We start from the raw sequence: 72,089 nt of genomic DNA, 5'->3' as shown, positions 1-72,089 counted from the left end.
GCCCACACCCTTCTCACGAGGGTGGGGGGCGCCCCCCTAGGGCGCGCCCCCTACCTCGTGGGCCCCCTGTTGCGTCTCCGACTCCAACTCCACCTCCATATATTGAGTTTCGATGAGAAAAAAACCAGAGAGAAGAAATCATCGCGTTTTACGATACGGAGCCGCTGCCAAGCCCTAAAACCTCTCGGGAGGGCTGATCTGGAGTCCGTTCGGGGCTCCGGAGAGGTGGATTTGTCGCCGTCGTCATCATCAACCATCGTCTGTCACCAATTTCATGATGCTCACCGCCGTGCGTGAGTAATTCCATCGTAGGCTTGCTGGACGGTGATGGGTTGGATGAGATTTATCATGTAATCGAGTTAGTTTTGTTAGGGTTTGATCCCTAGTATCCATTATGTTCTGAGATTGATGTTGCTATGACTTTGCTATGCTTAATGCTTGTCACTAGGGCCCGAGTTCCATGATTTCAGATCTGAACCTATTATGTTTTCATGAATATATGTGAGTTCTTGATCCTATCTTGCAAGTCTATAGTCACCTACTATGTGTTATGATCCGACAACCCCGAAGTGGCAATAATCGGGACCACTCCCGGTGATGACCATAATTTGAGGAGTTCATGTATTCACTATGTGCTAATGCTTTGTTCCGGTTCTCTATTAAAAGGAGGCCTTAATATCCCTTAGTTTCCAATAGGACCCCACTGCCACGAGAGGGTAGGACAAAATATGTCATGCAAGTTCTTTTCCATAAGCACGTATGACTATATACGGAATACATGCCTACATTACATTGATGAATTGGAGCTAGTTCTGTGTCACCCTATGTTATGACTGTTACATGATGAACCGCATCCGGCATAATTATCCATCACTGATCCGGTGCCTACGAGTTTTCCATATACTGGTTTACGCTTATTTACTTTCCCGCTACTATTGTTACAATCACTACAAAATACCAAAAACATTACTTTTGCTGTCTTTACTTTTGTTGCCGCTACCACCACTATCATATTACTTTGCTACTAAACACTTTGCTGCAGATACTAAGTTTCCAGGTGTGGTTGAATTGACAACTCAGCTGCTAATACTTGAGAATATTCTTTGGCTCCCCTTGTGTCGAATCAATAAATTTGGGTTGAATACTCTACCCTCGAAAGCTGTTGCGATCCCCTATACTTGTGGGTTATCAAGACTAATTTCTAGCGTCGTTGCCAGGGAGCATAGCTCTATTCTTTGAGTCACTTGGGATTTATATCTGCTGGACACTATGAAGAACTTGAGAGATCCAAAAACCAAGATCTATCCCTCAACTACGAGGGGAGGTAAGGAACTACCATCTAGCTCTGCACTTGATTCACCTTCTGTTATGAGTAAGTTTGTGACACCTACATCTGCTTCTGCTATTCATTCTGATATGTCGCATGTTATTGATGATGCCACTTCTGCTATGCATGATACTTATGATGAAACTACTTCTATGCCTGATACTACTGTGCCCCTTAGTGAATTTCTTGATGAACAAATTGCTAGGGCTAGAGAAAAAGAAATTATTGAATCTGAATACGATGATGATAGTGATGATGAAAATATGCCTGTTATTCTTGAGGGTTATCTTTTTGATATTGATTCTTCTGCCGCTATTTTTGCTTGCAAAGATAGATATGAGCTTAAGAGGTTATTAATTAAATGGAACAAAGAATCACTTAGAGATAAAATGAGACCTGACCCTGCTTTTGCTACTTCACCTATATGTGTTCCTGATAAGGATTATGAATTCTCTATTGATCCTGAAATAATTACTTTGGTCGAATCTGATCCGTTCTATGGCTATGAATCTGAAACTGTTGTGGCACATCTTACTAAGTTAAGTGATATAGCTGCCCTGTTCACTAATGATGACAGATCGTGTTACTTTTATATACTCAAAATATTTCCGTTCTCATTAAAGGGTGATGCTAAGATATGGTTTAATTCTCTTGATCCTGGTTGTGTGCGTAGTCCCCAGGATATGATTTATTACTTCTCTGCTAAATATTTCCCTGATCATAAGAAACAACCTACTTTGAGGGAAATATACAACTTCGTGCAAATTAAAGAAGAGAGTCTCCCACAAGCTTGGGGGAGGCTTCTCAAGTTACTTAATGCTTTGCCTGATCATCCTCTTAAGAAACCTGAAATACTTGATATCTTTTATAATGGACTAACCGATGCTTCCAGAGATTACCTGGATAGTTGTGCTGGTTCTCTTTTCAGGGAAAGAACACCGGATGAAGCTGAAATTCTATTGAATAATATGTTGACAAATGAAAATAATTGGGCACCTCCTGAGCCATCTCCTGCTCCTATTACTGAGCCTATTCCTAAACCAACTCTGAAGAAGAGAGGTGTTCTATTTCTCAGTCCCGAAGATATGCAAGAGGCAAAGAAATCTATGAAAGAAAAAGGTATTAAAGCTGAAGACGTTAAGAATTTACCTCCTATTGAAGAAATACATGGTCTTAATTCACCGCCTGTTGAAGAAACATATGATCTTAATTATTTATTTACTGAAGAACCTCCTGATCCCGATATCCTGACACAGGTAGTAAAGGTAAATTCTCTCTATAGATATGATAAAGCTGAAGTCCCTCCTACTAAAATTGCTAGTTAGTGCTTGGATGAGTTTTATAACTTTATGTTTAATCAAGACGACTTCAATGCTTATTTTGGTAGACAATTAAAAGAAAATGCTTATATGATTAGACGCTTGGGTGATTATATGGCTGATATTAAAGGTGAACTTAAACTTGTTAGCAAACATGCTTCTATGGTTACCACTCAAGTAGAACAAGTACTTAAGGCTCAAAAAGAAGTGCTTGATGAAATGAATAGTAAAAAATGACTATGTTGTTAGAGTGGCTACTAGAACTGGTAGAATGACTTAGGAACCTTTGTATCCTGAAGGCCACCCTAAGAGAATCGAGCAAGATTCTCAAAGAAACAATATTAATGTTCCTAGTTCTTCTAAAAAGAAGAATAAGAAAAATGATAGAACTGTGCAAACTTCTAGTGAACCTATTGCTGAACCACCTGATAATCCAAATGATATTTCTATGTCTGATGCTGAAACACAATCTGGTAATGAACATGAACCTAATAAAAATATTAATGATGATGTTCATGATGATGCTCAACCTAGTAATGATAATGATGTAGAAGTTGAACCTGCTGTTGATCTTGATAACCCACAATCAAAGAATCAACATTATGATAAAAGAGACTTTGTTGCTAGGAAACATGGTAAAGAAAGGGAAGCTTGGGTTCAGAAACCCATGCCTTTTCCTCCGAAACCATCCAAGAAAGAGGATGATGATGATTTTGAGCGCTTTGCTGAAATGATTAGGCCTATCTTTTTGCGTATGAGATTAACGGATGTGCTCAAAACAAATCCTTATGCTAAATATATGAAGGATATCATTACTAATAAAAGAAAGATACCGGAAGCTAAAATTTCCACCATGCTTGCTAATTACACTTTTAAGGGTGGAATACCAAAGAAACTTGGAGACCCCGGAGTACCTACTATACCTTGCTCCATTAAAAAGAATTATATTAAAACTGCTTTATGTGATCTTGGAGCCGGTGTTAGTGTTATGCCTCTCTCTTTATATCATAGACTTGACTTGAATAAGTTGACACCTACTAAAATATCTTTGCAAATGGCTGATAAATCAACTGCTATACCTGTCGTTATTTGTGAGGATGTGCCCGTTGTGGTTGCAAACGTTACTATTTTAACAGACTTTGTTATTCTTGATATTCCCGAGGATGATAGTATGTCTATTATTCTTGGAAGACCTTTTCTTAATACTGCAGGGGCTGTTATTGATTGCAACAAAGGAAATGTCACTTTTCATGTTAATGGTAATGAGCATACGGTACACTTTCCGAGGAAACAACCTCAAGTTCATAGTATCAACTCTATTGGAAAAATTCCATCGATTATATTTGGAGGTTTTGAATTTCCTCTTCCTACTATCAAGAAGAAATATGATATTCTTATTATTGGGGATGTGCATATCCCCGTTGAGGTAACTTAGTGTTATTCGAAATTTCTCCGGTTTCATGATTATCGGAATGAGTTTGTTAACAAGACTTGATCAACCTTGTTAGTGGATTCTTTTTGATGAGCATGAGATGGATGAAACTAGAAGCACAAAATCTTCTGTACCCTCTCTATACTTTCTGTTATTTATATTAAATAACGTAAAAATAGTATTTTCTTTCTGTTTCCTGACTTATCTGTGCAATATAAAAATATCCCAAAAATAAAAGTCCTCAGAATGCCATGCCAATTTAATATGATTTTTTGGGAATATTTGAGGATTTACTATGCAAAAATTACTGTGGGAGGAGCTGCCACCTGGCCACGAGGGTGGTGGGCGCCCCCCTATAGGGCGCGCCCCCTGCCTCGTGGGCCCACGGTGGCCCTCCTCCACTTATCCCAGCACCCATCTTCTTCCTCTATCTCACACAAACCCAAAAAATCAACTCAAGCACGAGTTCCAGCCACTTTTGCTATGATTTTCAATCTCCTTGCTCAAAGCACCTCTCTCAAAACTGCTTGGGGAGATTGTTCCTTAGTATGTGACTCCTCCATTGGTCCAATTAGTTTTTGTTCTAGTGCTTTATTCTTTGCAAATTTGTGCTGCACAGGTGACCATGTTCTTGAGCTTGCATGTCAAATTTATACGGTTCCAAGTAGTTCTAATGCTTGATATAGGCTCTAGGCACTTGTAGGAGTAGTTGCTATCAATTTTATTGAGTTTGGTTTACTTTTATTTTGAAGTTACTAAAAATTTCAGAATTTTTCTGAAAATGATGAGGAGATTATTGAGAGGTTCATCGAGCCAAAGCTCGAAGGAAAAGGCACCGAAGCCTAAGTATAATTTGCCATGCAACACGGAGATTCGGGCGTGTGAATGGCCTTCTGATGATTTCTTGAGAGCAGCCGATATCTATGAAGATTTCCATGAATTGGCTCACAATGTAGGCCTCACCGCTTTCCTCCATGACCAATGCGATCAGTATCTCTTACTCACAAATACCTTTGTGCAAAACTTTCATTTTCATTCTAGGAACTCACCACCTACGGTGGAGTTTCATTTATATGATGAGCATAAGGAGATGTCACTTTATGATTTCTGACGGATTTGTTTAGTCCCTTTTGAGGGAAAGACAGAAGAACCACATCATGATGATGTGGCTGGGTTTATTGATAATATCACTATAGGAGAAACCAGGAAGGTTTCTGACGCACGAATCACTAGCATACATTTTCCTATTTTGCGTTACTTTGCATTATTTGCGAGTCGTTGTTTAATTGGACACAGAAATTCTGGAAGCCTTAGTATCCCTGATTTAATTATTCTGCTCCAAGGTTTATACAGTGATAACACTTTTAGTTTGGGCGGTATTATTGCTAGACGATTAAATATGAACCGTACTAAGGGCCCCATCTTTGGAGGCATCTATGCCACACGCCTAGCCGCACATTTTAACATACCTATTAGGCATGCTGAGAAGGAGGAAAAGGTGCTGCCCCGTGTTTATCTAGATCATAAAAGTATGGTGGCACATGATTTTATTGTTAAAAATAGGGCAGGGGAGCTTAAATATCAATTGTTCTTTAATAAACATCATCCTGAGACTATTACCTTGCCTGCTCCTTCTTTGTTTGATTTGACTGCAGGCACGTACCTTGTTCCGTTGACGGCTATTCACGCCTACCGGAACCCTGCACCAGTCGAGGAGCCAGAACAGGAACCACAAGATGAGCCTCCACGACAATCTGTTTATTCTTGGGATCTAGAGATGACTTTCAGCCAGTGGCAGTCAGAGTCTTCTTCTTCATCACAGTATGATCCCAACTATCCTTCCTCATCACAGTACGACCCCAACAACTATTATTATGGATATCCGCCAGGCCAACCGTGGCCATAGACCAACTTAGGCCAAAAGCCTAAGCTTGGGGGAGTACGTATTTCTCACCGACATTACATTTATGTTCACACACACTCATTGCTAAATGTCGGTGCTCATACTTTTTCACTGTAATATCCATGCTAGTTTATTTTCTTTTTCCCGCTTTCTTCTTGTGTGTTTGTTAAACCTTAAGAAAAACCAAAAAAATTAGTAGTAGTTTATTTTTCTGCTGTAGTAGTAATAATTGAAAAGAAAACACAAAAATATTTCCCGTTCTTCTTTTGCTTGTTGGGAGCTTTCCTGTGTAAATAGTTTTATTTCTTTTCTTTTCTTTGGGGGTCAGTAGGAGAAGACCATAATTAAAATTTTGAAGTGGCTCTTATATGCATTATTGTTGATTTAACCCAGAGCCCATATTGCCTTGTCTTCTCCTGTTTATTGAATTCTCGCAGATTCCAGCTTAGTCCAATGCACGTGCACTCTTATTATTATTCACACCGTTTGGTCGTGCAAGTGAAAGGCAATTATGATGATATATGATGGATTGACTGAGATGAGAAAAGCTGGTATGAACTCAACCTCTTTTGTTTTTGTAAATATGATGAGCCCGTCGTTCTTGATTCAGCTTATTATGAATAAACATGTTTGCAATGACAATTAGAGATCAGAGTTGCTTGTGCCATGATTGATTAGCTATGAGTTATAATGATTTACCTTGTATGCCAACATGCTATTGAGATGATTATGATGTTGTATGATGGGGTGGTATCCTCTTTTGAATGATTTAAGTGACTTGACTTGGCACATGTTCACGCATGTAGTTGAAACAAAATCAACATAGCCTTCACGATATTTATGTTCATGGTGGATTATATCCTACTCATGCTTGCATCCAATGTTTATTAATTTTAATGCATGTACATGGCTGTTGTCACTCTCTAGTTGGTCGCTTCCCAGTCTTTTGCTAGCCTTCACTTGTACTAAGTGGGAATACTGCTTGTGCATCCAATCCCTTAAACCCCAAAGTTATTCCAGATGAGTCCACCATACCTCCTATATGCGGTATCTACCTGCCGTTCCAAGTAAATTTGTATGTGCCAAACTCTAAACCTTCAAATAAACATTCTATTTTGTATGCTCGAATAGCTCATGTATCAACAAAGGTTGTCCTTATCTTCCGTGTTAGGACGGTTATTCTCAAGAGGAGTGGACTCCACTCCTCACTCATGAGAAAATGGCTGGTCACCGGGATGCCCAGTCCCATGCTTTATGCAAACTAAATCAAAATTAATTGCAAACAAAACTCCCCCTGGGACCTGATGTATGTTGGAGGCACTCGTTGTTTCGAGCAAGCCATGGATTGATGCCTGTTGGTGGAGAGGGAGTATAAACTTTACCATTCTGTTTGGGAACCGCCTATAACGTGTTTAGCATGGAAGATATCGCCATCTCTTAGTTGTTACATTGATAACGAAAGTATATCGCTCAAAATACAATTTATCTCTATTGCAAAACCGAGCTCTGGCACCTATACAAATCCCTGCTTCCCTCTGCAAAGGGCCTATCCATTTACTTTTATGTTGAGTCATCACCCTCTTATTAAAAAGCACTAGCAGGAGAGCACAGCCATCATTTGCATTCATCACTGTTAATTTATATTGGGTATGACTATGATTGGATCTCTTTTACCATGAATTACAATATCTAGTCAGTCCTTGATCTTTAAAGGTGCTCTGCATTTACGTTTTGCGGTCTCAGAAAGGGCTAGCGAGATACCATCTTGTTATATCATATTATGATTGGTTTGAGAAAGTGTTGTCATCCGAGATTTATTATTATGACTTTCTAGTTGATTATGCTATTGATATGAGTAATCATGAGACCTGAGAATTATTGCAAATGTGGTTAGTTATGATCTATGCTGAAAACTTGAATGTTGGCTTGACATTGTTACAACAACAAGAGCAAACAGAGTTTGTAAAAGTTTTTCTTTCTTTCTTTCAGTTTGTCAACTGAATTTCTTGAGGACAAGCAATGGCTTAACCTTGGGGGAGTTGATACGTCTCAATCGTATCTAGTTTTCTAAACACTTTTGCCCTTGTTTTGGACTCTAACTTGTATGATTTGAATGGAACTAACCCGGACTGACGCTATTTTCAGCAGAATTACCATGGTGTTGTTTTATGTGCAGAAAACAAATATTCTCGGAATGACCTAAAACTCCACGGAACATCTTAGAAAAAAAATAAAAATCCTCGCCAAAGATTAAGACCAGGGGGCCCACACCCTTCTCACGAGGGTGGGGGCGCCCCCCCTAGGGCGCCCCCTACCTCGTGGGCCCCCTGTTGCGTCTCCGACTCCAACTCCACCTCCATATATTGAGTTTTGATGAGAAAAAAATCATAGAGAAGAAATCATCACGTTTTACAATATGGAGCCGCCGCCAAGCCCTAAAACCTCTTGGGAGGGTTGATCTGGAGTCTGTTCGGGGCTCCGGAGAGGGGGATTCGTCGCCGTCGTCATCATCAACCATCCTCCATCACCAATTTCATGATGCTCACCGCCGTGCATGAGTAATTCCATCATAGGCTTGCTGGACGGTGATGGGTTGGATGAGATTTATCATGTAATCAAGTTAGTTTTGTTAGGGTTTGATCCCTAGTATCCATTATGTTGTGAGATTGATGTTGCTATGACTTTGTTATGCTTAATGCTTGTCACTAGGGCCCGAGTGCCATGATTTCAGATCTGAACCTATTATATTTCCATGAATATATGTGAGTTCTTGATCCTATTTTGCAAGTCAATAGTCACCTACTATGTGTTATGATCCGTTAACCCCGAAGTGACAATGATCGGGACAATTACCGGTGATGACTATAGTTTGAGGAGTTCATGTATTCACTAAGTGATAATGATTTGTTCCGGTACTCTATTAAAAGGAGGCCTTAATATCTCTTAGTTTCCGATAGGACCCCGCTGCCACGGGAGGGTGGGACAAAAGATGTCATGCAAGTTCTTTTCCATAAGCACGTATGACTATATTCGGAATACATGCCTACATTACATTGATGAACTGGAGCTAGTTCTATGTCATCCTATGTTATGACTGTTACATGATGAACCGCATCCTGCATAATTATCCACCACTGATCCGGTGCCTACGAGTTTTCCATATACTGGTTTACGCTTATTTACTTTCTCGCTGCCACTGTTACAATCACTACAAAATACCAAAAACATTACTTTTGTTGCCGCTACCACCACTATCATATTACTTTGCTACTAAACACTTTGCTGCAGATACTAAGTTTCCAGGTGTGGTTGAATTGACAACTCAACTGCTAATACTTGAGAATATTCTTTGGCTCCCCTTATGTCGAATCAATAAATTTGGGTTGAATACTCTACCCTCGAAAGCTGTTGCGATCCCCTATACTTGTGGGTTATCAATGGATACAGTCAACCAACTATATATGAGGCCGGAATCTCAGTACTGGCAGAATGCAAACAACTTGCATCAAACTTTGCTAGTTAGGAGTACATTGCTGCAGAAAAGCTAATGAGGTAGCTAATAGTCTAGGTAAGAATTTTTCTAGCAATGGAACCTCAATGTTCTCGGATTCCATTATCCCTGACTTTATTCTTCCCCAAATTGTAAACGGTGTGGCTGTTAGTCTTTTAGAAATCGGCAAAGCTAAAATCCTGTCGACTGGTGGTTTACAACAGGCGCGTACGACGCGATAGCCGCTCGAGCCACATCCAACGTCACGCGTGGCAATAGCCGTTACGTCCTTTCTCTATCAATGACAAGCGGGCCCCGCGAAACCGCCTGTCTCACCCAATGTGCATGATCCCCACTCGCCCCCTCTCCCTCTTCGCCCGCATTACTTCTTCCTCGTCTGTTGCTGTGGTTTCCATTCGAATCCCCCTCGCTCCCCCTCCCCCTCATCCGCGACGGTTGCTGGTGGTGGCGCGTTCCGGTTCGCGGCGGACGACGTCTGAATCTGCGGTGAGGAACGCATTCCCCACCCCTGTTGTCTTCCTATTTTGCTCCGCTCATACCTTCCCGCCGGTCCGCCATTGATTTTTGCTGCATGGAGCCTTTGAATCCGGTGGTTTGTTGTTCCCATTAGGTTAGATTAAGGCCGGCTTCTAGTTTCTGAATCGGTGCTGAGCAACACATCCCCCCTTCCCCTAGCCCCACACCCGCCCTCGCTCTGGATTCCTGTTGCTCCGCCTGCATGCTTCGCCGTTGATTTTTGGTGTTCGAACCCTTCGATTCCGGCCGGTTGTTGTTCACATTAGGTTAGATTAGGTCACCTTCTAGTTCCAGTTGAATATGGCTCAAAAATCTGGTTCAATTTGTGGTAAATTATTTGGCTGGTGGGTGTGGATAGGTCTTCGTGGTGGTAAGTGTGGTCGGTTCTACTAAGGATTTTGTTCTCGTGTTAGTGTTGTGGATGTGGATTTTTAGGACATCCAGTAGTGTTTGGTGTTTTTGGATTTTACTTTTGCATTAGTGGCTAAGGATTTGAAAAGTAACCCTAAGTTTTTTCACAAAATGTTGCTTTACGTTGGTTTTGTTTGATGCGGTCTGTCTAAAGAATTAGGCTTTGTGGTGCTCCATTTAGCATGTTTACAATGCTTGTATTTCCTGTGATGCTTTGTTCTGTTTAATTATCATGATGTTTATATTGAACTTGCCAATGACATTGCACTCAAATTACCAGATGCTGAAACACTGCTATTATCGGTGTTGTTTTGTTATGGTTAAATTATCATTATGATGGTATTACACTTACCATTATCATGTTACTGTAGTTACCAGTATTTTTCTAGTCTAATGTAGCGACCAGACCTCAAACGGTCCAATCTCTGTGCTCCGGTGTCATCCCTGGATCAGTAATGCTGACACCACACAGTACTTGAAGGATTTATAATAGAGTAGCAATCACACACTTATTACATCGAGTGTCTCAAAAGAGAACTTATTACAATAAATATGGCTTAAGGCCATCTAATAATGATAACAGCGGAAGGCTTGGAAGATAAGTGAGTCCATCAACTCCAACGGTATCACTGAGTATAGAACCACGACCTAAAAGCACCTTACTCGTCGTCTGAAAAGTCTGCAACATGAACGTTGCAGCCCGAAACGGGCCGGCACATGGAATATGCTGGCAATGTAACACATAGAGAACAATGAAAGAATCAGGCTATACTATATGCATATTTGGCTGGTGGAAAGCTCCATGGTTACAGTTTTGCGTAAAGCCAATTTTTCCCTACTGCAAAGGAATACATTTTATTTAACTATCATGGTGGTTGTTAAACATTGAGAGTGTAGACACCCTCTCAATCCCAATTAAACATCATCATTAAAACCCAACAAAATTAATTAGAGTAACATGATGAGATTCACATGATAATCCAAGTACTAGATACTCAAGATGTCCATAATCGGGGACACGGCTAACCATGATTAGTTTATACACTCTGCAGAGGTTTGCGCACTTTTCCCCACAAGACCCGATCTCCTCCGTTGGGATTCTCGCACTACATGGTGTTTGAGAAACGGATGACCGAGACATAGTCTTTCAGAAGCGCTAGCACCTTACGATCGGGTAGACCGTTACACCTACTTTCCCCTACATCTGCTAGTCTACCACTTTAAGAGTTCGCACAACTTAATCAACTATGCTAGAGCCCATAGTAGCTTGTGGCTGCACACAAAAGTTTCTAGTATGAATAATCTCATTATCCCTTTGAGCCTGGGTGGCGGTCCAAAAGAAAAACATGCAATCGCTGGAATACCCAGGTGCCTCAATCCACCCAGATGTGTGTTTAAGTTGCCACCTTAAACAAACCATTAATTTAACAAACTCACATCTGTCATGGATACACTCACCCAATCCACGTCTACTAGCATAGCATGGCATAATAAGCAAACGTAGAAGTAACTCCTAAAGGTTTGATAATATCAGGTAATAGGTACTACCTCATCTACTTCCCAAACCCACAATTTAATTAGATCCTAATCATGCAATGTGTGAGGATTGATCTAATGCAATCAAAACTGGGTAATAGGTAGTATGATCAAAGTGTTACTTGCCTTGCTGATGATCCGCAAAACCTAGCGATTCAAAGTAGCAAGCGGCGCACTCTGGGTACTCTATCGCAAACAAACAAGCATACAATAAGCACTCCACTAATGCACAGGTAAAACTCAAATAAGAGATCTACCAAAAAGTTCAACTTAAGAACTCCGGTTGGCGAAAAGAACCAAATCGAACGAAGCAACGAAAGACAAACGACTAAAGAAACAAGCTTCGTTTACTATTCTGGATCTAGGCCAAATTTTACAGAGGCAAAAACTTGTTTGAGTTGGTTAAACGGAAAGAGGGTTTGGAGACGAAACTCCAGGCGCTTGAATCGCCTGATTCCGATAAACGAGCGAAAAGTTATACTAAAACGTAAGTCGGATCAGAAATCGCGATCAGAAAAATCGCAGATTTAATCCGAGAAAAATAAAATGACAAATAGATTAACGAACGAACATTCATTATCTGGATCTAAACGATAAATGCGTTAGTTAAAACGAACGAACGAGCAAACGCTCGCTAATTAACTAAACCGAGAAAAAAACCGACCTATCCAAAAAACGAATCTAAAAAACCGAGAAAACCGGTGAAAACCAACGTTTTTTTTAAAACGGCGGGCGGCGGCGTTTCGACCTCGTCGGCGGCGGGGCTCCGGCGGTGGCGGGGCGGCTAGGGTGAGCGGCGTGGGCGGCTAGGGTTTGGGCGGCGGTGGTGGCTTTGGGCTGAGGTGGTCCGGGTGGCTCGCTATATAAAGCCTCGGCCAGGCAGAGTCCTGGCCGGACACGGCCCAAGGTGGTTCGGATTTTTTTTAAAATAATTACACTCAGAAAAAAAACAAAAGAAATACTAAACGGACTATAAAATTCTGAAATAAATTCTCCCCGGCTTCTAAAATCAAGCCACACAGGATGAACATTTATTTGGGGCCTAAATGCAATTTTGAAAAACGCGCATTTTTCCTAAATAGCAAATAAAACCAAAATAAAATCTTATTTGATTTTTTATTAAATCCTCAATATTTCTTTATTTTGGGAAAGTCATTTAATTCCCTCTCTCATATTTTGATAATAGAAATAATTGAAGATAAAATAAATAAAATCAAATGATCCTATTTTCAAAATTTGAGAAAACTCAAATATGAAAAATAACGAAATCCCCAACTCTCTTCGAGGGTCCTTGAGTTGCGTAGAATTTCTAGGATCAACCAAAAAGCAAATAAATATGATATGCAATGATGATCTAATGTATAACATTTCAAATTGAAAATTTGGGATGTTACAAACCTACCCCCCTTAAGATGAATCTTGCCCTCGAGATTCGGGTTGGCTAGAAAATAGGTGAGGGTGGTCCTTCAGCAGATCTTCCTCTCGCTCCCAGGTGGCTTCATCCTCCGTGTGGTGGATCCACTGAACTTTGCAAAACTTGATAACCTTGCTGTGGGTGACTCTGCTGGCATACTCAAGAATCTTGACTGGTTTCTCCTCATAGGTCAAATCACTGTCTAACTGAATCGCTTCCGGTGGCATTGTATCTCTCAGCGGTATATCAGCCATCTCCGCGTGGCACTTCTTCAACTGGGAAACGTGGAACACGTCGTGAACTCCTGACAATCCTTCGGGCAATTCCAACTTATAAGCTACTTCTCCCATACGTTCCAAAACTTTGTATGGTCCTACAAAACGTGGCGCTAACTTTCCCTTAACTCCAAAGCGCTTAACTCCTCGAAGTGGAGATACTCGAAGATAAACTCGGTCTCCGACTTCGTAAACTGTCTCCTTGCATTTAGAATCTATGTAGCTCTTCTGCCTGGACTGGGCTACCTTGAGCCTATCGCGAATCAATTTCACCTTCTGTTCAGACTCCTTAATCAGATCCGGTCCAAACAACTGTCGGTCTCCAACTTCATCCCACGACAATGGGGTCCTGCACCTCCTTCCGTACAAGGCTTCGAAAGGGGCCATCTTCAAACTGGATTGATAACTGTTGTTATAAAAGAACACTGCATATGGCAAATTCTCGTCCCAACTAGATCCATAATCTAGCACACAAGCTCTTAGCATATCCTCCAAAATCTGATTGACTCTCTCGGTCTGTCCATCTGTCTGCGGGTGGAAAGCTGTACTGAACTCTAGCCTGGTACCCAAGGTTTCATGCAACTGATTCCAGAACTTTGAGGTAAATTGGGTTCCTCTATCTGATACAATGCTCCTTGGAACTCCATGCAGACATACGATCCTGGTCATGTATATCTTTGCCAACTTGGCACTAGTATTGGTAGTCTTCACTGGAATGAAATGAGCTACCTTTGTCAAATGATCGACTACAACCCAAATCGAGTCATAGCCTGAACGAGTTCTGGGCAATCCTGTAATAAAATCCATGCCTAACTTATCCCACTTCCATTCGGGTATCAGCAATGGCTGTAGCAATCCCGCTGGCTTCTGATGCTCTGCCTTTACTCTCTGACATACATCACAAACTGCTACATACTCCGCAATAGCCTTCTTCATTCCGGTCCACCAGAAAGTATCCTTCAAATCCAAATACATCTTGGTATTTCCTGGGTGATTCGAATATGGTGAATCATGGGCCTCTTGCAGAATCAACTTCCTGATCTCCGAATCATTAGGCACATAAACACGGTCTTCAAACCATAAGGTATTGTGCTCATCCTCACGAAATCCTTTAGCTTTTCCTTTGCTCATTTTCTCCTTGATAGAAGCAATCTCCTTGTTAGTCCTTTGAGCTTCTCTGATCTTATCCATCAAAGTAGACTGAATCTCCAATGTTGCTACATAGCCTCTCGGGACTATTTCCAAACATAGCTCACGAAGATTTTCGGCTAACTCCCTTGGTAAATCTCCCGTCATTAGGGTGTTGACATGACTTTTACGGCTCAGCGCATCGGCTACTACGTTAGCCTTTTCGGGGTGATAATGCAATCTCATATCATAATCCTTGATGAGCTCCAACCATCTCCTTTGCCTGAGATTTAACTCCTTCTGCGTGAAAATATACTTCAAACTCTTGTGATCTGTGTACACCTCACAATGGTTTCCAATGAGAAAATATCTCCAAGTCTTCAACGCATGCACTATGGCTGCTAATTCCAAATCATGGGTGGCATAATTTAACTCATGAGGCTTTAGCTGTCGTGAGGCATAGGAAACAACTCTTCCTTCATGCATAAGCACTATTCCAAGTCCTCGACGTGAGGCATCGCAATACACCTCATAATCCTTGGTCTGGTCTGGCAAAATCAACACTGGCGATGTGACCAAATGTTTCTTCAACTCCTGGAAACTGGCCTCACATTCCTCGGTCCATATGAACTTGGTATCCTTCTTCAATAACTCCGTCATAGGCTTCGCAATCTTCAAGAAATTTTCAATGAATCTCCGGTAGTATCCTGCAAGTCCAAGAAAACTCCAGATCTCTCCAACTATTGTTGGCGCTTCCCAATTTGTCACAGTGTCAACCTTGGTGGGATCTACTACTATACCTTCTCCGGATATAACATGTCCGAGAAATCCAACTTCCTTCAACCAAAACTCACATTTGCTAAACTTGGCATATAACTGATGTTCTCTGAGCTTACCAAGTACCAAACGCAAATGCTCCTTATGCTCCTCTTCATTTTTCGAGTAAACCAGGATATCATCAATGAACACTATGATGAACTTATCCAAAAACTCCATAAATACTTTCTTCATCATGTTCATAAAATATGCAGGTGCGTTAGTCAGACCAAATGACATAACGGTATACTCGTACAACCCATACCTGGTGGTAAAAGCTGTCTTAGGTATATCCTGTTCTCAAATCTTCAACTGATGGTATCCTGATTGCAGATCGATCTTGGAAAATACCTTAGCTCCTTGCAATCGATCAAATAGATCATTGATCATCGGTAGTGGGTACTTGTTCTTGATGGTTACTTCATTCAATCCTCGATAATAAACAACCATCCTTAACGATCCATCCTTCTTCTCCACTAGAAGTACTGGCAATCCCCAAGGCGAAGAACTTGGGCGAATATAACCTTTGTGTAACTCTTTAATCTGCTTCTTAATCTCCTCCAAATCCTTTGCGGGCATCCTATATGGTCTCTTAGATATTGGTCCTGTGCCTGGCAAAAGCTCAATCAAAAACTCAATATCTCTATCTGGTGGCATACCTGGCAACTCCTCTGGAAATACATCAGGGAAATCCTTCACTACTGGTACTTCCTCCTGCACAACTCCTGTTAACGAATTTACTTGAGTCCTTTTTGGCACAAGCCGGGATACATACTTGATCCTTCTCCCTTCTGGGATGGTAAGCAAAATTGACTTACTGGCGCAATCGATGTTTCCTCCATACATCGACAGCCAATCCATACCCAGAATTACATCCAAACCTTGTGATTTCAAAATGATTAAATCCGAGGGAAACACATGCCTACCTATACTCAATGGCACTTGAAAACATCCCTTACTAGCCATATACTCCGCTCCTGGTGAGCTTACTAACATGGGTGTTCTAAGAACTTTGGTGGGAAGGTTATACTTATCCACAAATCCCCTTGATATGTATGAATGCGATGCACCAATATCAAAAAAGAACGATTGCAGTAAATGACTTAACCAAAAACTTACCGATTACTGCATCTGGCTGCTCTTCAACCTCCTCCACGCTAATGTGGTTCACCTGTCCCCTGTTGAAAGGGTTCGGCTTCTTTCCAAAGCTTCCATTGCCATTTCCATTCTGAGATTCAGGACATTCATTGGCATAATGTCCGGTCTTTTGGCACTTAAAGCAAGTGACTTGGCTCATGTCTCTTTTGGCCGGGGTTGATGGGTTGGTACGGTTCTGGCCATTGCTTCCTCCATTCCCATTACCATTCTTGGGGCCGTTATGATTGTGCGAGCTACCTCCTCCATGGGTATGCTGAAAATATCCTCCCGGTCTAGGGGTAAAACATGGCTTCAGCTGAGCTCCTGAATTGTACTTCCCTTGTCCATACTTCCTCTTGCGGTTCTCAATTTGCTGCTGCTTCCCTTCAATCATAAGAGCACGATCTACCAACTCCTGGTAGTTATTGAAGTTTGCTACCATCAACTGCATGCTCAACTCATCATTCAGTCCTTCCAGAAACTTCTCCTACTTAGCTGCATCCATAGCAACATCATCTGGGGCATAACGTGCTAGCTTACTAAAGTCCTCCACATACTGGCCAACTGTCCATCCTCCTTGGCACAAGTTGCGAAACTCACGCTTCTTCATGGCCATGGCTCCTGCTGAAACATGGGCAGTACGGAAAGCCTGCTGGAACTAGTCCCATGTGATAGTATCGATAGGGAAAGTGGCTGTGAAATTCTCCCACCATGATGCTGCGGGTCCTTCAAGCTGATGTGCGGAAAACTTCACCTTTTCCGCATCTGTGCATCCTGCCGTGGTCAACTCCCTTGCTGTCTTGCGGAGCCAATCATCTGCTACTATCGGCTCGGTGCTACTGGAAAACACCGGCAGATTCAGCCTAAGAAAACGGGCTAAGTGATCAAGAGGTGGTGGTGGTGGTGGGTTGTTGTTGTTCCCCTGATTCTGATTCTGGACTAGCAACTGCATCAATGTGTTCTGCTGCTGGATCAACTGAGTGAGCTCCGGTGGGAAAGTAAATCCGGGGTCACGTCTCGGAGGCATCTGAGGGTTTAGAAAAGATGAGATTTAAGAATAGAGAGGGGTCTAGAGAGAAAACACTACCCATATGCACATGAGGCAAAAACAAACAATTCACTTCATTCAATCAATCAAACAAGGGCATATAATCGATCTAACTATCGCAAAAGTGCTCGGACTACTATATTTACATGGTGGACTACTACTACTGATGGGGTGGTCTACTAGAAATATTATTCGGTTGCAGACTCCATGATATCTGCTCCTGCTTCATCAACATAGTCATCATCGCTATCATCTGGATCCGAGTCAGTGTCGTCGATGATGATGTAGTCTTCTGGGCGAATCTCCTTGGGTTCTTCGTCTTCTTCTACTGGTGTAGGGCCTCCCATAAACATTCCGATCTTCTTGATCAGATCGACATTCTTCTCCACTAATACTTCGATTTCCTCTTCATAATCTTCACGTGTAGCCTTGAGTTCTTCCTCTAGTTTCGTGATTCTTGTCCTTGCCTTCTTCAGATCTATCATGTCGGCGCACATCTGGTTCTCCTGACGTCGAATGTGCTGGTTTAACTCCTGGATAAAAGCTGCAATTGATCTATCCTTCCTGGTGTTGATCATCTCCCATTGACCATCTCGGCACCCACAAATCTGGTAGATAGTATCCTTGAGATTATTGTGGTAAACTTCTCCAATGCGTCCCATGGCGATGTGAGCTTCCATGCTCTTTCCTAGACTCCAGGTTGGTGCATCAAAGGAAAACTCTATGGGCTCAGTGACTGGCATGAACGTCCTTCCTGGAACTTGAACTTGAATCATCCAGCGCTCCTCTTCCGGTAAAGTGGTGTTGTAGGTTCTGGTGAAGCTTGGTACTCCTATGTTCAGATATCTAGTGACTTCCTTCAAGTGACGTCCAAAGGGTGTATCTTCATCTGGTTGCATGAACTTGTTCCTTGCATCCGCCATCCTAAAAGAGTAGAAAAGATGAGGATTCAGAATGAGAAGAGTGAGTAGTGATCTAGGGCTTTAGCTTAGTGGTCGTGTCCTACAATCAGTGTGTGCTCTGATACCATCTTGTAGCGACCAAACCTCAAATGGTCCAATCTCTGTGCTTCGGTGTCATCCCTGGATCAGTAATGCTGACACCACACAGTACTTGGAGGATTTATAATAGAGTAGCAATCACACACTTATTACATCGAGTGCCTCAAAAGAGAACTTATTACAATAAATATGGCTTAAGGCCATCTAATAATGATAACAGCGGAAGGCTTGGAAGATAAGTGAGTCCATCAACTCCAATGGCATCACTAAGTATAGAACCACGACCTAAAAGCACCTTACTCATCGTCTGAAAAGTCTGCAACATGAACGTTGCAGCCCGAAACGGGCCAGCACATGGAATATGCTGGCAATGTAACACATAGAGAACAATGAAAGAATCAGGCTATACTATATGCATATTTGGCTGGTGGAAAGCTCTATGGTTACAGTTTTGCGTAAAGCCAATTTTTCCCTACTGCAAAGGAATACATTTTATTTAACTATCATGGTGGTTGTTAAACATTGAGAGTGTAGACACCCTCTCAATCCCAATTAAACATCATCATTAAAACCCAACAAAATTAATTAGAGTAACATGATGAGATTCACATGATAATCCAAGTACTAGATACTCAAGATGTCCATAATCGGGGACACGGCTAACCATGATTAGTTTATACACTCTGCAGAGGTTTGCACACTTTTCCCCACAAGACCCGATCTCCTCCGTTGGGATTCTCGCACTACATGGTGTTTGAGAAACGGATGACCGAGACATAGTCTTTCAGAAGCGCTAGCACCTTACGATCGGGTAGACCGTTACACCTACTTTCACCTACATCTGCTAGTGTACCACTTTATGAGTTCGCACAACTTAATCAACTATGCTAGAGCCCATAGTAGCTTGTGGCTGCACACGGAAGTTTCTAGTATGAATAATCTCATTATCCCTTTGAGCCTGGGTGGCGGTCCAAAAGAAAAACATGCAATCGCTGGAATACCCAGGTGCCTCAATTCTCCCAGATGTGTGTTTAAGTTGCCACCTTAAACAAACCATTAATTTAACAAACTCACATCTGTCATGGATACACTCACCCAATCCACGTCTACTAGCACAGCATGGCATAATAAGCAAACGTAGAAGTAACTCCTAAAGGTTTGATAATATCAGGTAATAGGTACTACCTCATCTACTTCCCAAACCCACAATTTAATTAGATCCTAATCATGCAATGTGTGAGGATTGATCTAATGCAATCCAAACTGGATAATAGGAAGTATGATCAAAGTGTTACTTGCCTTGCTGATGATCCGCAAAACCTAGCGATTCGAAGTAGCAAGCGGCACACTCCGGGTACTCTATCGCAAACAAATAAGCATACAATAAGTACTCAACTAATGCACAGGTAAAACTCAAATAAGAGATCTTACCAGAAAGTTCAACTTAAGAACTCCGGTTGGCAAAAAGAACTAAATTGAACGAAGCAACGAAAGACAAACGACAAAAGAAACAAGCTTCGTTTACTATTCTAGATCTAGGTCAAATTTTACAGAGGCAAAAACTTGTTTGAGTTGGTTAAACGGAAAGAGGGTTTCGAGACGAAACTCCAGGCGCTTGAATCGCCTGATTCCGATAAACGAGCGAAAAGTTATACTAAAATGAAAATCGGATCAAAAATCGCGATCAGAAAAATCGCGGATTTAATCCGAGAAAAAGAAAACGACGAACAGATTAACGAACGAACGTTCGTTATCTGGATCTAAACGATGAACGCGAACGAACGAACGAGCGAACGCTCGCTAATTAACTAAACCGAGAAAAAAACCGATCTATCTAAAAAATGAATCTAAAAAACCGAAAAAATGGGTGAAAATCAATGGTTTTCTAAAAAAAACGATGGGCGGCGGCGCGGCGGCGGCGGTAGCAGCAGGCGGCGGCGGCTAGGGCGGGTGGCGCAGGCGGCTAGGGTTTGGGCGGCGCAGGCGGCTAGGGTTTGGGCGGCGGCGGTGGCTTTGGGCTGAGGCGGCCCGGGTGGCTCGCTATATAAAGCCTCGGCCAGGCGGAGTCCTGGCCGGACACGGCCCAAGGTCGGTTCGGATTTAAAAAATAATAATTACGTTCAGAAAAAAACAAAAGAAATACTAAACTGACTCCAAAAATACCGAAATAAATTTTCCCCGGCTTCTAAAATCAAGCCACACAGGATAAACATTTATTTGGGGCCTAAATGCAATTTTGAAAAACACGCATTTTTCCTAATTTTCAAATAAAATAACAAATAAAACCAAAATAAAATCTTATTTGATTTTTTATTAAATCCTCAATATTTCTTTATTTTGGGAAAGTCATTTTATTCCCTCTCTCATATTTTGATAATAGAAATAATTGAAGATAAAATAAATAAAATCAAATGATCCTATTTTCAAATTTTGAGAAAACTCAAATATGAAAAATAACAAAATCCTCAACTCTCTCCAAGGGTCCTTGATTTGCGTAGAATTTCTAGGATCAACCAAAATGCAAATAAATATGATATGCAATGATGATCTAATGTATAACATTCTAAATTGAAAATTTGGGATGTTACATCTAACTACATGCGGCATAATGCTCATTTCTTATTGAATGGTCTGATTGTTTTTTGTGTGCTTACTAACATCATTTTTGTGATTATTAATGACCATGTGTCAATGCTAAATTTATCACTGGTAATTTGGTTTTACATCATCAAATTAATGCCGCCTTTCTAACTTACCAATTCCATTGTGCCTCAATTATCAGTCACACATGCTTTTATATACCTGTGCCATCTGTTTTGCTATAGTTTAGCAGGTGTGATGAACCAAGTGCAGTTTGCTTGATTTCTTTATCAGCTGTATTATTGCTTTGTCAAACACCAGTTTTATAAATGTTGTTGTTAATTGTGATATCATTTTTTCACAAGTCATCTAATGGTTTCATTCGCTTTCTTTTTTTCCTACGTGTCAGGGAAACAATGCCGAGGAAGCGCAACGGAGATGGTGATGGAATCGATGAGGTTCCTTCGAAAAAGGCGAAACACCCTCCTCCGTGAAACAGAGCCTCACCAAGTTCGCTTCTTCTAGCATGCAAGGACATGAATGATGACAGGAAGGCTGCCATTGATGATATGGATTTAACAAGCCTTCGGAATATCCAGAGTGACCATCTATTCAACAATCTCAGTGTGTGGCTTGCTAATCTGTACGAACCCAATTCCTGTGAGGTGGCCGTACCAGGGCGAGGCAGGCTTCCGGTTAATGAGGAATACGTGCATCGTGTTATGGGCGTGCCGCATGGAGGGAAGGATGTCCCTTACAACCTCCCTATTGAAGCTGATATTGAGTTAGGGCTTGAGTTGTTTGGCGAGCTTGGATATGCCCCTAAAATGGCTGATCTTGTTGATCTCATAAAGGGTTCTGAAAATGCTGATGATACTTTCAAGCGTATGTGGCTTTTGCTTGCGAGGAATACAGTCATTGCCCCGACCACCTCCAACAAAGTTAGCCCCAGATGGTATGTTGTGCCGGTAAGTTTTTATGTAATTCTGTCATTTTCTTTCTTGTGTGCCTGATAACTTTACTATATGTAAGTGTGGTAACTTTCATAGTTTTTTGTGGTGCATTCGGTGAACTTCAGTTTCTTTTTTTTTCAACTTGCAGCGTGACATCGATGGTATTAAAAATCTCAATTGGTCCAAATTTATTGCTGATGAACTACACAAGGCGCTGCTGAAACGCAAGCCTACTAGGGGTTTCGTTCTCTTCTACAATGTAAGTAACGATGCTTTCCTCTTACCTTCTCTTTCTTCATATGTCATTTTTTTGTCATTTTGTGTCTGATTTTTGTTCGTGTTTACCATGACGCTTGTATTTTTCTTATCATCTACTGTACATTCATGCGGTTGATCTTTCTGGACTTGGCATCGTGTTTCCTGATGGTCCTTTTCTCATCAATGTCTGGACAAAGAAGCTGATAACTCTTGTCCTCAACAAGGATGTTCAGGCTGATAAAGTTTCTTTCGGGAAACTACCAGTAATCCATATCTATGTTTTTCAGTTCACACACTGCTTTGCAACTGCATTTTTCTTTTCATTGTTTTTTGTTGTTACTTATCTGACTTGTCGCTACATTTTTTCCAGTTGAAGCCTGAGTTTGGCATGAATTTCTGTCTGTTTGGTGGTCTGGAAGGTCTTGACAAGTTTATGCGTGTTCATACTACCCCAAGCTGCAGTCAGGAGGTGAGCATGTAACCTCGTTTCTTGTTTTTTTGCTATTCTATGTTTTTCATAGGCTGATAACTTATTTGTTGCACTCAATGTGGTGACCCTCTTTTGATGTCAATTTGACACTCTTTACTAACTTGTTTGTTTCCAATGTGTCATATCCTCTATAAAGGATAATAATTATGATGCATCCATGTGATAATTCTTAGTGTAATGCCTTGATAACTTTGTTGCATTCTTGCGATACCTTGATATCATGATAACTTTGGTTGCATTCCTGTGATGATTCTTTTTTCTAAATCCTTAGATGACTTAAGTTTTTTGCTGATATCTAACTGTGCTATTTTAGCTTTCTTGTATATTGATCTTCATTTTCATGGTGACTGAATGTTTGTTAAATCATGAATACATTCATTTGTTTACTGCAACGACACCACACATTTGTTTGGTATTGTTCTTTGTGTGTGCTTTTTGTGAACTCATGATAACTTTTGTTGCATTTTGGTGATAACTTAATAATTATTTTTATTTTTTGCATTTTTATGTTGAACAGAAATTTGCCAAATCAACTCAGATAGTTGCTCGGTTCATGTCTGCTATGGCTGGCATCCTAGGAAATCTTGTGCAATCATTCACCGCTTTGGATGATGAGGGCCATTCAGATGCATCCTGTCAGCTAGACGCTGGATTGAATGTTCTTTCTTCTGCTACCCGTACGACGGCAAGGACCACGCGCTCATAGCAAGGCAGGCGGCCAGTAAGTCCTGGAAAGAATGTTGCTGAAGATTCTGACAGTGATGACGAGTATCACGGAGGCAATGATGCTGAGTCTGATGCTGACTCCGATAATGATGACGATTTTAATGATATGGATTATCGAGTTGTTCGTCATTGCCGTAATGATCCTTTTGTTGCTTCAGGCAGTGGTACCGCGAATGTAGATATGGGTAGCGGTCCGGCTGATGATGACACCACACACCTGGATGATGCAACTGTCAAAGCTCATGAGGACACATGACCAGATGTTGCAGACACGCCTGTCCGCCCTGTCGATGAGAACCTCAATGAGTCTCAGATCTTACTCACTAGCACATCTCATGCAACATCCGTCGGATCAGGTGATGGAGGGCTTAGCCAGCAAGGTCTGACAGACACGCAAGCTGAGGCGGCCACTGAATCTTCTATCAAGCGGTGTGGTTCTCAGCTTTTGAAAAATTTGGCTTACCAGAGGCGCAAGAAACTGAGGCTACCATCACCCCCTGTTCAGCTTCACCAACTATGCCATCACCCCCCGTCCAACTTCACCATTTGTGCCTCCCAGCCCATCGCAAAGGCCGTCTTCACCAATTGCACTATCAGCATCTGAAATTCATTTAGCTGTGAAGAAAGTTGTGGTTCAGGAGCTTGGTATACGTGTGACTGAAAAGGGAACCGGTGCCGCCATCCCACTATCCACCATGCGGAAGGAGGCCCCACATAGGTGAATGATTATTTCCATTTGGTCTTTTTTATCAATGATGTGCCTGAAACAACATGGTAAATCCAGTTGTTTGAGTAAGGTAGTTTGGGTAATTTCATGTTGGTAATTAACTTGCTCATTTTTCCCTTTGCAGTGCACCCGGCAAACAATCTGTTGCTGCTAAGGATTCAGAGATTGCACCAGTGAAAAGGTATTCAGATTCTTACTTTCATTTATGTTCAGTAGTTCTTTTTTTCTATACTGTTTTCATATGCATTGAAACTATAGTTTTGTTTTACACCTACCAACAAGGTAGTTATTTTGTTCTTTTTGTCTGATAACTTATTTTGATGAACATTGATAACTCAACTTTGCCCCCTGATAATTTAGAGTTACCAATCTTGGTAACTGTATGTGCTTGTAACATTTGGTTATTTTTTTCATTCAGTGCACCTATGAAACAAGTTGCTGCTGCTAAGGGTTCACCAAGTGTATCAGGAAAAAGGTGTTCAGATACCTTTCTTGTTTGGGGTTATTCAAAACAAATTGCTGGTTTTTTTGTTCATATCATTTGATAACTTTATATTTCTAGTCCTTGATAACTTTGTAATTTTTTCCCTGGATGCTAGTTACACCTGAAGTATGTGACATCTTTTTTTGTTGGAAACATGTGGTAACTTAGGTTTAACAACATGTGTAATCTCACTACTACCCTTGTGTACCCATATTTTTGGTCGTATAAAAGATAAATCTGCTGTGAAAAAGGTGAAATTTGCCAAGACAAGATCCTCTCCACGACTAAGGGCAACATTGTCGCAGACATCGTCATCGGAGACAACAGAAGTTATCCATCTTGATGAATCTCCCACTGCGACATCTCCATCTGATAAAGCAGCAGCATCTAGCAAGGGCGCATCTGATGCTGTTGCGGCGGCATCGGCTGGTGTTTCTGATGACCCTGTAGATCAGCTTGCTGCAGCGGCAACTGTTACTGCTGTTGTTGAAGATATCGCCAGCGCGGCTGAGTCTGTTGAATGTGAAAATGAGGTCGTTCCCAATATAGTGCATGATGAAATTGAAGGTATTTATGTGTGCCATCACCTTTCTTTTTCTTGTATGTAATGATGATTTATGTTGACGATGTGTTGAATCTTTTCCCGCTGTAGCCGTTCGTGTCACTGAGGAAGTTGTGGGAGGTACCCCAGTTAATATTCCTATTGATACGGCTACAGCTGGAGGTCAAGAGAATGATGCCCATAATCCTGCGGCCACAGGTTGGTAACTTCACTTTCTTATGTTGATAACTTGTCTGTTTGAGCCATGATAACTCAAGTTAATGTTCTGGCATTAACAAATACAATGTCCTCTACATGTTTTCCTGATGCATTTTTTCCTTATTTGTGTTTTACTTTTGGTGTCTGTTGCATTAGCTGACCCTATGTTGGAGTCGAGCACCCCTGGAGCTGGAGAATACAATGGTAATTTTACGCCACCCAGCTGCTCTCTCGGGCTTGATGCCATCTTTGGTGCGAGTCCACAAGTGCCACCATCTAGTGAAGCAACTCCAACGGCTCAAGATGCACCCGCATTGGCTCAAGTACCACTTGCAGCACCACAAGGATCGGCGGCGGCGCCATCGTCTCTAGTTCCACCTGCAGCACCAGAAGCATCGACGGCAGCGCCATCTGCTCAACTACCACCTATAGCACCAGAAGCACCTGCGGTAGCGCCATCGGCTCAAGTACCACCTGCAGCACCAGAAGCACATGCGACGGCGCCATCGGCTCAAGTACCACCTGCAGCACCAGAAGCACCTGCGGCGGTGCCATCGGCTCAAGTACCACCTGCAGCACCAGCTACTGGTCCTGTCGCCGTTCTAGGGCTCGCATCTCTTGTTGCTACTGGCTCGAAGGGCAAGAAAGTGGAGAAAGGTACCCATGCGCAACTAGTTGCTTGAGCTCCGCCACCCAACTCTGGTAAGTGAAGACCTTGTGTCTTCGCTTTTCTGCGGCGAGAGTGATGGATTGACATATGTCAGTGTACATCGTATTGTTTGTGGCTTGGTGTGCTCTTTCTATTTATGTGCTTGGAATTTGCTATCCTTTCGTGTGTATGGATGAATGTAATACTACTTCTATGCTTTGTGTGACGTAAATGAACATCTGTGCTTTCAGTACCCGGAATATATATTGTTGTTGTGTCCGCTACAATATTTTGTACGATGCTAGCATAGACGATAACTCCAACCTCTTTCCCCCTGGTAACTTTGTCAGTTTTGAAAGCTGATGTTATCCGTTATTGACTTTAGTAAGCGCATGATACATACATCTCCTATCATTGCCTATTTATTTTCCTTAATTTGTTGTCGTGCTTACAAAACAATACCACACTGGTAGTAGCAGGTGTGTACTCTCATTCATCTGAAATTTGTTATTATTCCCTCATTTTTTAATTACCCCAATAAGTCTATATGACACTATCTTGGTGACTCAAATGTTCAAATCCTGACAATTTACGAACCATTAACATCATAACTCCAGCCACATATGCATTCTTTACCAATTCTGGGCTATACAATTCTTTTTGGTCTTCTTTTACATGTTATGATGATTTGATGATATCACAACTATTCCTCATTATGCACCAGTGCTATCTAATTTGTTCTTTAAAAAGCCCATACCAGTGTGCTAGTAATCCACATTCACATTACCTGGTATTTTCTATATCGTGTTCCTGATAACTTATTGTATATTGTCTCAATTTTTAATACTTGTTTCTTTGCAATAATTTATCTTGTTTATCACTATTGTTCATGTCCTCATCGCTCTTCTTTTATGTAACACTGGAAGGTGGTCGTGTGCAAGTGTATGATGTCGAGATTGACGATGATGAGGTTCTCATGTGGTGGGAAGAATTTGAGCATGACAATCTAGCATTAAAAGGGAAATCTAATGTTCAAATAGGTGATTTTTCTGCTCCATGAACATTGCAACCCTTGCACAAACCCCTTTATTTGTTTTTCAACTATGGATCACCACTTGATAATTAAAACATGTGGCAGTTGATAAGTTATGATCCACCACTTGATAATTCTTTTAGCCATCTGCTGATAACTCATGTTTTCATTGTTTTTTGACTTTTTTGCTTTACTCATGTCCTTGTTACATTATACATGTTAGTTATGTTTTTTCTGTTTTTACTAGACAACCCTCAAAGTCCAACATTTGTTACACCAGAGTTACCACCTCTCACAGAGCATTTAGTACGCAGTTCAACCCCTAAATCCTTTATTCGGAAAGTTAGGGTCACCCACCTGTCCAAATACCTACTCCCGCCTTTTGCCACCCTCACACCGAGCGAGGAGGAAGAGTTTGTTTACAATGAAGTTATCAAGCATACTACTGATTCTAAATCTAAGATTAAAGAGTATGTTTCCATCCTTTTCTCATTTTTTAGCATAAATCATTATTTGTGTGCCATTTTTTGAAATGTATTTTTTAAATCTTTTTTGTATTTGTAGTGTTAGGGTCATCGACATTGATGGTAGGTGCGTCACCCTCGGTGAGCTCGCCAATTGTGTGAAGGTAGTTGGGCAACTATCAACCAACATTGCTGAGTTGCATGTTCGCATTCTCCAGTATAAGGAAACGCCAAATAGGCTCATCTTCCCTTGGCTGCTATTTGTGTATCTGTTGGTAGGAGACTTCAAGTGCAAGTGTGTATTGAAGTATTTCCGACGGGACAAGTTTTACATTCTTAGTCACCAGGATCAGGTATGTTATGTTTGTTGGATCTGGTATGTTATGTTTGCTTGCCCTGGTAACTCTGCAGTTAGAGTCTTGGTAACATCATGTTAATATTAGTACTTTTATTTTTACCCTGACATTGTTTGTTATTCATGTCATGATAATCTCTATCCTGCACACTGGCAACTTTGACCTTTATGCCCTGATAAATTTTTTCTAATTGCCTCCCATGTGAATTTCATGACCATTTGTTATCTTGGTAATTTTGTTTCTTTTCTCTCCTTCCATGCTTACTGCCTTTTAATTTTTTGCAGCTGCTATTCCCTGCTTTGCAAAAGTTGGGCCTCGGTCCAAATGATGGGCATTGGTATGTGTTGTCACTAAATCTCAGGGCGAAGCGGTTTGAAGTTCTAGATTCGTTGCATGAACAAGATAGTCCTTCTCTTCTCGAGCATGCGACAAAATACATGAACGCTATAAAGAAGGCTTGGTTGATAAATTACAAGGACTTGCATAAGCAGATTCAGGACTATGAACTTGTGTGCATTGATGTGTTGAAACACGATAATGGGTTAGTTCTGGATTATCCACTCTCTTTTTAACACCCCACTATATGTTCTTATCCCTGTTTATTGACCCGGTTGCAAACTCCAATTAAACTGATTGTGTGTTGTTTATTCCATCACAAATATTTCAGCATTGATTGCGGATTTTTTGCTTGCACGTACCTTGAGGCCTGGGATGGCAAAAATGTTCCGGCCATAACTAAAGATCAAATTCCAGCTCTCTGGAAAATTTTGACATTGAGGTGGTTAGATCCTGATCAAAACAAATGCAAACAATGGCGTTATCATCTGTTCGGCAGTGGGTGATGAGGTGATAATTTTTTTACAATAGTTCGATAACTTCTACCAAAATGTGCTGATAACTCTTTTTACATGAATCTGTCATGACAATGTCATGGAGCAAAGTGTTGACATGCTATTTTACTATAGTATACACAGTCCAAAGTCACTGACCAAATGATAAATTCATTGTTGTGATTATAATTTGTATCACATTTGATTTGATAACTGCAATCATCTTCTGGTTGAAGACCGAGATTACTTGATTCTAATTTTTAGAAGTGCAAGTAGGACTAATTTTTTGTTCATAAGTAATACAATGCAGTGCTGGTAGCCTTCAAAAAATGTAGATATAAAAATTTTGGATTTACAAATCCATGTCAATTCCATCATACATTGCTGGTAACTGGCATAATAGGGTACTAATAGCTTGCTTAAAATATAGATATACACTTTTTTGCATTACAAAGCCATGATAAATCCATGATACAATGCTGATAACTGGAATGTTATGGGGCTTATAGCTTGCACATTATGGTCCATGAAAAGAATGTAGCCACCATCTTCCCTTTTAATAGCACCTTCTTCATTTATCTTGCTAGGGGAGATCTGCATTTGCGTTTGTCATGGTCCAGACTCCCGCACACACCACATTTCCTTTTTGGCTTGGGCTTTGCAATCTCAAAACCTGACTGCTTTCTTTTTGACTTTGGATGCCCCTTCGTTGTAGTCTTGTGAGGTGAGGGAGTCCTGGATTAGGGGGTCCTCGGACTGCCGGACTATATACTTCGGCCAGATTGTTGGACTATGAAGATACAAGATTGAAGACTTCGTCTGATGTCTGGATGGGACTCTCCTTTGCATGGAAGGCAAGCTTGGCAATTCGGATATGTAGATCTCCTCCCTTGTAACCGACTCTATGTAACCCTAGCCCCCTCCGGTGTCTATATAAACCGGAGGGTTTAGTCCGTAGGACAACAACAATCAGAATCATAGGCTAGCTTTTAGGGTTTAGCCTATATGATCTCGTGGTAGATCAACTCTTGTAATACTCATACCATCATGATCAATCAAGCAGGAAATAGGGTATTACCTCCATCGAGAGGGCCCGAACCTGGGTAAACATTGTGTCCCCTGCCTCCTGTTACCATCCGCCTTAGATGCACAGTTCGGGACCCCCTACCCGAGATCCGCCGGTTTTGACACTGACATTGGTGCTTTCATTGAGAGTTCCACTGTGTCATCGCCATAAGGCTTGATGGCTTCTTCGATCATCGGCAACGATGCAATCCAGGGTGAGGTTTTTCTCCCCGGACAGATCTTTGTATTCGACAGCTTCGTACTGCGGGCCAACTCGCTTGGCCATCTGGAGCAGATCGAGAGCTACGCCCCTGGCCATCGGGTCAGGTTTGGAAGCTTGAACTATACCGCCGACATCCGCGGAGACTTGATCTTCGACGGATTCGAGCCCATGTCAGGTGCGCTACACCGTCGCGACAAGCATGACTTAGCTCTGCCGCCGGACGGTGTTCGGGAGATCACCCCTATGGCTACTCCGGCCTTCAATCTGGAGCAGATCGTGCCGTCCGAGGACGGGTTGATGGACCCCGCCACGGAGGCCGCACACTCAGTTGCGATAGAGCCGAATACTGACTTCACCTCCTACGAGACCTGTGTTGCCGGATCCTCGGATTCGTCCCTGGCCACGAGCTCCGAACCGCCTGCGTTCGTGCCTATCGAATCTGAATGGGCACCGATCATGGAGTTTACCTCCATGGATATCTTTCATCACTCACCCTTGGGCGACGTGCTAAATTCATTGAGGTCTCTCTCCTTGTCAGGAGACCCTTGGCCGAACTATGTCCGGCTTGAGTGGGAAGCGGACGACGAAGAAATTCATTCCCCACCCACCACCCACTTAATAGCTACTGTCGACGACCTAACCGACATGCTTGATTTTGACTCCGAAGACATCGACGGTATGGACGACGATGCAGGAGAGGAATAGGAACCACCGCCCACAGGACGCTGGACAGCCACTTCATCACACGACATATACATGGTGGATACACCCAAAGAAAACAATGACGAGGAACGGAAGGATGCAGTGGAGGATAATTCCCTCGAGAAGCAACCAAAGCGACGACGTAGGCGCCGCTCCAAATCCCGCCTCGGCAAAAACAACGACAACAGCACAAGGAAGAATAATACTCCGGTCGACTCCAAAGCAAACGACGACCACATGGACCCAGCGACAGAGCAGGATGAACCAGCGGATGGCAAACATAGTACGGAACCATTGTCCGATCACGGCGACGCCAAGGGTAAAACTCATCAACCTGTCTCCGGAGAGGAGAACAGTCCGGACGACGATGCACACATCATCCCGGAAAGGAACTTGGAGCAAGAGGACCTCCATAGAAGGCTTATTGCCACTGCGAGGAGTCTAAAGAAGCAGAAGCAAAGGCTTAAGGCCACGCAAAATACACTCAACAGTAGATGGAACAAAGTGCTCGACACTGAAGAAAAGTATGGTGGCAGCCGCCACACAAAGAGCTATCCAAAGCGCAAGCTACTGCCCGAATTCGATGACGAGGCCTTAGAGCCTATACAGCCGAAAAATAAAACGGCCGATCAGCCGGATTGACCACCCCGTTGCCGCGATAGGGCGGCTAACGATGTCGCACATAAGTCAGCACACAATTTACGTGAGGACTTGCACCAAAAAGCCGGTATGACCAGGTCCATCTACGGATCTAGGAAGCGCGCTCCGACACAGAATCAAAACCGAACACTACAACCGTCAGAACACCATGACACATCCAAATACAGGGGTGCCGCGCACCCCCTATGCTTCACCGATGAGGTTTTGGATCACAAATTTCCAGAAGGATTCAAACCCGTGAACATAGAGGCATACGACGGAATGACAGACCCTAGGGTCTGGATTAAGGACTTTATCCTTCATATCCAGATGGCTCGCGGAGATGATCTCCACGCCATCAAATACTTACCCCTCAAGTTGAAAGAGCCAGCTCGGCACTGGCTAAAGAGCCTCCCCAAAAACTTAATTGGAAGTTGGGAAGAGCTCGAAGATGCTTTTAGGGCTAATTTTCAAGGGACCTATGTCCGACCTCCGGATGCAGACGATCTAAGTCATATAATTCAACAGCCCGGAGAGTCATCCCGAAAGCTTTGGAATAGATTCCTCACTAAGAAGAATCAAATTGTCGACTGCCCGGACGTCGAGGCCTTAGCGACTTTGAAACACAGTGTCCGGGATGAATGGCTCGCCAGACACCTCGGCCAGGAAAAACCGAGGACAATGGCAGCCCTAACAAGCCTCATGACCCGCTTTTGCGCGGGCGAAGACAGTTGGCTGGCCCGTAGTGGCACCAGCGACCCAGGCACATCCGAAGTCAGGGATGGCAATGGAAAACCATGACGAAATAAAAGCAAGCGTCGAAACAATGAAGACAGCCCAAACAACACGGCGGTAAATGCCGGATTCAGGGGCTCTCAACCCGATCAACGGAAAAAGCCATTCAAAGGCAGCAGAGATGGACCGTCCAGCCTAAACAAGATTCTAGACAGATTATGTCAGATTCATGGCACCTCCGACAAACCAGCAAATCACACCAACAGAGAATGCTGGGTCTTCAAGCAGGTCGGCAAGCTAAACACCGAACACAAGGGGACGGAGACACCAAGCGAAGATGAGGATGAGCCTCGCCAGCCGAACACCGGGGGACAGAAAAAATTCCCACCAGAGGTCAAAACAGTGAACATGATTCATGTAACAAAGAGGAGGAGCAAATGCGCACTCCGAGACGTATGCGCCGTGGAGCCCGTCACCCCCAAGTTTAACCCTTGGTCGGCCTACCCGATCACTTTTAATTGCAGGGATCACCCGACTAGTATCTGGCACGGAGGATTGGCTGCCTTGGTACTAGACCCAGTAATTGACGGATACCATCTCACTCGAGTCCTTATGGACGGCGGCAGTAGTCTTAATCTGATATATCAGGACACAATCCGCAAAATGGGGATAGACCCGACACGAATCATCCAAAGCAATACTACCTTTAAAGGAGTAATACCAGGCCCAGAGGGCCGCTGCACGGGCTCTCTAGTACTAGAGGTTGTATTCGGTTCTCCCGACAACTTCCGAAGTGAAAAGTTAAACTTCAACATCGCTCCATTCCGAAGCGGCTATCAAGCACTACTCGAAAGAACGGCCTTCGCTCGTTTTAATGCAATACCGCATTACGCTAACCTTAAGCTTAAGATGCCCGATCCACGTGGCATCATCACAGTTAGCGGAAACACAGAATGTTCCTTACGTGCGGAAGAACGTGTGGCGGCTTTAGCAGTCGAACACTGAACGCCCTCTCCAACTAGAATAAATGATCGGTCGTCATGACCGCAGACATGGCTAGACGAGTCCGGCGCATCACTAGCTGTAACAGATCAGATAAACCTAAGACTGGGTCGATGGATATACCCCCATTGGTGGTGCTAGGGGCTTCCCACATGAAAAAGGACTACGATTCAGCTTGATCTTATTTAGATTGAATTTTAATGGTTTATTAAGAATAACCATTTTTTTGCACGAAAACTTTCACCTGGGCTTTTCTCTCTTACAGATGATCATCGTGCTACACCCTTCTAGGATACGGCGCAACGGAGACACAGGCGCAGACGTGCGGCAAGGCCCTGTTCAAAGGTTTCTTTTTAGATTAAGACCCTGTGTAAACCCTTTTTACTGTCTCTTGTTGCTTCACACCGTCAGGATACACTACAAAAAAAGACACATCCGTGACATTTTGGGCTGAACGAATTTTTTCTGTCATACATATGACACTTGTATGACGATAATTGTGACAAAACTCGGTATGATCATAGATGTGGTGGGATCCTACTTCTATGACAAAAAATCATGACAAAAAATGGGCTTTTCGTCCTGGGCGGGCCGGAGAAGCAGCTGCATGACATTCTTTGGGCCGTCCATGAAAGAAAAAACCGTGGTAGAAGCGAGGGGGAGGAAAAATTCAGGGAGTTCTCGGTTACGGTGGGAGGTCGGGGGCCGAGCGATGCGTGTTTCTCTCGTACACGTACACGCATGTGTGCGAGGCATTGGCTCTAACTGAACCCGAGCGAGGCGTTGGGCTCTAACTGGACCCGAGCGATTGCACTGCAGGCTACGCGTTACTGAACCCGATCGAGCGATTCCTTCGCTACTGCTGCTAACTGAAGCCGATCGATGCTGCCTCTGGATGAACAGTGAGCGTTGCAGGGGGGTTTGGATGAACAGTTCCCGGTGGGGGTGGATGAACAGGAACCCGTGGTGTTGCCTCTGGATGAATAGGACCCCGATCGATCGAGCCGGTTGGGGCTGGATGAACAGGACCCCATGGAGGGCTGGATGAACATGACCACCCCGTGGAGGGCAGGATGAACAGTAGAAGGTGAAGGGCAGGATGAACAGTAGCCCGTGGAGGGGTGGTTGAACAGGAGCCCGTGGAGAGGGCTGGTTGAACAGTAGCCGGTGGAGTAGCGCGCGGTGGAGGCTGGATGAACAGGAGCCCGTGGATGAACAGTCGCTGGTGGAGGCTGGAGGAGGTCGACGGTGGATGAACAGTAGCTCGTGGAGGCTGGAGGGGGTCGACGGTGGAGATGAACAGTATCCCGTGGAGTCCCGTTTTGCGGTACACCACACCCCTCCCGATGAACAGGACCCCCGTTTCGACCGTAGCGCTCCAACACAAGTCCGTTTCGTCCGTTTTGCGGTACGCCACACTCCTCCCGATCAACAGTACCCCCGTTTCGACCGTAGGAGGTCCGTTTCCTCCATTTTGCGGTACGCCAGACCCCTCCCGATGAACAGGATCCCGGTTCGAATGTGGCCAGTTGAACACAAGGACTTTTCCTCCGTTCTGCGGTACACCATGCCTCGTTTCCATCGCCTGTTCCGTCCAAGCCCTCCCGATGAACACGACGCATTCCGTTGCCTCCCCATGAACACGGCGCATTTCGTTGCCTCTCCATGAACACGACGACGACGTTGTTTCTCTGTTCCGACCCAGCCATGTACACGAGCCCTGGCCGTACATATGTGCGAGTAGGCATTCGAGACCCCACCCATATGTACACATACGTGGCCGTATTTTCTTTCTTGCACCCTGGCCGCTGTACGTACGTGTACATGCTACGTGCGCGCCTCTACTACGACACGTGCGCGCCTCTACATCGACCAGTATGTACGTACACGTTCGCGACCAGAATGACAACGCTACTTACGCTTCGACCAGGTGGGTCCCGACTGTCAGGCACTTCCTTGCCTGCGAAGATGTAGCTGGTGGGTCCCAGTAGTCAGGGGGCGAATCATTCTTTTTGCCCGGACGCACTTCCTTGCGTGCGAAGATGTAGTTGGTGGGTCCCAGCAGTCAGAGGGAAACGTTTTTTTCATGAAATACAGTGGCCCGTCCAGTGGGTCCCAGCTGTCAGGTGGAGGAATCATTATTTTCCGCGTAATAAGGAGGCACTTCCTTGCTGTGGTCGTGGACCCAGCTGTCAGCCTCTCCATGTACAATCCATGTCCGATCAAAGTCATTCCTTGACCATGTTGACCATGCCGCGCCGAGAGCACCAGGGCGGTGGACGAGGGCGAGGCCTAGGAAGGGGACGACACGGAGGCAGGGAAGACTCGGCAGTTGTTTCCCACGCGGAGGGGAGTACGACTGTATGAGGGTTTACTGGTTTGTCTGCCGTCGCCGGAGAATGACAGCAGGTGTGGATGAGTAGAGGGATGGCTAGGCCAGCGATGGGAGTACGGTCGGGCGGTGAGGCCTGCATGGCAGCACAGCCGGCCGCGAGGAAGGAGTAGGCAGTCCCGCCGGCGCTTGTTTGAGCAGCTAGAGCAGGAAGAGCAGAGATTGCAGAAGGACGGCCGTTGGATGGACATCCAACAGTCAGTGCTTATGCGTCAACCTTTTTTTTAGGAAAGCCTCAAATTTGTGGAAAACAGCATACAACCCATCTGCCATTATTTCTAATAATTTATAGCCCATTTGCTAATTCTTAAGGTTTTTTTGGAGCCCATATTCTTTTTGTTAGCATTACAGCCCATATTGTGGCAACGGTTAAAACACTATATGAAATTTTGCATATTTCGGTGCGGTCTGAACTGTTTTTAATCACGAAATTTTGACTCACATTCAAACTGAATTTAAAAATAAATGTATATCAATATAATATCCAACAAATTCTCCACACATAAAAATTAATGTAATTTAAAATCTTGAAATGAAAAAAAAGATATTTGAAACTAATTGCCGGTTTGATGTGTTTTAAAAATGTACAACCCATTTCTCATTACTGATGGGCCATTTCCTTGGCCAGCCGAATGAAAGCTCTCCTCGTCTTGAAAGATTTGCAGCCCAACAGGCCTGACAAAGCGACTTACTTGGCAAAGCACAAAAAAACTGTGTTGTGGCTGTGGACCCAGCCGTCAGCCTCTCCACGTACAGTACTCTTCCGATGGAAGTTGTTCCTTGACCATGTTGACCACCCCGCGTGGAGAGCACCACAGCGGTGGATGATGGCGAGGCCTAGGAAGGGGACGACGCGGCAGTGGAAGCCCGCGCGGAGAGGACTACGAGGGTTCACTGGTTCGACTGTGGTGTGAGGCTGCCGTCGCCGTAGGGCCTGGCCAGCGGTGGGAATAGTAGGGGGCAGTGAGGCCTCTGCAGCAGCATAGCCGGCCATGGGAGGCAGGAACATGCGGCACGACCGGCGCTGCTTTGGGCGGCTGGAGCAAGAAGACCAGAGGTTGAAGAAGCACTACGGCCGTTGGATGGACATCGTACGGTCACTGGAGCTAGAATCGTTCATATTGACTAAGTTGACAAAGCCCTTCGTCCCCGTCAACTTAGTAGGCCCACAAGTGCGCCTCCCAGCAAGGTGGGTCCCAGCTAGCCGAGGGAGTATTCATTTTTTTGTGCGTAATAAGGAGGCACTTCTGGTGGGTCCGAGCTGACAGCGGGGGGACTTTTTTTCGCGAAATACGGTGGCCCGTCCGGTGGGTCCCAGCAGTCAGCGGGAAACGATTTTTTCGCAAAATACTGGTGGCCCGTCCGGTGGGTCCCTGCTGTCAGGTGGAGGAATCATTATTTTCCGTGTAATAAGGAGGCACTTCCTTGCTGCCATCGTGGACCCAGCTATCAGCCTCTCCACGTATAGTCCACGTACGATGGAAGTTGTTCCTTCCACGTTGACCATGTCGCGCCGAGAGCACCAGGGCTGTGGACGACGGTGAGGCCTAGGAAGGGGACGACGCGGAGCCGGTGAAGACGCGGTAGTGGATGCCCACGCGGAGAGGAGTATGAGGGTTCACTCGTTCGGCTGCGGTGTGAGGCTGCCGTCGCTGCAGGGCCTGGCCAGTGGTGGGAATAGTAGGGGGCGGTGAGGCCTCCACGGCAGCACAGCCGACCATGGGAGGCAGGAGCAGGCGGCACGACCGGCGCTGCTTTGGGCGGCTGGAGCAAGAAGACCAGAGGTTGAAGAAGCACTACGGCCGTTGGATGGACATCATACGATCACTGCAGCTAGAATCGTTTATATTGACTAAGTTGACAAAGCCCTTGGTACGTCAACTTAGTAGGCCCACAGGTCAACTTCCGAAATGGTGCGCCCCAGATGTCAGGGGGAGGTATCATTTTTTGGGCGGGTGAAGCTAGAATATCCGAGATTGAAGAAGAAGCACGGCATCCGTTGGATGGACATCCAACGGCCACTGCTGCTAGAACCGTGTGTTGACTATAAGTTAACAAAGCCTTGCATACGCGTCAACTCTGTTTTTTTAGGGGACGCGTCAACTTAGTAAGGCCAGAAGTGTGTGGCAGAGAACTTATAGCCCATTTGAGATTTGTAAGAATGTGTAGCCCATTTTTGAATTCTAATGGAATTTACTACAGCCCATTTACAGTTTGTTAAGAGTACAACCCATTTCAACCAACCGTTCGAAACAGAATTCAATAAAATTTCCCACATTTTGATGGGATCCGAAATATTTTTATCCCAAAATTTCTAGTCAGATTAAATACAATTTCAATATAAATTTATATTACGTAAAAATCCAACAAAACATTGCGCTCGCAACAATTAATGAAATTAAAATTTTCAATATCCAAAAATAATATTTTATAAAGTAATCACGTGTTTGGTGCATTTTTTATAGTTACTACCCAGTTTTTATAATTACATCCCATTTATTATTTCTTAAAGCCCATTTTCTTGTTAAGCCTAATGCATCCCTCCTAGGAAAGATTTTCAGCCCAGCGGGGCGGAGAATAACAACTTCACCTTGCCTGGGTATTCCTAAAAAAAGTATAGCTGGGCTAGCCATTTTCAGCTTGAAAAAAATTCATATCTGGGCTGGATATCGGCCCCTTCGATGAAGGTAAAAGCCTACGTCTAGTTGTGATTGGTATTGCTAGGGTTTCAAAAGGCCAGGGAGCGAATCCGCTTTGTCTGGCTCTCGAGTTGTTGTTTTCTCTCCCTAAACCGCGGCCGGGTCATCCCTTTATATACATAGGTTGACGCCCGCCGGGCTACAGAGTCCCGAAGCCGGTTATAAACGTATCCGGTTCGGCCTCTCTCTTTCTATCTTACTATACAAGTTACATGACTAGGCTGGTTTACATTTACAAACTGTAATCCGCCTTTGGGCCCTCCGTAAAGCGCCATCATCTTTACATCTTCATGGGCTTCTAATCTTCAAAGAGTCAACCCAGCTACATAAGGTCGGTTTACGTCCAGTAGTAATATCCCCAACATTTGGCTCCAGATTGGTTTGAACTTGTTCATGTCAATCTTCCATACTTTAGAAAAAATCTTCTCTCTTATCTTCATTTTTGATCTTGTAAACTGCCGTGACATCATACTTCAAAATTACGATAAACCGTCCTGACGTCATCCATCCGTTGATGTCGGAGATTTCCTTCATTTAATATATATCCAGTCATCAAGGCGACACCTTTATTAACTTATCCATTTTTGGGCTCCTCGATTCCCGTACTTGCCATTTTTTCACTTCGCCTTATAAATAGGACCGAGGGGTCATTTTCACCGTTTCCTCCGTGCCTCTTCGCGTCGTCTTCCTCGCACCGCTCAGCTTCTGGAACTCCGCCACCACCGTCGACCGCCATCTCTGCTCCGACCTTGGCCGCTGCATCGCCCTGAATGCAGCAGAAAACTGCGGCGCCCTTCCGCTTCCTCGCCAGCTCCGGTAAGTTCTCTGCTTTTTTCACCATAGATCTATTCTAGGGTTTCGACATTCTTCGCAGTTCTTCCGAAGTTCATCAGTGCTATTCTTCCCTGTTCTTCCTTTAATAGATGGACACTTCATGCTTGATGCATCTCTTGCCGTAGCTTACCTACAATGGTCATCACAAATCCTTATGTGCAAAAAACTGATCTAGTCTCTCAAAAATTGCTTCAGTTCTGTACCCCTTCAAGATCCAATTAATTTTGCTTTTCTGTCTTATCTTTAGATCCGAAAGATTTATACATCACCGTGAGATCTGTTTCTATGTTCCTGTGAGATCCGTTTCTCCTCGCACCAATATAAGCGGATTAACATTGTATAAATAGTCTATGCCATTAGCCCTCTGATAAACCGGAAGAGCATGTTACCTTCACAATTATGCTCCCGTTTAACAGTGTCTAATCAACCTTGTGCTAGCATTACCTTTCTCTCTCATTATACTAGTCTTCGGGTTGTACCATTTATCATATCAGCATGTTTCTTACTCCCTTGTCTCTTGTGTATAATCATGCATAATTTATAAACCGGCCTTTCATTTTCAGTTTGTTCGCTTTGCAATGGCCAAACAATTCACTGCCTACAACTGGGCTCGTTCCCGGGTTACTGAGGATCAATTGAATGAGATGGTTAGCATCGGCTCTCTGCCTAAGAAAAATGAGATCAAATGGCGAGTTCCAGGAACAGAGAATCCTCCAACCCCAAGACAAGGCGAGGTGGTAATCTTTGTCACCATATAGGTCATGGTTTCAAACCGCCAGGGTCAAAATTTTATCGAGATGTACTTGCCAGCTTCCAATTGCATCCACAAGATATTGGTCCCAACTCAGTATCCAACTTATGTAATTTCCAAGTCTTCTGTGAAGCCTATTTACAAGAAGAACCAACTGCAGAATTGTTCCAGGATTTCTTTCACTTAAACCGGCGCACAGAGTTTGTAAATGGCCCGAACACAGAGCTTGGTGGTGTCTCGATTCAAAAGAGGAAAGAAATGGAATTTCCTCATGCCAAACACCATAGCCACCCAAAGGAATGGAACCAAACATGGTTCTATTGCAGAGACACTTCGCCTGAGGATGAAAATCCCCTCCCCGGCTTCCGTGATCATAGATTATCCAATACTCACCCAATGCCACAACGCCTGAGCTCTTCAGAAAGGCCAAATAAGCTCCTCAAATCGCCAAGCTCCGGGCCTTTATGGCAAACGGTTTAACAGGTGTGGATTTTGTACGCTGTTGGATATCCTGGAGTATCTTGCCGCTAAGCCGGCATCCCGATTTAATGTGCGAATATACCGGTGAAGTTGACGATCCTCAACGCCACTCCAACATCCAATTATCTGATTAAGAAGTTACTGAAGGTGTAAAGAAAATTCTGAATGAATCGGAACTGGTGTGTAGTCAAACCGGTCTGAATCCCTTCTACACCAAGAACAAACCGCCTGCTGTAAGCATTACACTTCCTCTTCATCTCTAATATCTTTGACTTATACAAGCTGTAACCCTTCTTCTTTATATGTATATGGTGAGGACCTTTTCTGTAAACGAAAATCCATAGAGAAAGCGGCAAAGCTAACTGGAGATAAAGCGGTCAAACCAACCCACGCGAAGACCAAAGTCGGAAAACGGACGTCAAAGCGGAAAATGGCTGACCGGATCACTATGGAACTTGATGATGATACTGATGACCCAGAAGTTGAGGTAGAACTTGACTCACTGGGCTCTCTTTTTATGCATCTTGTTAACAATGATCTTCCTCAGGAGGAGGCAGAAGCTAGTCAGGCTGAGGACGTAGAGGTAATTGCCCTTTCCTCTTGTTCAGACCCTATGCCAACACAAAAAACTCGCCAAACAATCTGGAAAGTAACCTTTTCTCATCCTCTTGCTCACTTGGATCCAACATTTATTTTGAAGACTCAACAGCATGAAGCTCGCCGGACAACCCGGCACAGTGGCCAACAGGTCACCTCTACCGGTTTACCTAATACCCCGGTTCGGAAGCGTCAGTCTGAGGTCTCTCCTACTTTTGACCATTCTTACCCCAAGGCAGGTTATTTCAGACAGCCTCTTAATCCGTCCGATTCAAATTATCAGGTGACACCTCCTTCCTCTTCTGGTGAATCGACCGCAACTCAACTCCCCCCTTTGAAAACTGTGGCTGGATGAGTTATGAAAAACCTTTCCTTTCAATGCGCCCTACATCTTTTGAACAGGATGTTAACCCTTTTTTATTCTGTTTGCAGGGCCAAAGCCAGACCCAGCAAGAAAGCTCGGGTCACCAATCTGCCAGAAGACCCTGTTGCTAAAGAAGAAGAACCAAGAGGTGAACCGGAGCAGACTGGTGAACTAGAAGGCCTCCATCCTGAAACAACTTTTGACGATCCGCCCCTTGACGGCCAACACATTGACGAACCAACAGATGATGAGCTTGCCGCCCCTGATACTGAACCGGCAGAACCAAACCGGGCTAATCCAATGAAAGACACTGAAATTCCATCATCATCCACCAAAAATCCTGAAGGCCAAGGTGATGACGTTATTGTTACTGGAACAGGACACAGCTCTCCTGGTCATCCCGTCATTTTGGCTCAGCATAGTGCCAAAGAAGAACAAATTGCCAGGGATAAAGGTAAATGGAGCAGCGACCTATCAAACTATGCTCATCTTAACGCTGATGAGCTTCATTCCGGCTTCTTGAACCGTCTGCACTCAACCCGGGATTATGAAGCCGGTTTGGTGAATTTGATGAAAGAACGATATGAGGTAAATGCTTCTCCCTTGTACATTAATTTATAGCTGGAATACTATTCCAAGTAGCCTCCAAGAGCCATTTTATGATTGTTAATCATAAACCGGGTCTTTGTAACACTTCAAGCATCCCATCATTGATCTTTGCAAAGGCGTGTCCACAATCATAGAGAAGACTCATGTTTGAAAAAAATAGACAACGTTCTGCAACATAGCCCCCAAAGGCCGGTTTAACTTGGCAAGTTAATCCGGTTTTTAATCCACACCGCCGGTTTAGAACAAACGTACATTAGCCCCCAAGTGTCAAGGATAATGCTTGCATTGTGCTGGAGACTTGTATAGAGGGTAGTATTTGAGAGCAAATAGGCATTAGCCCCCAAATATGAAGTGGATAACTTGTTATATGCTTTATACTTAGTGCATAATTATGTTGTTTTGTTGAATATACCTTCAATGTTGCAGGCTGAATTGAAAAGCAAAGATGCCCAAAACTCTGACTTGCAAGAAAATGTGAAGTCTCAACAAGCCGAAGCTGCAAAAGCCAAAGAGGAGCTGACACAGGCCCTGGCCGGAATGGAAAAATTGAAAGAATCCTTCAACCGAGATCGTGCTGAATGGGAAACCGAAAAAGCCGGTTTGACCAAAAGAGCTGTAGATGCCGAGGAAGCCCTAAAACCGGTGGTTGAAGAACTAGCCGGTTTGAAGCGCCAAATCAACGCTATGACCTCTGCTATCTTTGGTAAGTGTCTGTTTATGTATGTTGCACCAGTCAATGAATCTTAGAACTAACCAAAATGTTGATAAAATCTTTGGCAGGAACTCGGATCACTCATCTTGGTGCAGATATGCGGATGAAGCTCAAAGCGGCATATACCTTGGTTGAGCAGCTATACTCTAGGTCTCAGCGAGCCATTAGTACAGTGGCTTATAACAAACCGGCGCCAACATTGATTAAGGAGACCCTTGAGAAGCTGGGCATGTTACCGGCGCGCATTGCCGAGTTGAAAAGAGCCGCTGCGAGAGTAGGAGCATTAACCACCCTTGTTCGAGCCAAGGCCTGGATTCCAGACCTTGAAGTGGAGGATATCATTAAAGGATATCCAGGCGTTAAAGAAGATGGTTCAGACTTTGACAATGATGATCTTCGGCGGCTGACCAAACAGATGCGGCCACCGGCCAGCAAATTGGCTGAGGACACCGATTTGTCTCATTTTCAACCGTTTTATGATATAGAAGGGAGAAGACAGCCGACCGAGATCCATGAAGTCGAAGAACTTGTGCCTCCGATTAGTAAGCACACTTATGCCCCTGATATTAACCCTTCTGATCTTATCCATGAGGAAGCAGTGTTCCAAGCTTTAACCGGAATCGATTGGTCAATGGCTGATTTCCAGCGGCTGGGGAGGGATGAAGAAGTACCTACACCAACTGATCCGCAACCGTCAAACCATCGTGATGAAGAGTCCTGATCCGGTCGCCGGTTTACATGGCTACTGTGAAAAACAATGGCACTGTTTGAGCCTCTTTGAAGCTTCATGTAATAGGATAGCTAAAACTTTGTTTATCTGCCATGCCATTGAGCATGTTTCATAACCCTTTGTGACAATCTGTGCCGCCCTTTAGGATATATTTTATGCATAGTCTATGATGACTTGCCTTCCTGGGTACAAAAAACTTAAAAGTGTCTAGCGGTTTACCGCTAAACATGTCATAATATCCAAGAAGTATATAGTACTTGAGCTGAATAATCAAGTGTTTGTACAAAAAATAATGTACAGAACATACCTCATTGAGTGAGCAAACGTGCATATAGCAAAGGTGTTTAACACCAACCCGATACATTTTATAATTTCATCTTCATAATGCTGGTCTATCTATTAAACCGGACCGGTATAACTACCGGATTTTCTTCATAACACTGGTGATTTAGTCAAACCAGACCGGGTCAATGACCACCGATTTATAATTGATCATGTGCCAACAACTGGTGGTTGGAAAGCAAGCCGGGTCAAGGACGCTGGTTTATCAAAAAATACTTATGATTGTCAACAAACAAAATTCAAATAGGAAAATATGCGAGGCTTTTTACGAGCTACCAGGCTCCAAATCGAGGCTTTTCATGGGCTGCCAGGCCTCTAAGTTTAAACCATTTAACAAAGCCTTTTAATATGGGCCTCCAATTAACCAATCACCGTTTTAACTATGACAAGTTCAGGGTCTGTAAAGGATTGACTTGTCAAACGTTCGATGGGTCATGCCAGGATTACCTGGATAGGAGTGGCTTACTTAATGAAGGCAGGTTAACCCGGGGTTTTAGGTGAATACACCAGGCTTCCAAGCCCTGGCTTGATAGCCAGTTACAAGGGTCCTTTCAAACTCTTTGTTGCTTTGCAAAAAAAGAGCCCCCAAGTAACTTTGTGAGCGATGCTCAGCGTGTGCCTATGTTTGAGTTTGTACTGTGTACAATACTCTCTTTGGCTCCACAGATTTTTCCTTGTGCGGCTGAAATGTCTATCAAGAGGTGTAGCTGTGGTTCAAGCATCACCAAGCCCCCTAGTGATTTTCTTTATCTTTATGCAGCTGCTAAAGCCGGTTTAACAAAGGCTCCGCTTTGACCGTTAACTTGGAAAAGCACACACATGATATAAGAAAGAATAGATACCCCGCTTATAACGGAGGCTCCGGTTTATTATATGGTATATACACTGTCATAAATATGTACAGGTGAAGAGCTTATGGCTTCAAGTATAGTAAGGCCGAAGGAGAGCTATGTTCCATGGCCGCTTTGTCTCCTCCTCCGATTGACGTGAGTCTTCATGCTCTCGAACATCAATGAGGTAGTAGGATCCGTTGTGCAGATTTTTGCTGACCACAAAGGGTCCTTCCCAAGGGGGGGGGGATAACTTGTGCATATCAGTCTGATCCTGGATGAGCCGGAGCACCAAATCAGCTTCTTGAAAGGTTCTGGTTTTAACCTGGCGGCTGTGATAACGTCGAAGATCTTGTTGATAAATTGCCGAACGCGCTGCTGCAAGATCCCACTCTTCATCCAACAGGTCCAGAGAATCCTGACGTGCCTTCTCATTATCAGCTTCAACATAAGCTGCCACACGGGGCGAATCGTGACGGATGTCACTAGGAAGAACCGCCTCTGCTCCATAAACCACGAAGAAAGGCGTGTAACCCGTAGACCTATTGGGTGTGGTGTTGATGCTCCATAACACAGAAGGTAGCTCCTCGACCCAACAACCCGGCGTCCGCTTTAAGGGCACCATAAGCCTTGGTTTGATACCCCGTAGGATTTCTTGATTCGCCCTTTCCGCTTGACCATTAGATTGGGGGTGAGCCACTGATGCTAGATCAAGCCGGATGTGCTCACGTTGACATAATTCTTCCATCTCTCCTTTTGACAAGTTAGTGCCATTATCTGTTATAATGCTATGTGGAAAGCCAAACCGGAATATCACCTTTTTGATGAATTGAACCGCCGTGGCTGCATCACACTTGCTGTCTGGTTCTGCCTCTACCCATTTAGTGAATTTATCAACTGCTACTAACAGATGGGTCTTCTTGTCCTTGGAGCACTTGAAGGGCCCAACCATATCCAGCCCCCAAGTGGCAAACGGCCACGTAATTGGAATCATCCGCAACTCTTGAGCCGGAACGTGCGCACGGCGGGCAAACTTTTGACATCCATCACATCTTTTGACTAAATCCTCTGCATCAGCATGCGCCGTCAACCAGTAAAAACCGTGGCGAAAAGCTTTAGCAACCAACGACTTTGAACCGGTGTGGTGACCGCAATCCCCTTCATGAATTTCTCGCAAAATCTCACAACCTTCTTGAGGAGAAACGCATCGTTGAATTGCTCCTGAAACATGGTAACGATGTAACTCCCCATTGAGTATGGCCATGGACTTGGAACGCCGGATTATCTATCGAGCCAACGTTTCCTCAGCTGTTAACTCGCCCTGGTTCATGTAATCCAGATATGGGATCGTCCAATCCGGTATGGCATGCAGAGCTGCCACCAACTGAGCCTCCGGATTAGGAATAGCCAAATCTTCTTCGGTTGGTATTTTGACTGACGGATTGTGCAATACATCAAGAAAGACATTGGGCGGAACCGGTTTACGTTGGGAACCAAGACGACTTAAAGCGTCCGCCGCTTCATTCTTCCACCGGTCTATATGGTCCACCTGATAACCTTTAAAGTGACCAGCCACTGCGTCCACCTCTCGCCGATATGCAGCCATGAGTGGGTCCTTAGAATCCCAAGTGCTAGACACTTGCTGAGCCACTAGATCTGAATCGCCGAAGCACTTAACCCGGCTCAAATTCAGCTCTTTAGCCATCCGAAGACCGTGGAGTAAAGCCTCATATTCAGCTGCATTGTTAGTACAAGGGAACATTAAACGGAGGACATAACAAAACTTATCACCTCGTGGGGAAGTTAATACAACTCCAACCCCCGAACCCTCTAGCTGTCTGGACCCATCAAAATGAATAGTCCAATATGTATTATCTGGTTTCTCCTCAGGTGCCTCTAACTCCGTCCAATCGTTGATGAAATCTACGAGTGCCTGGGACTTGATCGCCGTGCGGGGTATATATTTGAGCCCGTGGGGTCCAAGCTCAATGGCCCACTTGGCAATCCGGCCACTTGCCTCTCTGTTTTGAATGATGTCGCCCAGAGGAGCTGAACTGACTACTATGATTGTAGTGACCCGACCCAAATGGATCAAGTGCTCTATGCTCAGGTGTCATCCCTGGATCAGTAATGCTGACACCACACAGTACATTGAAGGATTTATAGCAGAGTGGCAATCACACACTTATTACATCGTTGTCTCAAAGAGAACTTATTACAATAAATATGGCTTAAGGCCATCTAGGGTCGATAACAGCGGAAGACTTGGAAGATAGATGGGTCCATCAACTCCAACGGCATCACTGAGTATAGAACCACGACCTAAAAGCACCTTACTCGTCGTCTGAAAAGTATGCAACATGAAAGTTGCAGCCCGAAAACGGGTCAGCACATGGAATATGCTGGCAATGTAACACATAGAGAGTAATGGAATGAAACAGCTATACTATATGCATATATGGCTGGTGGAAAGCTCTATGGTTACAGTTTTGCGTAAAGCCAATTTTTCCCTACTGCAAAGGAATAAATTTATTTAACTATCATGGTGGTTGTGAAACATTGAAAATGGTTGACAGCATTCTCAATCCCAATTAAGTGAACAATTAAAACCCAACAACATTAATTAGAAGTAACATGATGAGATTCACAAAGATATTCAAGTACTAGATACTCAAGTTGTCCATAACCGGGGACACGGCTAATCATGATTAGTTTGTACACTCTGCAGAGGTTTGCGCACTTTTCCCCACAAGACTCGATCGCCTCCGTTTGGTTTCTCGCACTACAAGGTGTTTGAGAAACGGATGACCGAGATATAGTCTTTCAGAAGCGCTAGCACCTTACGATCAGGTAGACCGGTACACCTACATCCCCTACATCTGCTAGTCTACCACTGTAAGAGTTCGAACAACTTAGTCAACTATGCCAGAGCCCATAATGGCTTGTGGCTGCACACGGAAGTTTTTAGCATGAAAGATCTTATGATCCCTTTGAGCCTGGGTGGCGGTCCGAAAAAAAACAGGCAAGTCCTGATAGACATCAGGTGCCTCAATCCACCCAGATGTGTGTTTAAGTTGCCACCTTAGATAAACCATTAAAATTATCAACTCACATCTATCATGGATATCACTCACCCAATCCACGTCTACTAGCATAGCATGGCATAATAAGCAAACGTAGAAGTAACTCCCAAAGGTTTCATAATAATACAGGTAATAGGTACTACCTCATCTACTTCCCATCCCACAAATTAATTAGATCCTAATCATGCAATGTGAGAGGATTGATCTAATGCAATAAAACATGGGTTGTAGAAAAGGTATGATCAAAGTGTTACTTGCCTTGCTGATGATCCGCGAGTCCTAGGGTTTCGAAGTAACAAGCGGCGCAATCCGGGTAATCTATCGTAGACAAACAACAAGCATACAATAAGTACTCATCTAATGCACAGGTAAAACTCGAACGAGAGAACGAACCAGAAAGTTCAATTTAAGAACTACGGTTGCAAAGAAAGAATGAACCGAACAAAGAAACGGAAAACAAACGGCGGAAGAAAACAACTCGGTTCTAGCAAGTTGAAACTAGGTCAAATTTTACCGTAGCAAAACTTGTTTAAGTTGATTAGACCGAACGGCGGTTTCGAAACGAAACTCCAGGCGCTTGAATCACCTGATTCCGATAAACGAGCGAGAAGATAAACTAGAACAAAGATCGGATCTGAGATCGCGATCGCGGAATAAATCCGACGAAAAGAAAAAGAAGAACGGTTAAACGAACGGATGTTCGTTAACCTAGAAGAATCCGGTGATCATGTTCGTTAGGACGAATGGTCCGGTGAACGGTCTGAAAGAAGAACGAAAACCGATCTAGGGTTTCGGAAGAAAACCGAAACAAAAACCGATCTAGAAAACCGGAACGGTTTAGAGAAGAACCGGAAAGAAAACGAATCGGGAGAGAAGAAAAGAATCAGAACGATTAGAAGAAAACGATCCGAGGAAAAGAGACGCGGGGCAACCTCCGGCGGCGTGGCGTAGGGCGGCGGCGTGGGCAAAGGGCGGCGGCGGCGACGTGGGCAAGGGGCGGCGGCGCGGGTGTGGGGCGCGGCTTGGGGCTTGGGGTTTGATTTGATGGGTTTAGAGGGGGGGTGTTGGGGTATTTATATTGGGGAGGGGAGGGGGTTTCTTGGGGTAGGGGACAAGAAATAGAGTAGGAATAGGAAAGAAAAAGAGGAAACGGAGTAGGACTAAAGTCCTACTAGGACTCCAAAAAGGCGGCGGCGGCGGCCTCCTGGCGCCTGGCGCGCGCGGCGCGGGCGATGGCCTGGCCGGCCAGCTGCTGGCTGGGCCTTCGCCCAGGGCGCTGCAAGAGTTCCTTTTTTTAAACGGTTACGTGCGCAGAAAAACAAAAGAAAAGAAAATCTAAACGGGCTCCAAAAATTCTAAAGTAAATTTTCCCCGACTCCTAAAAATGAGCCGAACAAAATGAACTTTACTCCGGACCTAAAATGCAATTTTTGAAAACACGCATTTTTCCCTATCCAAATAAAACGCAAACAAAACTCCGGCAAAACCAAAATTGATCTATTTATTAAATCTTCATTTTTTTCCTAAATTTGGGAAAGTCATATTATTCCCTCTCTTATATTTTTGATATCAGAAAAATTATTGAAGATGAAATAAATAAATCAAATGATCCTCTTTTCAAAATTTGAGAAAACTCTCAAATATGAAAATAACGAAATCTCCAACTCTCTCCGAAGGTCCTTGAGTTGCGTGAAATTTCTAGGATCGGGCAAAATGCAAGAAAATATGATATGCATGATGATCTAGTGTATAACATTCCAAATTGCAAATTTGGGATGTTACAAACCTACCCCCCTTAAGATGAATCTCGCCCTCGAGATTCAGGTTGGCTAGAAAATAGGTGATGGTGGTCTTTGAGCAAATCTTCTTCTCTTTCCCAGGTGGCTTCATCCTCTGAGTGGTGGTCCCACTGAACTTTGCAAAACTTGATAACCTTGCTGCGGGTAACTCTGCTGGCATAATCGAGAATCTTGACTGGCTTCTCCTCATACATTAAGTCGTCCTTCAACTGAATCGCTTCGAGTGGTACGGTGTCTCTTAGCGGTACCTCCGCCATCTCGGCGTGACATTTCTTCAGCTGGGAAACATGGAATACATCATGAACTCCTGACAGTCCCTCTGGTAATTCCAATTTATAAGCGACTTCTCCCATGCGTTGCAAAATCTTATATGGTCCAACGAAGCGCGGTGCTAATTTTCCCTTAACTCCAAAGCGCTTAACTCCTCGAAGTGGGGATACTCGAAGGTAAACTCTGTCTCCGGTTTCGTAAACTGTCTCCTTGCGTTTAGAATCTGCGTAGCTCTTCTGCCTGGACTGGGCTACCTTGAGCCTATCGCGAATCAACTTAACTTTCCATTCAGACTCCTTAATCAAATCTGGTCCAAAGAATTGACGGTCTCCAACTTCGTCCCATGACAACGGTGTCCTGCACCTCCTTCCGTATAAAGCTTCGAAAGGTGCCATCTTCAAACTGGTTTGGTAGCTGTTGTTATAAGAAAACTCCGCATACGGCAAGTTATCGTCCGAACTAGATCCATAATCTAGTGCACAAGCTCTCAGTATATCTTCCAAAATCTGATTGACTCTCTCGGTCTGTCCATCTGTCTGCGGATGAAAAGTTGTGCTGAACTCTAGTCTGGTTCCTAAAGTTTCATGCAACCGATTCCAAAACTTTGAGGTAAATTGGGTTCCTCTATCTGATACGATACTCCTCGGAACTCCATGCAAACAAATGATCCTAGTCATGTATATCTTCGCCAACTTAGCACTGGTGTAAGTGGTCTTAACTGGAATAAAATGTGCTACCTTCGTCAAACGATCAACTACTACCCATATCGAATCATAGCCTGCCTTTGTCCTGGGTAGTCCTGTGATAAAATCCATGCCTATCTTATCCCACTTCCATTCGGGTATCGGCAATGGTTGTAACAATCCTGCTGGCTTCTGATGCTCTGCCTTTACTCTCTGACATACGTCACAAACTGCTACATATGCTGCAATATCCTTCTTCATTCCGGTCCACCAGAATGTTTCCTTTAAATCCAAATACATCTTGGTATTCCCTGGGTGAATCGAATACGGTGAATCATGTGCCTCTTGCCAAATCAACTTCCTGATCTCTGGGTCATTTGGCACATAAACACGGTCTTCAAACCATAGGGTGTCGTGCTCATCCTCACGAAATCCCTTTGCTTTTCCTTCACTCAATTTCTCTTTTATAGCAGCAATATCCTTGTCAGATTTCTGAGCTTCTCTGATTTTATTCATCAATGTTGACTGAATCTCCAATGCCGCTACATAGCCTCTCGGAACTATTTCCAAACATAGCTCACGAAGGTTTTCTGCTAACTCCTTTGGTATTTTTCCCGTCATTAGGGTATTGACATGGCTCTTACGGCTCAATGCGTCAGCTACTACATTAGCTTTTCCGGGATGGTAATGCAATCTCATGTCATAATCCTTGATGAGCTCCAACCATCTCCTCTGTCTGAGGTTCAACTCCTTCTGTGTGAAAATGTACTTCAAACTCTTGTGATCCGTGTACACCTCACAATGATTTCCAATGAGGAAATGTCTCCACGTCTTCAATGCATGCACTACGGTTGCTAACTCCAAATCATGCGTGGCATAATTCAACTCATGAGGCTTCAGTTGTTGTGAAGCATACGAAACAACTCTTCCTTCCTGCATAAGCACTGCTCCAAGTCCTCGACGTGAAGCGTCGCAATACACCTCATAATCCTTGGTCTGATCTGGCAAAATCAATACTGGTGAGGTGACCAAACGTTTCTTCAACTCCTGGAAACTAGCCTCACACTCCTCAGTCCATTTGAACTTAGTATCCTTCTTCAACAATTCAGTCATAGGCTTTGCAATCTTTGAGAAATTCTCAATGAATCTCCGGTAGTATCCTGCGAGTCCAAGAAAACTCCGGATCTCTCCAACCATTGTTGGTGCTTCCCATTCGGTTACGGTCTCAACCTTTGTGGGGTCAACTGCTATACCTTCCCCAGATATAACGTGTCCGAGGAATCCAACTTCCTTTAACCAAAACTCGCATTTGCTAAATTTGGCGTATAACTGATGTTCCCTTAGTTTCTCCAAAACCAATCGCAAATGTTCCTTATGCTCCTCTTCATTCTTTCAATAAACTAGGATGTCATCAATGAACACCACGACGAACCTATCCAAAAACTCCATAAACACTTTGTTCATCAGGTTCATGAAATAGGCAGGTGCGTTAGTCAATCCAAATGACATAACGGTATACTCATACAGTCCATATCTCGTGGTGAATGCTGTCTTAGGTATGTCCTGCTCTCGAATCTTCAACTGATGGTATCTTGATCGCAAATCGATCTTGGAAAACACTTTAGCTCCTTGCAATCGATCAAACAGATCGTTGATCATTGGTAGTGGGTACTTATTCTTGATGGTTACTTCATTCAATCCCCGATAATCAACAACCATCCTTAATGATCCATCCTTCTTTTCCACTAGAAGTACGGGTGATCCCTACGGCGAAGAACTTGGGCGAATGTAACCTTTGTCCAATAACTCCTTAATCTGATTCTTAATTTCCACCAAATCCTTTGCTGGCATCCTATATGGTCTCTTTGATATTGGCCCAGTGCCTGGCAATGACTTAATCAAAAACTCAATGTCTCTATCCGGTGGCATGCCGGGCAATTCCTCAGGAAATACATCAGGAAAATCCTTTACCACTGCTACTTCCTCCTGCACAACTCCTGATAAGGAATTTACTTGTGTCCTGTTTGGCACATGCCGGGATACATACTTGATCCTTCTTCCTTCTGGTGTGGTAAGCAAAATTGTCTTACTAGCGCAATCGATGTTTCCTCCATACATCGACAGCCAATCCATACCAAGAATCACATCCAGACCTTGGGATTCCAGAATAATTAAATCCATTGGGAAAACATGCCTTCCTATACTTAATGGCACTTGAAAACATCCTTGTCTGGCCATGTACTCTGCTCCTGGTGAGCTTAGTAGCATAGGTGTTTTAAGAATCCTAGTGGGCAGGCTATACTTTTCCACAAATCCCCTTGATATGTATGAATGCGATGCACCAGTATCAAAAAGAATGAGTGCAGTAAATGACTTAACCAAAAACTTACCTATTACTACATTGGGCTGAGCTTCAACCTCCTCCACATTAACGTGGTTCACATGTCCCCTATTGAAAGGGTTCGGTTTCTTCCTAGAGCTTCCATTGCCATTTCCATTCTAGCCTTCAAGACATTCATTTGCATAATGCCCTGGCTTCGAACACTTATAGCAAGTGACGTGGCTCAGGTCCTTCTTGGCTGGGGTGGATGGGGTGGTCCAGTTCTGGCCGTTGCTTCCTCCATTCCCATTACCATTATTGTGGCCATTATGGTTGTGCGAGCTACCTCCTCCATGGGTATGCTGAAACTGAAATCCCGATTTAGGGGCGAAACGTGGCTTCTGCTGGGCTCCAGAGTTATACTTCCCCTGTCTATACTTCCTCTTACGGTTTTCAATCTGCTGTTGCTTCCCTTCAATCATGATGGCACGATCTACCAACTCCTGATAATTGTTAAAACTTGCTACCATCAACTGCATGCTTAGTTCATCATTCAATCCTTCCAGAAACTTCTCCTGCTTAGATGCATCCGTAGCAATGTCATCTGGGGCATAACATGCTAACTTGCTGAAGTCGTCAACATACTGGCCAACTGTCCTTCCTCCTTGGCGTAAGTTGCGAAACTCACGCTTCTTTATGGCCATAGCTCCTGCTGAAACATGGGCAGTGCGGAAAGCTTGCTGAAACTGATTCCATGTGACAGTGTCAACTGGGTAAGTGCCTGTGAAATTCTCCCACCATGCTGCCGCGGGTCCGTCAAGCTGGTGTGCGGCAAACTTCCCTTTCTCACCATATGTGCATCCTGCAGTGGTCAACTCCCTTCCTATCTTGCGGAGCCAATCGTCTGCTACTATTGGCTCGGTGCTACTGGAAAAAACCGGCGGATTCAGCCTAAGGAAACGGGCTAAGTGGTCAACAAGTGGTGGTGGTGGTGGGTTGTTGTTGTTGTTCTGTTGGTTCTGGACTAACATCTGCATCAATTGATTCTGCTGTTGGATCAACTGAGTGAGCTCCAGTGGAAATCCATTGTCACGTCTCGGAGGCATCTGAGGGTTTAGAAAAGACGAGAATTGAGAATAGAGTGAGGTCTAAAGGGAAAACACTACCCCAATGCACATGAGCAAATGCACACAAAATCACTTCAATCAATCAAACAAGGGCTTACAAATGGTCTAAAACTATCGCAAAAGTGCTCGACTATAATGTTTACAGGGGGGAATGCTACTACTATCTGGTGGTCATCTAGAAATTTGAACCGATGGAGGACTCCATGATATCTACTCCAGCTTCGTCTTCAAAGTCGGGTTCACTTGGATCCGAATCGGTGTCGTCGATGATGATGTAGTTGTCCGGACATGCGACGTACTCGTCTTCCTCTTTGGATGCTAACTTCCTCTTGAGTTCTTCAATCTCCTGCTTAAGATCGCCATTGTGTCTCGCTAGATCTACGATCTCGTCCATGTAGTCCTTGCATGTAGACTTCAGTTCTCCTTCTAGCTCGATGATCCTTGCCTTTGCATTCTTCAATTATATCATATCTTTGCACATCTGGTTCTCGTGGCGTCGAATGTGCTGGTTTAACTCCTGGATGAAAGATGCAATGGATCTATCCTTCTTGGTGCTGACTAACTCCCATTGTTCATCTCGGCGTCCGCAAATCTGGTAGATGGTGTCCTTGAGGTCTTCTTGGTAAACTTCTCCAATGCGTCCTATGGTGATATGAGCTGCCATGCTCCTTCCCAGACTCCAGGTTGGTGCATTGAAAACACTATCTATAGGCTTGGTGATTGGTGCGAATGTTCTTCCTGGAACGTGAGCTTGAATCTTCCAGCGCTCCTCTTCAGGTAGAGTGGCGTTGAAGGTTCCCGTGAAGCTTGGTAATCCAATGTTCAGGTACTTGGTGACTTCTTTCAGGTGAAATCCAAATGGTGTGCCTTCATCCGGTTGGGCGTACTTAATCTTCACGTGCGTCATCCTAAAAGAGTAGAAAAGATGAGGAGTTAGAAAATGAGAAGAGAATGTTGATCTATGGCTTTAACTTAGTGGTCGTGTCCTACAGTCAGCGTGTGCTCTAATACCATTCTCTGTAGCGACCCGACCCGAATGGATCAAGTGCTCTGTGCTCAGGTGTCATCCCTGGATCAGTAATGCTGACACCACACAGTACATCGAAGGATTTATAGCAGAGTGGCAATCACACACTTATTACATCGTTGTCTCAAAGAGAACTTATTACAATAAATATGGCTTAAGGCCATCTAGGGTCGATAACAGCGGAAGACTTGGAAGATAGATGGGTCCATCAACTCCAAGGGCATCACTGAGTATAGAACCACGACCTAAAAGCACCTTACTCGTCGTCTGAAAAGTATGCAACATGAAAGTTGCAGCCCGAAAATGGGTCAGCACATGGAATATGCTGGCAATGTAACACATAGAGAGTAATGGAATGAAACAGGTATACTATATGCATATATGGCTGGTGGAAAGCTCTATGGTTACAGTTTTGCGTAAAGCCAATTTTTCCCTACTGCAAAGGAATAAATTTATTTAACTATCATGGTGGTTGTGAAACATTGAGAATGGTTGACAGCATTCTCAATCCCAATTAAGTGAACAATTAAAACCCAACAACATTAATTAGAAGTAACATGATGAGATTCACAAAGATATTCAAGTACTAGATACTCAAGTTGTCCATAACCGGGGACACGGCTAATCATGATTAGTTTGTACACTCTGCAGAGGTTTGCGCACTTTTCCCCACAAGACTCGATCGCCTCCATTTGGTTTCTCGCACTACAAGGTGTTTGAGAACCGGATGACCGAGACATAGTCTTTCAGAAGCGCTAGCACCTTACGATCGGGTAGACCGGTACACCTACATCCCCTACATCTGCTAGTCTACCACTGTAAGAGTTCGCACAACTTAGTCAACTATGCCAGAGCCCATAATGGCTTGTGGCTGCACACGGAAGTTTCTAGCATGAAAGATCTTATGATCCCTTTGAGCCTGGGTGGCGGTCCGAAAAAAAACAGGCAAGTCCTGATAGACATCAGGTGCCTCAATCCACCCAGATGTGTGTTTAAGTTGCCACCTTAGATAAACCATTAAAATTATCAACTCACATCTGTCATGGATATCACTCACCCAATCCACGTCTACTAGCATAGCATGGCATAATAAGCAAACGTAGAAGTAACTCCCAAAGGTTTCATAATAATACAGTAATAGGTACTACCTCATCTACTTCCCATCCCACAAATTAATTAGATCCTAATCATGCAATGTGAGAGGATTGATCTAATGCAATAAAACATGGGTTGTAGAAAAGGTATGATCAAAGTGTTACTTGCCTTGCTGATGATCCGCGAGTCCTAGGGTTTCGAAGTAACAAGCGGCGCAATTCGGGTAATCTATCGCAGACAAAAAACAAGCATACAATAAGTACTCATCTAATGCACAGGTAAAACTCGAACGAGAGAACGAACCAGAAAGTTCAATTTAAGAACTCCGGTTGCAAAGAAAGAACGAACCGAACAAAGAAACGGAAAACAAACGGCGGAAGAAAACAACTCGGTTCTAGCAAGTTGAAACTAGGTCAAATTTTACCGTAGCAAAACATGTTTAAGTTGATTAGGCGGAACGGCGGTTTCGAAACGAAACTCCAGGCGCTTGAATCACCTGATTCCGATAAATGAGCGAGAAGATAAACTAGAACGAAGATCGGATCTGAGATCGCGATCGCGGAATAAATCCGATGAAAAGAAAAAGAAGAACGGTTAAATGAACGGACGTTCGTTAACCTAGAAGAATCCGGTGATCACGTTCGTTAGGACGAACGGTCCGGCGAACGGTCTGAAAGAAGAACAAAAACCGATCTAGGGTTTCGGAAGAAAACCGAAACAAAAACCGATCTAGAAAACCGGAACGGTTTAGAGAAGAACCGGAAAGAAAACGAATCAGAAGAGAAGAAAAGAATCGAAACGATTAGAATAAAACGATCTGAGGAAAAGAGACATGGGGCAACCTCTGGCGGCGTGGCGTAGGGCGGCGGCGTGGGCAAGGGGCGGCGGCGCGGGTGTGGGGCGCGGCTTGGGGCTTGGGGTTTGATTTGATGGGTTTAAAGGGGGTGTTGGGGTATTTATATTGGGGAGTGGAGGGGGTTTCTTGGGGTAGGGGACAAGAAATAGAGTAGGAATAGGAAAGAAAAAGAGGAAACGGAGTAGGACTAAAGTCCTACTAGGACTCCAAAAGGGCGGCGGCGGCGTCCTCCTGGCGCCTGGCGCGCGTGGCGCGGGCGATGGCCTGGCCGGCCGGCTGCTGGCTGGGCCTTGGCCCAGGGCGCTGCTAGAGTTCCTTTTTTTTAAACGGTTATGCGCGCAGAAAAACAAAAGAAAAGAAAATCTAAACGGGCTCCAAAAATTCTAAAGTAAATTTTCCCCAACTCCTAAAAATGAGCCGAACAAAATGAACTTTACTCCGGACCTAAAATGCAATTTTCGAAAACGCGCATTTTTCCCTATCCAAATAAAATGCAAACAAAACTCCGGCAAAACCAAAATTGATCTATTTATTAAATCTTCTTTTTTTTCCTAAATTTGGGAAAGTCATATTATTCCCTCTCTTATATTTTTGATATCGGAAAAATTATTAAAGATGAAATAAATAAATCAAATGATCCTCTTTTCAAAATTTGAGAAAACTCTCAAATATGAAAATAACGAAATCTCCAACTCTCTCCGAAGGTCCTTGAGTTGCGTGAAATTTCTAGGATCTGGCAAAATGCAAGAAAATATGATATGCATGATGATCTAGTGTATAACATTCCAAATTGCAAATTTGGGATGTTACAGTGATAGGATGGCCCTGAAAATAGTGTTTGAGCTTCCGGCTTGCCATAAACAGCCCATACACTAGCTTCTGCCAATGCGGATACCTCTGCTTTGACTCGATGAGCACCTCACTGATATAATAAACCGGCCGTTGAACCGGATACTCTTTGCCAGGCTCCTTGCACTCTACCACAATTGCTACGCTGACAGCCCGGGCATTAGCAGCCACATATAATAATAATGGCTCTTTATCGATCGATGCTGCCAGCACGGGCGGTTCCACGAGCTGCCTCTTCAGATCTTCAAACGCCTTATCAGCTGCCTCACTCCAGACAAATTTATCCGTTTTCTTGAGCATCTGATATAAGGGGATGGCCTTTTCTCCAAGGCGGCTGATAAACCGGCTCAAGGTTGTAATCCGGCCGGCCAGACATTGCACATCGTTAATACACGCTGATTTAGCAAAGGACGTAATCGCCGCAATCTTTTCCAGATTAGCCTCAATGCCTCTGTTTGAAACCAGAAAGCCTAAGAGCTTGCCTGCCAGGACACCAAAAACACACTTCTCCGGATTGAGCATCATCTTGTAAACCCGGAGATTGCCAAAGGTTTCCCGTAAATCAGCTATCAAAGTCTCCTCCTTTCTGGATTTGACCACAATATCATCTACATACGCATGAACATTGCGCCCAATTTGCTTATGAAGGCAATTCTGAACACATCGCTGGTAAGTTTCCTGGGCACTCTTGAGTCCAAAGGGCATGGAAACATAGCAGAAGGCTCCAAAGGGAGTTATAAAGGTTGTATTCTCCTCTTAACTGCCATTTTGATCTGATGATAACTAGAGTAAGCATCCAAAAAACACAAACGATCACAACCCGCCGTAGCATCAATTATCTGATCAATGCGAGGGAGAGCAAAGGGGTCTGCAGGGCAAGCCTTGTTTAAATCTGTGTAGTCCACACACATGCGCCAAGTGCCGTTTTTCTTAAGAACTAGCACCGGATTGGCTAACCACTCTGGATGAAAAACTTCAACAATAAACCCAGCAGCCAACAAACAGGCGACCTCTTCACCTATAGCCTTGCGCCTTTCCTCGTTGAAGCGGCGGAGGAACTGTCGGACCGGTTTGAATTTCGGATCAATGTTGAGTGTGTGCTTAGCGAGTTCTCTCGGTACACCTGGCATGTCAGAAGGTTTCCATGCAAAGATGTCCCGATTCTCACGGATGAACTCGATGAGCACGCTTTCCTATTTGGGATCAAGGTTAGCGCTGATGCTGAACTGTTTGGATGAATCGCCAGGGACAAAGTCAACCATCTTAGTGTTTGTAGCTGATTTGAACTTCAATGCTGGATCATGTTCCGTGGTTGGCTTTTTTAAGGAGGTCATGTCTTCCGGATCAACTTGCTCCTTATAGAATTTTAACTCCTCCGTGGCACAAACCGACTCAGCATAAGCCGCATCACCTTCTTCACAGTCCAAAGCAATCTTTCTACTTCCATGTACTGTGATAGTCCCCTTATGACCTGGCATTTTAAGTTGTAGGTAAACATAACATGGCCTTGCCATAAACTTAGCATAAACTGGCCGCCCAAACAAGGCGTGGTACGGACTTTTGATCTTCACCACCTCAAATGTCAATGTTTCTGACCTTGAATCGTAGTCATCTCCAAAAGCTACCTCCAAAGCTATCTTACCAACATGATACGCAGACTTACCAGGCACCACACCGTGAAATACTGTATTCGACGGTTTAAGATCCTTATCTGTCAACCCCATACGGCGGAATGTATCATAATACAAAATATTGATACTACTTCCCCCATCCATGAGAACTTTAGTGAACTTGTATCCCCCAACTTGAGGGGCTACCACCAAGGCCAAATGACCTGGATTATCAACCCGGGGCGGGTGATCCTCTCTGCTCCACAAAATAGGTTGCTCCGACCAGCGTAAATACTGAGGTACTGCCGGCTCAACAGAGTTGACTACCCTTTTGTGAAGCTTCTGATCACATTTGCACAAACTAGTAGTGAAGACATGATATTGCCCGCTGTTCAGTTGTTTGGGATTGCTCTGATAACTCGACTGTTGCTACTGCTGCTGACTCCCCTGATGGTTGTAACCTCCCTGGTTGCCTTGGTGTCCTTGATTGACGTGTCCGGTTTGATTGCCTGGAAACCCTGAACCGGAACCACCACCTCCGTAACCCGGCCCGTGGAATCCTCCTCCTGAACCGTCGGGCGGGCTGTTGTCATATTGGAACATATTGGAATTCTTGAAATCCCGCATGATATAACAATCTTTCCACAGATGTGATGTCGGTTTCTCCTTCGATCCATGCTTTGGACAGGGCTGAGTTAACAAACGCTCCAAATTGTTGCCTGGACCTCCACCCCTCTGGGGCTGCTTGCCTTTACGGTGCTGGCCATTCTCCTGCGCGTTGGTATTTGCGACAAAGTCCAAACCACTGTCGGCCTTGCGCATACCAGCATTTCCATGGCCTGCCGGATTGTGTTGTTGGCCTTTGGCATTGTCGGTCTTCTTACCCTTCTCCGGTTTGTCTTCCTCTGAATCCGGAACCTTGGTATTATCTGAATCGGCGTATTTAACCAAAGCGGCCATGAGTGTTGACATGTCGTTGCAGTGACGTTTGAGCCTTCCCAACTTCTGTTTCAACGGTTTGAAATGGCAATTACCCTCTAACGTTAACACTGCAGTGTCTACGTTGATACGATCTGATGAATGCAAAATCGCTGAGACCCGTTTGACCCAATGGGTCATGGACTCCCCTTCCTCTTGGACACAAGCGGCCAGATCTATAATTGACATTGGTTGCTTACACGTATCCTTGAAGTTCTGGATAAACCGGTGCTTCAGTTCGGCCCATGATCCAATAGAGTTGGTCGGCAAGCTCTTCAACCAAGTGCGAGTTGTTCCTTCCAATATCATGGTGAAATATTTAGCACACACCACCTCATCCACATCTAACATCTCCATTGCCATCTCATAGCTCTCCACCCACGCCTCTGGCTGGAAATCGGCAGTATAATTTGGTACCTTACGAGGTCCCTTGAAATCCTTGGGTAGTCGCACATTACACAAAGCAGGAGTTAAACACGGTACCCCTAAGGAACTGAACATCGCCCCTGGCTCCACGGAGGCGGTGGGGTGAACCGGAGTATGCTGTTGTGCTTCGTGTCGAGCTGTCAACTCGACCTCTCGACGTGCGCGGCCATGGTCCACAGCATCTTGCGCATTAGCACCTCCCCCAACCGGGTTGTTCCCTCGTGGCGAATTTCGGCGGCGTGCACTACTGGACATGGCCGGTTCTTCTTCCACGTGTCTGCTATAACTCCGGCTTGGACGGGGAGTGGAATGAATCCTCTCCCGGCTGTGTGAATATGATTGTTGTTGATTTAGTGTTGTCTGAAGGAGATCCCTGGCCCGACATGCTTCCACTGCAACTGGTGACTCGCCGTAGGTTGGGAGGGCCGCCAGGCGTGAAGCGGCGGCCACAATGTTGTCCAACGGGTTGGAATAATGCCCGGGCGGCGTTGATGATACAACACTGTTCTGGCGAGGCAGGTCCGTTGTGCGCGGCTGAACAGGCGCTCCTGCTCCTGGCGCCCCCGCCCGGTTTAGCGTGGGTTGGTTACCATCTCCTGCACCTGGAGTGTTGAAAAGATTTTGCGGCTCATAAACCGACGGGAGGTGTGACCGGTACCTTCTTCTCATGACTTCCTCTGAAGCATTCTGATCCAGTCTAATCCGGTAAGCCTGTGCTTCCAACTCGACCCGCTCCGTAGCCATCCTGGCGTTCTCTGCTGCAAGGTCCGCTTTAGCCTGGGCTATCTGATCTTTCACTTTTGCAATCTCCGCATTGTGCTGATCCCTGGCTGCCGCGTCTACCTCCGCGGACATCAATGTGGCCAGAGCGTCGAACAAATCAGACAAGACTTGGGCCGGAGGTGGCGCCGAGCTTCCTGCCCCTGCTGGTGTGGCCGTCGTTGAACCGGAGAGCATTGTTGCGGCGGTAGATGAATGAGGCGCCGATTGTGTGCCGGCCATGAAGATGGCAGCCCGGTTTGGCCGTCCGGGGGAATCCGGAATACTGTTGCCCTCGGATCCTCCCTCAATCCGGTCGTCCTGCAACTAGGAAAGCGATTCGGTTTCTCCAGAAGACTCGTCATCAGAGCAGACTACGGTTTCTCCATCGGACACCAGTCCGTCCTCGTGCCCTGATCCATGAACGACTCCTACGAAAACATGCCTTGCCTCGGGCTGAACCGGCGAAGAACTTGCACGCCGAGCCGTTTCGATGATGTCGGTGCAGATGTCCGGCTCGGGGGCTGGTTCGCCGATCTTGCCGATGAAGACGTGAATCCCACCAAAGGGGACCCGACACCCGTATTTGATTGAATCGGCCTCAGGACCCCATCCTGCGTTGTCGATGTAGAGCTTGCCGCAGTGACTCTTCGTCATCCGGCCCACAGCGTATCCCTTAAGCCCACCGAAGCTGCCCTTCAAGAACTCAAAACCATCGTGCGATAGCCCCACGGTGGGCACCAACTGTCATGGGTTTGTCATAGCAGATGTCCTCATGAAAGGACTTAGTCGTGGAGCCATCGCAACGGGTTAGCTTAAAGGGGTTAAACCGGACAAGGGGACACGGGAGTTTATACTAGTTCGGCCCCTTCGATGAAGGTAAAAGCCTACGTCTAGTTGTGATTGGTATTGCTAGGGTTTCAAAGGCCAGGGAGTGAATCCGCTTTGTCTGGCTCTCGAGTTGTTGTTGTCTCTCCCTAAACCACGGCCGGGTCATCCCTTTATATACATAGGTTGACGCCCGCCGGGCTACAGAGTCCCGAAGCCGGTTTATAAACGTATCCGGTTTGGCCTCTCTCTTTCTATCTTACTATACAAGTTACATGACTAGGCCGGTTTACATTTACAAACTGTAACCCGCCTTTGGGCCCTCCGTAAAGCACCATCATCTTTACATCTTCATGGGCTTCTAATCTTCAAAGAGTCAACCCGGCTACATAAGGCCGGTTTACATCCAGTAGTAATATCCTCAACATATATATATAATAAGGAGGCACTTGCGTACGTGAGGCTATGGACCTGGTGGGTCCCCATTGTCATCCTCTCCAAGTAAAGTCATCTCCTCGCCCGCGCCCGCTTTCCGCCCGAAACAGTCAGTGCCGTCCGCCCCACTTCCGGGTGCAGGCGATTGCTCCACCTTCAAACGACACAAGTGTCGTTCGTCCGTCCATCTGCCGCCCACATTAATGATACGCGGTTGCCGAGGCGGCTACTCCGGCGCCACACGTGCGTCCCTCCGCCCGCCCACCATTGCTATATAAACTGATGCGCCGGCCATAGCCGCAGTCATCGCATCCGTTCCCTTTCTCCTGTCCACACTACTACTGCCCACCATGGCTTCCTCGTGCTCCAGCGCTCTTCGGGATGGGCGGACGACGGACCACAAGGAGATGGCAGCCATTGCTGCCGACCGGCTGGCCGGCAGGCAGCCGGAGGACGACGACGTCCCAATGGAGAACATGGTAGTCGATGATCCAGCGCCAACCCCCTCCTCCGCGCCATCCTCGCCGGTGCATTGCACCATGACCATCGGCGAGGCCCGTGCCCAATATATGGACAGTGTGAGGCAGATGCGTCAGGAGCAGTTCCGGGAGGCACAGGCCAACGCCGTCTACAACCACCATCTCCTCCAGGAGCATCTGCAGGCGGAGGAGCAGATCGCCGTGGAGCAGGCGGAGCAGGAGGCGCTGCTCGACTCGTACCGCTCCACCCGCAAGGGCCGCCTCGAGCGCTGACGGGAGCGCATGCGGGTGGCGGAGGCTGCGGCTGCCTACAAAGAGGCTAGCAAAGAGGGCGATGAAGCGGGCGAGGCGCTATTTGGCGAGACCGAGGACGAGGCAGAGGACAATGCCGGCTCCGACGAGTCCCCGCTCCACTGGCATCGACGAGGCCCTACTCTGCCGAGGCCCCGCGGCGCCAACAACGAGGCAGAGGACACCGTCGGCTCCGCCGAGGCCCCGCCCCGCCAACAACGAGGCAGAGGACATCGCTGGCTCAGCCGAGGCCCCACCCTGCGGGCAACGCGGGGGAGGATTCCCACCGCTCCGCTGAGGTGCCGCCCGCCGGCAACGAGACAGAGGACATCGCCGGCTCCGCCGAGGCCCCGCCTTGCTGCCAACGAGGTCGCGCCACACAGAAAACGAGGAAGAGTAGAACACGGTAGGTCGCCGCCGCTCGGGTCCAAGTAAGGCCACCGCTGCTACCCTCCTGTTGAAGCCAAGCTAGGCGGGTTGACCATTGACGGCCGGTTAGCTTCTTGGCGGCGACGTGGAGTTGGGGAGTTCTGCTGGAGAGTAACATTGCTTCTACTTAACTGCTGGGGTAGTTGGCTGACTGACACATGGGCCCAACAGGCCACATGTCAGTTACGCAACTGCACCTGCAGTTAAGTCACTGAAGCTTTTGTTCGGCTCAGCGGGACACAGGTGGGTAGCTTCGGTTAATTAATTATACCTCCAGCGCACCCCTTTTTAGTTGAAGAATGTATGAAATGTAATGAAATCTGGCATGTTTATATGAAATCCGACCGTGTATGAATGAATTTATTTCGATTAGTTCGAATTCCTGTATCACTGGCATTGGATGAAAATGCAAAACAATATGTACTAGCATTATTCCCAGGGTGATCACCTCGTTTGCAGCAGTTTCACATGTACTCCCTCCGGTCCTTTCTAGTCTGCATACAAGTTTTGTCTGCGGTCAAAGTATCTCTACTTTGACCAATCTTATACAAAAAAGTATGCACTTTCACAATGTGCGAAGTAAAAAGGAACAGAAGGAGTACAAAGAGTTTGATCAGATTTTTAGTGTTTCTGTACATTGCAATAAAACACACAGGCCTGGCAATTCATAGAGAACATTCAAAACAATCGATGATTATGCATCTCAGCGACTCACATGTCAGAGGCAATATTTACTTCACAACTAAAGAATAAATAAAAAATTGACCGACGCTCCTGACAGCAAGGGCGTCCCATTCGAAAATATCAAACGCATGTCTTGCTAAAATCAATGAGCAAAATTTGACAAGGTTGTCCCATTCCAAAATATCAAATGCCTACGATTGTGGAATGGGCAGGGTTTGCCATCAGTTCGGACATTGACATGGCACCTCGTGCTAAATAAACCAACTATTCTTTTTGTGCAGTTCCACCAAAATCAACCAAATTCGCGCGTAGCTTGTATGATTTCGCCCTTATATGTTGCAACGCCTTGAACTTATCGGCACCTCCTTTCTTGTGGTGGAAATGAATGATTCGATGTATTCATGAACATTTTGTGCAGTTCCCATTAAAATCAAGCTGAGCACCCCTGTTTGCACAAATACAAAAAAGTGATTAGTATAGAGCAAACTGTACTATGAATTGACAGTTTCAACAGGCACATACATGGTCCATGTAGAGCACACTTTTAGAAAAATGGAACTCACCAGAAAGAATCCTAGAACAACATTGTACTCGCGCATCACAGCAAAAAAATGGAGATTTTGTCAGTCCTTCTGAGCTGAAGTTAGTTTGGTCTTGTGGGGAGTAATGTAACCATTCTTCAACTGCTCCTTCTGATGATAAGATAGACATGGATTCTTCATCCTGGCATAATCGGAACTAGTCACTTCACGTACTCCATATTCTTCTTCAGAGGAAGATGATCCTGTTGTGCAAAGACAAGAGGACTACTAAATGCTAGCATCACTGTTTGCTCGAAAAAAAGGAAAGGAATTATTTAAAACAGCACAGATGAAGCACTTCTCAAGGACAATACCACTTTTCATGACAACACCGGGAGTTGATTTTTGTTTTTCTTCCCCTTGTTCTTCCCCTTCATCACTTGGTTCAATAACAAACAAGCTTCGCCTTCAATGTAAGATTTGGCATGTGAATTAGGGAGCACAAGTATAGTACTAAACTTAATTTTCTGATGAAAGTGGCAAAATACAGGCCAACAGTTGTGAAATATCCTTATCTTACCTCAATGGGATATTACAGTGCACATACAGATTGGAAGTCTTGTCTCCATTTGTGCACTTCACTAAAATCAAGCAACATTATCGTACAAGTAGCACAACATATGAATGCACACTGCAGAATCATGTGAAAGAAGGCTAGTACTGACCTCTCATGATGCGGAATTCAAACAACTCACAAGAAGAAGATCTGAACCAAATTCGCCTTAACAGATAGGAAGTAAGATCTCCTCTTGTGCAGTTCCACTAAGATCAAGCAATCAAGCAACTTTGTCGGTGTGACATTTTGGTTGAATTGCACAAAACACTCTTAAAACAAAAAGTGTTTTGTGCAGTGCAACAAAAGGTCACAATGGCAACGAGGTGAAGCAGATAACCCTATTTACACAGAGGTGCAAAGGAAACAATTAGTGGTCAATAACGGTGGATGACACAGAAGCCAACAAAAAGAAGCATCTACCTTATCTAAATGGGAAAGAAAGCAAGACAGTGGCATTTCTCAAACGGTGGCATTGATTAATATTAACATAGAGATTATATTAACAATAAAATTCGTTAAACATGTAATTTGCTTTTAACTGTGGCATTGCATCAATTTTCCAGCGGCATTATTAGAGGGTGTTTGTTTACAGGGACATTTTGGTGTAGGGACTAAAAAACTCCGTGTCAGTCCCATCTAAACCAAAGAGGAGGGACTTTTAGGGACTAAACGTGGGCATTTGGGACTAAAGAAAGAAGACCCCGAGGGAGTCTTTTTGGGACTTTTTCCAACAGTTGCCCCTGCCACGCATCGCACCTTGTCTCTATTAGTTCATTACTAGGGGTAACATGGTATTTTAGCATGTCATTTAATAATGTCTAGTCCATGTTTAGTCCCTGGAACCCAACAGGTAGGGACTAGGGAGTTTTTAACCAAACAGGGCCTTAGATTAACAACAGCTAATGAGTTTCACGGGATAGTGGATGCACCAGCACCATGTGCATCTACTGATGTACTGTGGTCATGCACAGTCTGTTGCAACAAAGAACAAGCAACCAAGGAGCATATTTGTGTTGGTCCCGGTTTTTTTATCTTTAGACGCCTTTCCCTATGTGAGCGCAGCAAATCTAGTCCTGCTCAAACTCTACAGCCTTGTCCCTTCCTTTCCTTTTTGAACTAGTACTTTCGCCCCTTCTTTTCCTCTTTGAACCACGTCCTAGATTTATGCGATACAACTTTCCCCACTACTTTCCCCCATTCCTTTCTCTTTGAACCACGTCCTAGATTAATGCTATACAACTTTCCCCCTTCATTTCCTCTTTGAACCACGTCCTAGATTCATGCTATATACAACTTTTCCCACTACTTTCCCCCACTCCTTTCCTCTTTGAACCACGTCCTAGATTCATGGTATACATGCAGCTAGAGCAATGCATGTGGAGTAAGTAAATTATACCTTAAGGTTCTTGGGGCGTGGTTCGGTGGGCGACGGGACGGTGACGAAGAAGAAGGGGTCAGAGGCCCTCCCGCGTTGCCGCTGGGTGGAAAGTGAACAGTTGCGCCGGTCGTCCCTCGCCGACAGCGACAATGTTAAGCCTCCTTCCCTTCCCGGCGGACGGATCCTGCCGGCTCTTTGAGCAGCAGTGAGGGGAGAGAGAGACCAACGAAGTCTTGTTTAGATCTGGAGAGGGCGAGAGAGTGTGAAGAGAGCAACTACAAGCGCTGAGGCTCCAGCGTGTATATATATACTGGAGAGAGAGTGTGAAGCATGCAAACCCTAGAGAACATTTTGACCAGTCAAAGAATCCTCCTGGCACAAATTATGCTCAAGTGAATCCTTATTATAACATGCACACAAATTTTGGCCACTTGTATTCGACTTAAGTCAGTGTGCCACCGTATCTCGTATACTCACTACTCCCTCCGTCTAGGTGTAATAAGTCACATTAGAAGGTGCAACGGGACCAAGGTGCGTGCGTGTGCATGTGTGTGTGTGTGTGTGTGTGTGTGTGTTTAACACCATGTGTGTGTTAGAGAGAGCGACAGATCGACCTACTCCTATAGAGAGATGTTGTGTAGTGTACGATTTTAGCCGCGAGAGTGGGTGCATCCTCTCGTTTCCGGGCGTGTCCGGTAGGGACATGCGAACAGCTGCCACGCCCGCTCCTGACCAGCTTGGCCCACCCAAAGCCCCTCCATCGCCCGCGCGCGCTTCCCGCCTGAAACGGTCAGCGCCGCTCCAAAGAATCGGCGCTGCATTCATGCCCGGGCAAAGCAGACGCGACCTCTCACTGGCGCAAGAGTGATGGTTGCTTCGTCCGTCCAACTTACTGCTGGGTGTATGTGATTTGACAGCTCATTGGTCTTTATTACTGAGGTGGTAGGACTGCTGGATGTCCCACACTTTCGGCGAAAGGGGGTATACTACTTGTCGTGGAATTGTCACGGCAGATGTCCTTAGTGTCAGGACTTAGTCGCGAGGCCAACGCATCTATGTGGTAGCTTGAGAGGGGTTGAGCGGGACGAGGGACACGATGTTTTACCCAGGTTCAGCCCCTCACGGTGGAGGTAAAAGCCTACATCCTGCTTCATTGGTATTGATGATGATGATCACGGTTACAAGAGTGCTCTATCTCGAGAGCTATTGTCTAAACCTAACTTGTCCAACTTGTGGAACTTGTCCCTCTTCCCCCTTTTGGGGAGCCCTGCCCCTCCTTATATATGTTGGAGGGGCGGGTTACATGTAGAGTCCTGTTAGGATTAGGACTAGTCTATCTCTAATACAAACCGGATACAAGTCCAGGTCTTAACTCCTTGTAAGATAAATGTTCCTCATGCCTTTCCTCTTAAACCGGCCCACCATTATCATAAACCGGCATGTCGGGCCTTGGGCCTTGTCATCCATCTAGAACACGCGCCAGGTCACCAATGAGTCTTCAGGCTCGTGAACCGCCAGACGCGTAGACCGTCAGACATGTAAACCGCCAATCCTCTGGCGGTTTACCAATGAAACGCCTAGTTCGGCCGGGTTATACTTCCGGTCGGTTTACGCCGCGGGGTATATCCCCGACATTAGCCCCCAAGTTTAGCTTGGATTTATTCATGGTAAACTTATGCTGCAAAATAAACACAAGAACAAATTTGACAGGTTATGCTCCGGGTTAAAAAAATTTGTAAACCGGTACCTGATCATCCTTAAGTCCTTGTTATTTCCTCCTTCTGGGAAATCCGGGTCAACAGACCAGCTTCATAATCAATCTGATATTCAGTCGGTTTGAAGATGTAAAACTTGTCGGTTTAATATTACCAAAATGGTCGGTTTATAAATATTGATGGCACCGGGTCATAATTGTTGTCGACACCGGGTCATGTAATTGATCTTCCTGATTTGCTCAAAACTGATAAAATGAAGATGTTCCTCCTTTATATGCATAATACCTGTAGCCCCCAAGTCTTAAGAGGAGAACATAGTGATAACTTAAGACTTGTTCCAATAAGTGTTTCAACCTTGAAGAAATCCGGTTTGTTCATCTCAATCATATAAACTGAATACTCCATATATGTAGCCCCCAAGTGCCGGGTTGTCATGCTTGCAGCAACCTGGGACTTGTAATTGCTTATAATGTAGCTTCCATCGTAGGGCTTGAACCCACGTCCACAAGGTTAAGAGCTTTGTGCTTTACCAACTGATCAATGGATCCTTCAATATTATGGACAAGAACTTGTGTACCTTGAATTGTTGATAGGAGCAATAGGTAACCCCCAAGGGCTGGCTCATTATAATATGATCAGTCGGGTCTTTAATAAGACTAGTAAAAATGACTTTGCATTAGTCCCCAAGTGTCATGGTGCATGTTTGCAGCGACATGAGACTTGCATGTAATCTCAATTTGAATAATGTAGCCCCCAAGTGCCGGGTTGTAAGCCTGCAGCGACTCGGGACTATTCCTTCCATTGTAGAATAAATCATATCCTTTGATAAAATAATAGCCATTGCGCTAAAGCGACTTTGAAAACTCAATAATATTGGTTATTAATAACCTTAAAAATCCAGCCATGTTGGCTATTCAAGATAATATAATCCAATGATTTATAAGCGCATGATTCCAATGGCGCAATCCAAATATATATACAAGCGACTTATAGTCCAAAGCCAGGCCGGTTAACAAACCTGCCTGTGCATACAACAAGTTTAAAGTGTCATGGCGGTTTACCGCCGGACGGGTCATAATGCCCAACATATAACTCGGGTTTATAACCAAGGTTGCACTTAAGAATAATAAAATATGAAATATATCATACCTGTGACATTGAATCACATTGTTGGTTTTACCAACTTTTTGTAGTAAAGGTGATAACCCCATTCTTGAGTACTGATAACTCCTTCCATATTGTGCCAGTTTATGATAAAACCGTGCCGGGTTGTGATAAACACTGGTTTAACCATATATAATACTGGCGACTCATAGTCAAACCAGACCGGGTTGATAGTCTCCGGATTATAACTTGATCATGTACTGACAACTTGTAGTTGAAAGCCGAGCCGGGTTGATAAACACCGGTTTACTCCATAATAGGATGGTAACAGAAAATCAAACCGGGCAGATAGTCTTCGGATTAAGATTTGACCGTGTTTCGTCAATTTGTAATTGACAGTTTGGGCTGGTTTAAAACTTTGTCGGTTTAAAAACGCAACAAAAAAAAAGAAACAGTTATCAAGGAAAATATTGAAGCAAAGGCAATGATAAAACCATTTGCAAAAAAGAGGCTTATTTGAGCTGATCAGATGGCGTTACCATGGTCGGACACGACCAAGCTCCCGATAGGTGTAGCTATGGTTCAAGTCAGCCAGGTCCCCAAATGAAACCGTGGCATTTATGCCGATCAAGTGGCATGGCAATGGTTCGGGTTCGACCAAGCCCCCAAGTGATTCTGTGGCCTTAGGCCGATCAAGAGGCATGACTGGTTCAGACGTGACCAAGTCCCCAAGTGATCTAGTGGCTCTCGCCTATCAAGAGGTATTGCATTGGTTCGGACACGACCAAGCCCCCAAGTGATATAACATGATGCTTTTGAAAAGCTAACTCAAGGGGTAAACAGCAGGCCGCTTTAGAACAACTCCGTGTAACCACACATGATGCAAAAGAACAGAGACCCCGCTTTATGAAGCAGACGCCCCCATGTGATCAATAATATGTCAGGCCAGTAAGGCGGGATACCCATGTTTGAACCGCGCATCGTGGCAGCAGGTTCTCTTCGGCAATTTTTAATTTTTTGCAAGAGATAAATCCTTCTTGAACCAGGATCTTGAACCGGATATTGAGAGCTTCAAAGCTTTGTGGGAGACATCTTTCCCTTGAACCGGATTTTAAACCGGAATCTTCATTTTTAGCCGGAAATTTTCTAACGGCCTTTAAACTCAAACTTGCGAGAAGTAAATTCCTTTTTGAACCGGACATTGTTAAACCGGATCTGAGCGCTTCAGAGCTTTGTGGGAGAATAGATTTCTCTTGAACCGGATTGTAAACCGGATATTTGAGAGCTTCAGTGAGACTGACTTCCCTTGAGCCGGATTTTAAACCGGAATCCTTTCTGATGACCCAGATCTTCTTCATTAAGCCGGGATTTTGTAACTGTCATATACTTTCTAAGCTGGAAATTTTCTGACGGCCTTTAAACTTTCATCAATATAACAGTAGCCTCCGGGACCGGGTTATCCTTCCCTCCATCGTCCTGGGGTTCTTAAATTTGCTGAAAGTGGCAATATTCGCTGAGTCATGTCATCGTAGCCCCCGAGTCTCAAAGGTGACTCGAGGAGTTAGCTTGAGACTCTCCATATTTGACCGTGATATAAACCGGCATAACTTGTATATCATTGGCGTTGATAGCACGATGTGAATCCATAGAAGGTTGAGGTGACTGCGGCAGTTTGCAAATGATCCCATATGAGCCATATCAGCAACTCGGCCAATGGTTTCTTCCAACTGGCGATTTGAAGTTAATCAAAACTGTAGTGGCGGCGACTTGTGCGCCTGCCCATTGAACCATCCAGTGCAAACGGCGGTTTGATGATAATTGGTCTCCAATTTGAAAGAAAACCAGGCTACCCAAACTGTGATTTGCTCATACCCAATAAACAGCTCATGCAGACAGGTGCGGCCCGGTATGTTGATGTAGACCAGGCCGCGAGAGAC

Source organism: Triticum dicoccoides, chromosome 6A, assembly GCF_002162155.2.
Source record: "Triticum dicoccoides isolate Atlit2015 ecotype Zavitan chromosome 6A, WEW_v2.0, whole genome shotgun sequence".
Taxonomy (NCBI): domain Eukaryota; kingdom Viridiplantae; phylum Streptophyta; class Magnoliopsida; order Poales; family Poaceae; genus Triticum; species Triticum dicoccoides.
This window is presented reverse-complemented; position numbering follows the sequence as displayed.